The sequence below is a fragment of the Nelumbo lutea genome, chromosome 2, assembly GCF_056320005.1.
Source record: "Nelumbo lutea isolate HS-2025 chromosome 2, American lotus-T2T, whole genome shotgun sequence".
Taxonomy (NCBI): Eukaryota; Viridiplantae; Streptophyta; class Magnoliopsida; order Proteales; family Nelumbonaceae; genus Nelumbo; species Nelumbo lutea.
In genome coordinates this window covers 107536118-107608206 of record NC_142685.1, presented here as the reverse complement: position 1 = coordinate 107608206, position 72089 = coordinate 107536118, and the positions used below count along the sequence as shown (strand labels likewise).

General features: G+C 39.7%; 2 protein-coding genes across 4 annotated transcripts; both read right to left on the bottom strand.

Annotated features, from left to right (window-relative positions):
- Positions 1 to 24661: 24661 nt before the first annotated feature.
- Positions 24662 to 43818, bottom strand: RABA4D (RAB GTPase homolog A4D). The gene is made up of 2 exons (XM_088972675.1): positions 43170 to 43818; positions 24662 to 25406 (listed from the first exon to the last, which is right to left on the bottom strand). The coding sequence occupies exons 1-2, from the start codon at positions 43394 to 43396 to the stop codon at positions 24962 to 24964; spliced, it is 672 nt and encodes a 223-aa protein (XP_088828801.1). The 5' UTR covers positions 43397 to 43818; the 3' UTR covers positions 24662 to 24961.
- A 3593-nt stretch (positions 43819 to 47411) lies between these two features.
- LOC148872586 (uncharacterized) lies at positions 47412 to 56322 on the bottom strand. 3 transcript variants are annotated; one of them, XM_088971363.1, is made up of 8 exons: positions 55009 to 55335; positions 52563 to 53030; positions 51911 to 52126; positions 51685 to 51828; positions 49004 to 49123; positions 48826 to 48912; positions 48283 to 48731; positions 47412 to 47859 (listed from the first exon to the last, which is right to left on the bottom strand). In XM_088971363.1, exons 2-7 carry the CDS (start codon positions 52935 to 52937, stop codon positions 48288 to 48290), a joined length of 1386 nt encoding a protein of 461 aa, XP_088827489.1. In that variant the 5' UTR covers positions 52938 to 53030; positions 55009 to 55335; the 3' UTR covers positions 47412 to 47859; positions 48283 to 48287. The 3 variants fall into 3 exon arrangements, with proteins under 3 accessions (XP_088827489.1, XP_088827490.1, XP_088827488.1); XM_088971364.1 differs by lacking the exon at positions 52563 to 53030 and having other exon boundaries at positions 55009 to 56322; XM_088971362.1 differs by lacking the exon at positions 55009 to 55335 and having other exon boundaries at positions 52563 to 53942.
- Between the last annotated feature and the right edge of the window lie 15767 nt (positions 56323 to 72089).

Here is a 72089-nt window from a genome sequence, read left to right as displayed (position 1 = left end):
TCCAAATGCCATTCAAGTTTAAACCAAGTAGAAATGAGAAGAAAGATAATCAATCAAAAAACAACGTCCGCCAATTACCTAAAATGATCAGCTTACGTTATCAATTAAATGACATTTTTTACAGGAAATCAATCATTGTAAAGGGATCCCTCTATGTTCTTTGAGAGCAAAGAACATCATAGTCACAGAGAGAGAGAGAGAAAGATTGCCACTCTTGAGAGTTGCAACTGAAACTGTTATCAAATGCCACCTAAAGAGCTGCAACAAATTAGATGAAACCCGAAAAAACTTAGATCCAAGTTTGATTTGTAATATTCGGATTCAAATGGAATCTTACCATCATTTCTTCGTTTGGAATAGAAAAGTGGCACTGATTGCATATTATGAATAAATTAATTTCCATGAGACTTGACTTGGGATGATAATTTCATCCCAGCCAAGAAATTCCAGGCATGGGCGTAGGTTTTATGTTCAAGCCCAATCCAAGCCCACATAAAATTAAGTATATATATATATATATATATATATATATATATATATATATATATATATATATACATGAAATTTATAAATTATAATATATATTATATGTAATATTCTATATTATGTAATGTATAAAATAAATTTATATGCATATTATATGTTATTCAATATAAAAAATTATATATTTGTAGTATTTTATATATAAAAGACATAGGCCCAGGATCAAGTCCAGTTTGGCCATGATCATCCCTAAGCTTGATTCAAGTACACATAAAAGGATAAACTATTGAAACCTCCTCTGAAGTTTCTGACCGTTGTTAAAACCTCCTCTGAAATTTGGTAATTGCAGTCACCTCCCATGAACTTTCTAACATAGTCGCAAGTAGACCCCCTTTGTTGAAATCCTCTAACAAAGAGGCACAAAATTTCCAAAATATCCAAGCAAATATTTATTGAGACTGGTTTATATAGAAAAACAATACAAACATTATGAACAACAAAAAAGAGAGTTTTAAGTTGTACTTTTACCTTTAAATGATTGATATAAAGGGCAAATTTGAAAAATAAATCAACTTCATAAAAGAGATTAGAAGGGATTGAGGTAAAGATTGATATGAAGAGAAAATTTGGAAAATAAACATTTTGGTAAAAAATAACAGCATGGGTATTTTAAACATTTGGTGTCTTTTGTTAGAGGATTTTAATAAAGGGGATCTACTTGCAACTGTGTCAGAAAGTTCGAGGGAGGTGATTTCAATTATCAAACCTCAGGGCAATGGTCAAAACCTTTAGGGGAGGTTTTAGCAAATTACCCTAAAAAAATGTCATTATTCAATGTGAGTCCCAATTATATGTGGTCTTGGGTAGGGGCATAATTGGGTTGAACCCAGCTACATCCACAATTCTACATCCCATCTGCCTATCAAATTTTTGGGTTCTAATTTGATTTGAAATCCAATATGTCTGAATGGGATTGGATTAAGATTTCATGTTTTCATTTGCATTTGACTTGTTGTGTTGAAAATGACAAAATTAGAAAAAAAAATCAGAAAAAATAATTGTTTTTAATGTATACATATAAAATTAATGTATATAAATACAAATATTAAATTTATTAGAGAAAATTTCACTTTAGTACCTGAACTTTAGGGGTAGTGTCAAGTTACTACCCGAACTTTCAAATGTGTTACTACAGTACCTAATCTTTCAAAAAGTGTCAAGTTGGTTCCTGCTGTTAACCAACTGTCAATTATTTGTTGAAAATGTCAAAACTACCCTTCAAAAGAAGACATTGTTTATTGTCTTCAGCTTTGAGACTGAACTGGTTGAGGCTTTTGAGATTCTAGACTAATTAATGAAGTCGTTGTCTTCTACCTTTAGATCCAAAACACATTCTTGTCTAGTTATTTCTTTGCTTTCAGTTATTATTTCCCCATATCATATTTCATGTTTTTTCTCTCTTTATTTTTGAAGATAACCGGTTCAGTCTCAAGATAGAAGACAATGAATAGTGTCTTCTTTTGAAGGGTAGTTCTGCATCTAACAAGGTGTAGAAAATTTAAAAAAAGAACAAAGCTTTTCAAGAAAACAACATTACTTCATCTAATAAGGTGTAGCATCAAATCCATGTTCCCCTTACAATTCTATAATGTATAAACAAGTAATAGTTAAACTCAAAGATTTTGGTGAATAGGCAACTCAATGATTATCGAGTGCCTTGAGTATTTATATATATTCTGTAATTTACAAGAGATAAGTACAGATGTGAAACAAACGTTTGAATTTGAAAATATACAACAGATATGCATAGCACCCCAAATTAGCACATTATCACTTGTGTGACGTGGAGCTGTCCCTTACACCCCCCTCAAGTGAAATAGTGGTATGACAGTGAGCTTGGATCGGAGTTCCTCAAAGCAAAGTGCAAGTAGAGGTTTGGTTAGGATATCAATGGGCTAGTCAGCATTACTAATGAATTGCACCTTTAGGGAACCATCTTCAACACGTTCACAAATGAAATTGATGCTGCGCGATCCAGGCACTCCTAGTTGGCCGAAACTTGGCTCCTAACTAGCAATGAAGGTTACCTAAGGAGAAGGATGAGATGAAGAATCCCCGGGGATCTCGCCCGACGGGAATACTCCGATGCTTAAGTTAGAGCTCTATAAGAAAATGAAGAATATGAAAGAAGCTAAGAATGTAGAAAGCGCAGAGATTGAGATTACCCTAGCCCCTTGGGGGCTGTGGTCCTTTTATAACGGGCCTTTACCAAATCAGGCGCAACCGCCACTACCAGATCGAGTGCAACCGTCACTGTCCTCCTGTGACAACCATTGTTTTCGGGGCTGAGGTGGCAGGTGCGGGCCGTCTCTGCAGGATGTGTACTTGTTGGGTATGAAACACATTTCAGAGGTGGTAGGTACGATGCCGCCTGCCAAGAGGCAGGGGTGCAGCCTCCAAGTTCGGCAAGTGTTGTCAGAGAGATATTTTCTAGACCTTCGGACTATCTTGAGCCGAGTTGCATTCTGTCGAGCTCCCTGATGCCGAGGTACTGGTGATGGGCCGAGCTACTATCTAACTGAGGCGCATCCCCAACAGAGGAGCCAAGGGTGCCGGCTCGTGGTGTCCCTACTTCGGGACACCCAAGTCGGATCGAGGTGTTCCCTTGGGAAAGGCTTAGAGCTCATCGGGAAGAGCTCGGGACCCAGGAGGAGCTCGGGCCCGGAGAGGAGTTTGGGATCTCCCACACTTGGTGGGAGTCAAGGTTGGTCGGGCGCTAGTCCCCGGCGAGTCGCTTAACCCAACGAGCGGTCAATGTTGGACTCAGCGGGTCCCTCCCGTCGAGTCACGGTTGTGCTATTAGGCTGAGCTGTTCGTCGAGCCAAGTCACACATACGTGTCCCTGTGCTACAAGGTCGGGCCAAATCACCCTCCATCAGAAATGATAATGAAGTTCTATGTGCTTTCTCCTACCATGGAAGAGTAGGTTGGCAGATAGGAAGGTGGCACCCCAAGTTGTCGCACAAAAGAGTAGGAGGAGAAGATAGGGTAACTCCAAACTCACGTAATAGCCTTTGGAACCAGACAAGATCAATAGTGGTAGTGGCTAATATTAGGCCCATTGTGTATTGCTTGCGTTAGCTCCAAGATATAATATTAGGCCCAAAGAAGATGATGTGACCTCCTTGAGACTGTCTAATATCAATGCAAACAACCCAATTTGTGTCAGAGAATGCATGAAGATCAAAATGTTTACAATGGGGAAGAAAAATACTATACTACAACCCAATGATCAAATGTAGGTACCTTCAAAAATTTACAGACCATGTTAACTGAAAAGGATATCTTAGGTCTAGTGAGTGCGAGATATTGAAGGGAACCAATCACACTCTGGTATGTGGTAACATGATCATGTGGGATGCCAAAAGTGGAAAAGAGCTTATAACTTGTAGCCATAGGTGATGAAGAGGGCTTTGCCTCATGCATTTTGCAACGGATAAGAAGATCTTCTAAGTACTTATGTTGTGAGAGGTGAACACTAGAACTTGTGCAATGAGCCTCCACTCCAAGGAAATAACTTAAAGGCCCACGATTACGCAGTGCAAAAGTGGAGCCCAAATCTACAACAAGACGAGATATGGTGTTTGGATAGGAGCTTGTTAGCAAGATGTCATCAATGTAGACTAGGAGAATAGTGAAGTTTGAAGTAGTCTTGCGAAAGAAGAGTAAAACATTAGCCTTGGATTCAAAGAATCCCATGGATAGAAGATGCTTACGAAGGCGGTGGAGCCAAGCACATGGACCTTGCTTGAGGCCATATAATGATCCATAAAGCTTATGGACATAATGAAGATATTTGGGATCCACAAAGCCAATGGACTGTCGCATATACACCTCTCTAAATTCCCATGAAGAAAGGCATTCTGAACATTTAGTTGATGAATGAATCTATTATTTGTGACAATAAGACTAAGAACCAACTAAATGATAGGGGCTTGACAACAGGACTAAATGTTTCAGTGTAGTCTAAACCAGCTTCTTGGTTAAAGCCCTTGGCAACCAAGTGAACTTTGAAACGCGGACCTGTCGGGTACAATATTCTTGTTTGTAGGAGAAGGTACTAGGCTCCAAGTGTTTTTGGAGAGTAATGCATGGTATTTATCTACCATGGCAAGGCACCATCACAGGTCCTTACCTTTGTATAACACGTGGGTTCAAATTCCTTCAATGAGCTAGCCAACATGGCATATTTTGGATTGGGTTTTAAAATACCAGCATGGGCCCATGCAACCATTGGATGAGTAGAACCACTTTGAGAGGTTATAGGAGAAGCAGAAGAGTCTGGCCCATGAGTAGTGTGCATTGGGCCCAATGAGATAGAATGGTCAATAGAGGGAGGTAAACCAGTTATATTAAGCCATGTATTAATGGACTGATGTGAGTGCTCTTCACTATTAGAGGTTGGTGGTGTATGGGAATGAAAGGGGAAGTTAGATTCGTTAAATACAACATTCCTGGAATTAAACCAACAACTTAAAGAGATATAGTAGCACTTGTAGCCCAACAAAACACATTTTGTGGTTAGGAAGTCCATTTTGTGCTAATTATAAGGTCTAGTGTATGAGAAACATGTGGAGAAACTTGTATTTAGGGATAGTGCCAAAGAGTTTCTCCCAAAGAGAGTGAAAACCAATGGTTGAACAAGGTAATCTATTGATAAGGTAAATAGTTGTTTCAAATGCATCACTCCAATAAGTGGAATACGCCCAATGGATAAGAGTGTAAGGCCCATTTCAATGATGTGCTTGTGTTTTTGCTCTGCAAAACCATTCAGTGCATTTGAGTGAGGGCAAGACAAACGATGTACGATGCTAGTATCAAGAAGAAATTGCTTCAATGGTTATACTCAGAACTACCATCAGTATGTAAGTATTTAATCTTGTAGTCATGTAAATTTTCAACCATGTGCTTGAATTGCATAAAAATGGAGGGCACTTGAGATTTATTATGAATTGGATAAAGCCAAGTATATCTGCTATAGTTATCAACAAAATGAACATAATATCAGTGTCTGTGTATTGAAGGATGAGGAGCAAATTCCCATGCATTTGAATAAATTATTTCAAGTGGCATAGAAACAACCATAGAATTAGAACAAGAATCACAAAATATAGGCTTCTTTGATGATGTAGGAAGACTAAATTTAGAGAGCATAAGCTCTAGTGCCATGGACGACCTAGCCACAAGAAGATAAGGTAGGTGGCACCTTAAGTTGGTAGAGCCCGTTCTTAACTGGTCCTCGAAAAAGAATTCTCTACGTCACTTTGTCCTTTACATAGAAGTTATGAGAGTCAAATTCAAAGAGTGCATTGTTGTCTTGATAGAATTGAGTGAGTAATGGCAAGTTATGGGTAATGTGAGGAACATGCAAAATATCTTTAAGTAAATAAGAACTGCTTGAAGATTGAAAAGATGAGGAGCCAAAATGAGCAATATTCAAACCTACGCCATTGCCAATGATGATTTCAAGCCTGAGATCACCGTTGTTGAGACATGGAGAACCCAACAAGGCAAGGAGCCTCTTGCAATTCTGAGCAATGTGTCCATAAGAATTGCATATCTGGCAGAGAACTTTTATATTACAGTTGTTGAGACGACTGTCATTGGTTAGACAGTGATTGTTGTGGTTATTGGCATTGAAGTTGCCACTGGAGTTATTGAATGATATCCTGGGACGATTGTTTTTGTTAGAAACATTTGAATTGGAAGAGGAGGGACTGATGTTACCTAGCTTGCCATGAGATCAGTTGACAATGTGGGTAGAAGGTGACTGATTCAATTTAATTTGATTGCAATATTCAAGTCGTTTGTTATAAACTAAGCAACATGCTCTACACACCAGTTGCACTTAAGTCATCAAGACGGGTTGTTATTGTAACCACAAATGCATCATAATCTGGTCCCAAACCTCCTAACATATAGTGAATCAAGTCTGTATCACTAACATCATAATTTACAACAACCAATACATAAAAATGCTTTCCGTCTTTTTTATGTAATCAGGCACAAATAGTGACCCCTTTTGGATATGAGACTTATTTGAAGAAGACAAGAGTCTTGAGAGTGTCGTCCATAGTGAGTGAGAGGTTGTACATCCCACTACTTTTGCAAACACTGGTTTAGTGAGGGAAGAGAGTAACCAACTTAAGAAAAGTTGGTCTTGTTCAATCCATGTTATATGTTTAGGATTCTGTGTGGAACATGATGCTTCATCATCAATAGGGCAAGGAAAGGATATATCAACATAGCCATAAAGTTTATGGCCTTTGTGTGTAGGAACCGCCTATATAGTCCATAGTATGTAGTTGTCTCATGTAAGTTTTACTAAAATGGTGTTGGAGAAGGAGACGAGTGAAACCAGTTGAGATTGTTGCTGTACAAAAGCAAAGGGAGAAAGTGATTAAGATCCGTTGGTGTTCTCCATTGATGAGGAAAAGGAGACATGAATCCAATGACTCTAATATCAAGTTAAACTCAAAGATTTTGGTGAATAAGCAACTTAGTGATTATTGAGTGCCTTGAGTATTTATATGTTATGTAATTTACAAAAGATAACTACAGATGTGAAACAGACATTTAATTTGAAAATACACAAAAGATATACATAATGCCCCAAATTAGCACGTTATCACTTGTGTTACGTAGAGCTCTCCCTAATGGTGATACCCCCGATTCCATTGCTTCTCTATACATACTACAATTACTGCCTTCCACTATCAAACCCCTTTTGTTCAAATTATCCACAATAAGATATATTTTCATTGAGATGTAGGTGTAAGTTTAAAGTCCGACATTAGAAAGAGATGCAAAGGAAATATACACAAATTGGTTTAAGCTTTTGGATTAAAAGTAATGTCCAACTCTGCACACATATACACAGCTCAATAACCATAGATTAGAATCTCCTACAAGTAGAAACTTTACACACTCACCAACTGCACCTTGGGAACATTTAAGTGTGGATGGATGCACTATGCACAAAGTTTCTGCTTTCAAAATATCTGGGCTCCCCAACCACAATTACCTAAGAACATGTTAAATTACCTATGGACATGTTAAAGGTAGCTTCCTCTCGGAAAATTTATTCAATTATTCCACCACTATCACCGAAGAACAAGTTGATTAAAACCTTTCTTTTTTTTAGGCAAAAGAACTTAAAAGCAATTTATTTAGGACCTACAAGCTATAACCCTTAAAATAGTCATTTATTCATTCCCACCATTCTAAATGACTCACTTTGTAAGCTTGCACTATAATATTTCAACAAATGGTCTTAGTTGCCTTTTTTTTTTCAGTCTTTGAGGTTGCCACTAACCAACAAGAGAATTATAGCAAATAAGGGCAACTTTTGGACTCTAATGTCAATAAAAGTAATATTTTTAATAAAATTTCAAAAATAGGTTAACTTTTTAAAAATAATATCAAGGGAAAAAACACTATTTATCTTCTTCTCTTGTAGATCATTTATTAATGTTGTCGCTTGTTGCCGCCTCCGCCCACCTCCGCCTCTAGAGGTGGGTAGTGGCAAAAGCGGAGCTGTCGGTGTTGGGTAGAGGCGGAGGCAAAGGTAGTGACGTGGCCGAAGGCGGAGGTTATTGGAGGCGGCAGCAAGCAGCGGCGCTGATGAATGATCTGCAAGAAGAAGAAGATGAACAGTAATTTTTCCCTTATTTGATATTATTTTTAAAACGTTAACCTATTTTTGAAATTTTATTAAAAATATTACTTTTATTGATATTAGGGCCCAATAGTTTCCCTTATTATTTGCTATATAATATACAAGGAAAAGTAAATCACGATAGCACTACATTACTCTATGGGTAGCCCTACCCAAAGATCACCCAAACAAATGTAGTTTGGGTCCAAAATTGTATTAATAGGGAGTGAAGGGATAGGAAATCCATCACATGGATGCCCAAGATTGCGGAATAAAAGGGGCAAATTTCAAAAAAAATTTCTTTCCCTTCAACTGGGAATCGAATTCCCTATTTAGAAAATCATATTTTCAATGATCATTCTTGAACCATAAACTGAACTAGATCTGAACCAAAAGGAGGAGAGAGAAAGATAATACCTGATACAAAGAAACAATATCTCTCAATGGAGGTGTTCACACCCAAGGTAGAAACCAAAATTTGCTCCCATTGGAGATGGTGCAGTGCAGGGTGGAGCAGAATCAGTAGTGTCCTTCCTAAGAACCTGATTCTTCCAAAGAATCACCTGGACGGCATGTGAATACAACTCCTACCAATCTTTTCTCCAAAAGATTGGAATCAAGATCCAATCTTGATTTCTCCCAAGAATGGAGATCGAACTGATGTAGGCGGCGGCTAGAGAGTATTTGCAGGGTGCAGAATTCTCTCTTCTGTGATCTCAGCTCTGAAGACAAGACTGTTGCTAGTGATTGTTGGATGTCTAAAGGCTGCCGCCCCCTCTTCCTTTTATAGACTTAAAGGGATCAGCTCCTAATCCCATTAGGAGTTGCTAACCCAAATCATATATGGATTAGAAGTCCCTTTAAGATAAGGGGTAATCCTTATCTTATCTGCAGATTAGATCAGCCAACTCTTAATCTAATTAGGAAGTTTCCAAATCTAAATCTCATTTAGATCTTGAACTCTCTGAGTGGATAGGGTGTGGGCCCAATCCTATCAGCTGATCTTATCTCAAAATTCACCCCTTAAAGACTAATCAAATTAGCCCAGTTCGAAATGGGCTTAAGGCCCATTTAGGGTTATGTATTCATTAAGCCTTCCAAACTGCTGCCCAGTTGGGCTTCCTTGTATGGTGTGGGACCCAAACATTAATCTACACATCAGTCACATGGGTTCAGCCCAGCCTTTGTTACAAGGCCTGGCCGAATACACTGTTATGGACAGTGCACCCCTTGAAACCCATCAGATGGGATCTATGGACCCAACACTTACCCTAAGTGGTCCCTGGGCCAACCCACCTTGTAACACCCAGGGACTGTGAGCAGATGCAAGATTAGCCCATCAGGTATTATCCTCAATGGCTTTACACTTAACCTCTCAGCCCATAATGATCATACACTGCCCGACAAGAGAGGACCTCTCCCTCGGCTGCAAGGAACAATGTTGCACTCTCTCATATATGGATCCCGGGAATTAAAACCTTTTGCAAATCATTTCGAAACCATAATGTATATATACTTTTATATTTCATATAAAATATATTTTGCAAAACAAATTTCAACGATTGAAATCGGCTGCCGATAGTTTTGGTTTCCATCAGTGAGAGTGCATCCCCGATCATTACCTTTGTCCGACAAAGGGGCTGATCCTGTCACTATGATCACCCACTCAGATGAATTCTCAGACTGTCCCAACATACCCAGGTTTTGACCCCCGTTAAGGATCTCACTGATTGGTACATCAAAGACAGCCCAATCCGACACCTAGTGCAGTATCATAATCGAGTCTAGGGGTCAGGTGTAACTTTCCAGTTTTACCCATCAATCTCCAAAGTCCATGGCAATACTGAAAATCTGGTCCAGTTCAAAGATTCAATTAATCTCACACTGTATGTGCCTAGGGTCTCAACCCGGTAGATAAGACAAGCCACCCCAACCGACTTGGTGGCACCACAGTGTCAGCCTTGTCAAGATAGGTCTCCCCAGACCGACCCACTGGCTGTGAACATTCTAAAAACTAACACGAGTCTCATTAAGTGTCCAGTTTAAGGGTATTAGACAGAAACATACCAAGGGAACATGAATCAAATATGCTCTTTTATTCATTTACAATAAACTCATAAAGTACATCATTTTGATTGAAGCTAAGGGCATACAAAACTGTCTAACAGCTCCTACTTGCACTTAGGTCCAATCAGGTACTAGCTGGAGTCCCATGCTTTCCACGTGTTTCTCAAACACTTTCTATGATAGTGGCTTAGTCTATGAGTCTACCACATTCTTCGCTGATGCTACCTCTTAACATCATCCTATCATAGGTCCAGTGTTGTCATACAACAGTGGAATTGGTTATGTGCTGAATTCCAAATTCAGGAATGAACACCTTCATTCATGAGGCAGCCTAACTTACGGCAATGCGTTCGGCTTGGGTTGTGGACTATTAATTTGCTACTTAGGACCCATGTTTGCTGACATCCAGGAAACAACACACGATCCTATCGTGAAAACATATCCAGATGTAGATTTTCTATCATCTGGATCCTATTGGAAATCGGCATCTGTATACCCTTAGATCTGTAGTGAGCTACCATCGAATACTATACAAAACTCTTTTGTCCTTCGAAGGTACTTAAGTATGTTTTTCACAGCAGTCCAACATTCCTGCCCTGGGTTGGCCTGAAATCTGCTTACTACACTCACTGCTTGAGCAATGTCAGGGCGAGTGCACAGCATGTCATACATGATGCTCCCTACGGCAGAGGCATAGGGAACGCCTTTCATGCCATCAATTTTCTCAAAATTCTTGGGAGACATCTTCTTGGAGAGAGTGACTCCATGCCTGAAAGGAACATTTCTTTCTTGGAGTTTTCCACGCTGTATCTTTTGACTATTTTGTCAATGTAGGCAGATTGGGATAATCCTATTATCTGCTTCGATCTATCTCTATAGAGTTGAAGACCCAATATATAGGAGGCCTCTCCAAGATCTTTCATGGAGAATTGCTGTGAAAGTCATTCTTTCACCATAGTCAACATTCCTACATCATTCCCAATGAGTAGAATGTCATCTACATACAGAACCAAGAAGGTAACCTTATCTCCATTGTACTTCCTGTAAACACAGGGTTCATCCGGATTCTGCTCGAAGTCAAACGATTTGACGGCAGAGTCAAAACGGATGTTCCAACTTCTAGAAACCTGCTTAAGTCCATAAATGGATCTATTAAGTTTACATACCATGTTTTCCTGACCCGCAGCTATGAAGCCTTGCGGCTGCTGCATATAGATATCTTCAGTAAGATCTCCATTCAGGAATGCAGTTTTGACATCCATTTGCCAAATCTCATAATCATGGTATGCTGCTACAGCTAGCGGGATCCTAATGGATTTAAGCATGGCCACAGGTAAAAAGGTTTCCTCATAATCGATGCCCTCTTTCTGAGTGTACCCTTTCGCCACCAGACGAGCTTTGAAGTCTCGACTCTACCATCGGGGCCCTTCTTCCTCTTGTAAATCCATTTGCAACCGATTGCTTTTACCTCGGAGGGCGGATCTACTAGAGTCCAGACTCCATTGGTCTCCATTGAGTCCATCTCCGCTCTCATGGCCTCCACCCACTTTTGGGAATCTATGTCCAACATAGCATCCGCGTAAGTCACGGGATCCTCCTTACTAGTCAAGGTTTCCACCAGGTAACTATCCTGGTCATAACCATAATGGACTGGTGGCCTAGATACCCAAGTGGATCTTCTAGGTTGGCCACTACCTGGAACTTGTGGGACATCTCCCACTGCTCCTGAGCTCTCCTCATCAAGAACAATTTCCTGACGATGGGTGTCCAGGATATAATCGGTCTCCAAGAACTGGGCATTTCGACTACAGAACACTTTCTGCTCACTTGGGTCATAAAAAAGGTAACCTATAGAGCCTTTTGGGTAGCCTACAAATAGGCAATGGCTGGTCTTGGATTCCAACTTGTCTGCACTCGTTCTTTTAACGTGTGCTGGACAACCCCAAATCTTTAAGTGTCTGACACTTGGTTTCTTTCTGGTCCAAAGTTCATATGGAGTGTTCGGAACCGATTTGGTTGGAACCCGATTCAGCATGTAAATCGTAGTCTCTAATGCGTAACCCCAAAAGGATGTGGGTAACTTTGAGTGTATGAGAAGTGACCGGACCATATCCAATAAGGTCCTATTCCTCCTCTCTGAAACACCGTTAAGTTGTGTAGCAGGAGGAGCTAATTGTGATACTATCCCATTGTTCTTTAAGTAGTTCCTGAACTCGTCAGAGAGATACTCGCCACCTCGATCAGATCGAATGGCTTTAATTTTTCTCCCCAACTGTTTCTCGACCTCTTGTCTAAACTGTTTGAACTTTTCAAAGGATTCAGACTTGTGTCTAATTAGGTACACGTAACCATATCATGAGAAATCATTTGTGAAGGTGATGAAATACACGTGTTGATTCCATGTCCTAACACTCAGGGGACCACATACATCAGTATGTATTAGGTCAAGTGTGCCTGTACATCTTTCAGGCTTACCGTCAAATGGTCGTTTTGTCATCTTGCCTTGTAGGCAATGCTCACAAGTGGGAAGATCTTCTACAGTTAAAAAATCCAAAGGACCATCCTTTACCAACCTTGTGATTCGGTCAACACCGATGTGGCTAAGTCGGTAATGCCACAGACACGTGGGATTAACTGTATCACGGGCTCTCTTCTTGGGGATTTCAGCCTACGTAGTTTTAGTTATGTTAGTTTCTAGAGAATGATGTAGAACATAGAGACCGTTCTCCTGTTCCCCGTATGCGATGAATATGTTATTTCTTTTAATAGTAATCGTATTACTAAAGAAGACAGAATAACCATCTACACAGTTTTGAAACAGAAATCAAATTTCTTCTTAAGTTTTGTACATAAAGACAATCTTTCAGTACAATTTTTCGTTCTCTAAAAATTAACTCCACAGTTCCTATTGCCATGGCTGCAACGGTTGCAGTAGTCCCCAAGCAGAGAGTGACTTCTCCTTCACTCAGCCTTCTGCTTACGTTGAACACTGCAGTGAGTTATACACATGAATTGAAGCCCCAGAGTCAATACACCAGGACGCAGAAGCTACCAATAAATTGGTTTCTATAACACAAGTTTTGAAATTACCTTTCTTGGATTCCAGGTAGGCAGGACAATTCCGTTTCTAATGGCCGGTCTTCTTGCAGAAGTGACAAGCATCCGATGCTTTGTCTTTCTTCTACCTTTTGCCTTTGGTGGCTTTCTTCTGAGGCTTCTTTGCCTTCCTCTTTCTCTTGCCCGTTTTGCTAGCTTCAACAAGCATAGCTACAAGGCTCATCCTTTAATCAATTCTTCAGCTCTTTGCAACATATTGTTGAGCTCTTGCAAGCTGACATTCAGCTTGTTCATGTTATAGTTCATGATGAACGGATTAAAGAAAGAAGGCAAAGAATTAAGGATAGCGTCTATCTGGGTTGCGATGTCTAGCCCGGATCCAAAAGCCTCTAGTTCGTTGATGTAACCCATCATCCGAAGACAATGGTTGTGAACTTGTTGGCCCTTGGACATTTGAGTGGTCATGAACTACTTCAAGACCTTTTGCCGAATAGAACGATTCTACTCTTCATACATCGTCCTCAGGCTGTCCAATATGTCATTGGCAAATTCGATCTGATCGAACTGCCTCTGTATTGGGTTGTCCAAGGAGGCGATGATGTAACACTGGGCTAGGGAGTTTTTCTCCTCCCATTCCAGAATGTCTCTCCTTCGGGCCTCAGAAGCAAAGTCTCCCGGACGCTCCGGGGCATGATTCTTTGCCACTTTGTCCAGCTTTTCTGAAGCTAGGACCAGCATAAGTTTCCTGTACCAGTCAGCATAGTTTGGGCCCTTAAGCTTGTTGTCATCAAGAAGCTTTGCAAAAGATCCGTTTGTCATTTTCTGATAAAAGAGCAAACATCAGTCCATAACCTAATTTGGTCCATGTTCATTTCATAGATATGGCTTTTAATCTACGATCCATTTCCATTTATTCATCTCTGAGATTTCCCTCCTTTCTCAGTGACGGAGACTACAGGTTGTCTTTGGAAATGTGAGAAATCACATAGGGTGCATGGAGCCAACTGTTCAGCTGCATAACCCCACCACCTTTCTGTGAAGGATCATATCCACTCATCATATGATTTTTCCCTTTGGCCTCTGTCAGACAAGGTTTAGAGCCGTTTTCAGGTAAACCTTTCTGTCCAGTGAGTTCTCACCCATCATATTCATGAACGCCAAGGTACCGTGAGAGAGTTCCCATTTTCTGGTGAAGCCCCTCCCACATCGGTCTATAACGCCCCTATCATCTTATGAAACACTTAGACAAGCCCAACAGCAAATGGATAGCCCATTTTCTGGTGCGTTTCCTCATTATTGAATGACCCATCCTCATGCTAATGATGGAAGGCCTTTAGAGAGTTCACAATATGAGTCTCCCTATCACTTGCACTCATATTAGCTGGAGGGAACAAATTACGCCCTAGTTTGATTTAGGTCAAACCAAAGTGGCTCCCACTGACTTTCATAAAGCCAGATTTCGGTGGGCCTTAAATCGATTAGGGTTCTGCACGTAACCTCTTGATGAGGTGTGGGGCCTACCATTGAGGGAGGTCATCAAATGACCAAAAGGGACACCATGGCAATGATGTGCATTCAGCCATGGTGTGCACAAGAGCCACTATCGAATGAGCATGGGCCAAGCATTTATGGCCCATGTACGCAGCACATCACACATCCATACATCTCATGCAGGGATCAATTGATCCAATCAATTAAATATCTATAAGGCCCGTTGGAAGCCCGTTAAAATTCCATAATATTAACCATTAATATTATCTAGGTATATGGGCTGAATTAGGGTTACCCAGTTCGGCCCATATAGCTTTATCCTGTTAAATGGGCTTTTGCAGTTTTAACTATTTAAAACTGGGCCTTTACAGGCTAGGCCGAATTAACCATTTAATTAAATATCAATCCTCAGGCCCATTAGTGGGAAAATTAGGGTTGACTTTCAGCCTTGATTAAACCCTAGATTTGGTCCAAACAGTTTGAACCAATCTTGGTTCGAATGGGTCTAGGGTTTGATTTTTAATTAAATCCTTAATTCAAGAAAATAATCTAAAATTAAATAACTGATAAAAGAAAAACAAAAAACAGTTAATCAGGGCTGTTCGCACACTCCATCCTACAAAACAGAGGTTAGATCACAGATTGCAGTTTCTCAAACTGCAAATCGCAGATAGCGAATCTCCCATCTGTGAAATCTCCTTCTCTACGTCACCATCTTCGATCCAAAAAATAAAATAAATAGAAATTCTATTTCTATTAATTATTACATCAGATCGAATGCCTATACATTGAGTCTAAAAATAAAAAAATATATATTTATAGACCAAATGTAATAAATAAATTCAATAAACTGCAATTCTTGCAGTTCTCCCTGCGCAAACCAAGATTTCGATCTCCTCTTGTACGAATAGTCCAAAAATCAAGAAAATTATAAAGAACTATTCTAAATAATAATCAGATTTATTTAAAATTAATTTCAGATTATTTGCCCATCTATTTTGGGAACAAATTTCCCAAAACCCATAACTGCGCAAATTGGATAGAGCGCCTTCTCCCTATTTGCGCAGGTTCAGATCTGAAACAGAATGGTTCAAGATTTGAACCATGGCTCTGATACCACTGAAGGGATAGAAAATCCATCACATGGACGCCCAATATTGCGGAATAAAGGGGGCGAATTTCAAAAAAATTTTCTTTCCCTTCAACTGGGAATCGAATTCCCTATTTAGAAAATCATATTTTCAATGATCATTCTTGAACCATAAACTGAACTAAATCTGAACCAAAAGGAGGAGAGAGAAAGATAATACCTGATACAAAGAAACAATATCTCTCAATGGAGGTGTTCACACCCAAGGTAGAAACCAAAATTTGCTCCCATTGGAGATGGTGCAGTGCAGGGTGGAGCAGAATCAGTAGTGTCCTTCCTAAGAACCTGATTCTTCCAAAGAATCACCTGGACGGCATGTGAATACAACTCCTACCAATCTTTTCTCCAAAAGATTGGAATCAAGATCCAATCTTGATTTCTCCCAAGAATGGAGATCGAACTGATGTAGGCGGCGGCTAGAGAGTATTTGCAGGGTGCAGAATTCTCTCTTCTGTGATCTCAGCTCTGAAGACAAGACTATTGCCAGTGATTGTTGGATGTCTAAAGGCTGCCGCCCCCTCTTCCTTTTATAGACTTAAAGGGATCAGCTCCTAATCCCATTAGGAGTTGCTAACCCAAATCATATCTGGATTAGAAGTCCCTTTAAGATAAGGGATAATCCTTATCTTATCTGCAGATTAGATCAGCCAACTCTTAATCTAATTAGGAAGTTTCCAAATCTAAATCTCATTTAGATCTTGAACTCTCTGAGTGGATAGGGTGTGGACCCAATCCTATTAGCTGATCTTATCTCAAAATTCGCCCCTTAAAGACTAATCAAATTAGCCCAGTTCGAAATGGGCTTAAGGCCCATTTAGGGTTATGTATTCATTAAGCCTTCCAAACTACTGCACAGTTGGGCTTCTTTGTATGGCGTGGGACCCAAACATTGATCTACACATCAGCCACATGGGTTCAGCCCAGCCTTTGTTACAAGGCCTGGCCGAATACACTGTTATGGACAGTGCACCCCCTGAAACCCATCAGATGGGCTCTATGGGCCCAACACTTACCCTAAGTGGTCCCTGGGCCAACCCACCTTGTAACACTTAGGGACTGTGGGCAGAGCCCATCAGGTATTATCCTCAATGGCCTTACACTTAACCTCTTAGCCCATAATGATCATACACTGCCCGACAAGAGAGGACCTCTCCCTCGGCTGCAAGGAACAGTGTTGCACTCTCTCATATATGGATCTCGAGAATTAAAACCTTTTGCAAATCACTTCGAAACCATAATGTATATATACTTTTATATCTCATATAAAATATATTTTGCAAAACAAATTTCAACGATTGAAATCGGCTGCCAGCAGTCTTGGTTTCCATCAGTGAGAGTGCATCCCCGATCATTACCTTTGTCCGACAAAAGGGCTGATCCTGTCACTATGATCACCCACTCAGATGAATTCTCAGACTGTCCCAACATACCCAGGTTTTGACCCCCGTTAAGGATCTCACTGATTGGTACATCAAAGACAGCCCAATCCGACACGTAGTGCAGTATCATAATCGAGTCTAGGGGTCAGGTGTAACTTTCCAGTTTTACCCATCAATCTCCAAGGTCCATGGCAATAATGAAAATCTGGTCCAATTCAAAGATTCAATTAATCTCACACTGTATGTGCCTAGGGTCTCAACCCGGTAGATAAGACAAGCCACCCCAACCGACTTGGTGGCACCACAGTGTCAGCCTTGTCAGGATAGGTCTCCCTAGACCGACCCACTGGCTGTGAACATTCTAAACTAACACGAGTCTCATTAAATGTCCAATTTAAGGGTACTACACAGAAACATACCAAGGGAACATGAATCAAATATGCACTTTTATTCATTTACAATAAACTCATAAAGTACATCATTTTGATTGAAGCTAAGGCATATAAAACTGTTTAACAGAGAGAAAATTCTCATGCCTCTAATGAACAAGCCAATCAGTAGCTTAGGTGGCATTTGGAAGCATGGTGAAATCATGATATATTGGGTTTCAAACCATGCCACACCTCATTCAGTCGTTTGGTTGTGGTGTGGCATGGTTCGAACCCCACCATATTATGATGTGTTCCCTAGTACACCCAAAATATCGATAGGAGTTTTTTTTTTTTCGTGGTCTCAACCACACCACGAGTACTATAGCCCCATCTTTCACTATGGTGCTTTGTAGGTTTGTGTTTCCCTAAACCCCTACTTGTTTATGCTTCTTCTCTAGTGCCTCTTCTCTGTTGTAAAACCCTTGCTTTGCTTTCAAACTATTGCTAGTTGTGATTCATTTCTATCCTTAGGTTAACCGAAAATAGGAAGGTAAGGTCTCGTTTTAATTCATCTATCATTCTCACTTATATTGATCTGATGAAATAGCATGAGTTCCCTTAACGAAATGGCAAGAATGTTAGTTTTAGAACATAGTTTTTTATAGAACGTTATCGTTTGATTACACATAGTAGAAAAACAAAGAAAAATTTTTTAGTCCTAAAATACTGTCATTTCTAACAATCAGTTCTATCCAGTGACTGAATGGACTTAGTTCTATTCAATGATCGACTAGACTCATGTCATCTACAAACAAGGTGAGATTTAGCTTAATTCCCATTGCTTTAGCAATAACATCTCTATCTGGCTTTGCAAGAATGTATTCCTTATGTGCAATAAATATTTATTTCTCATCAAACAAGAGACAAACAACAAGTAGGGGCAGGAAAGAAAGCTAAACCTCACCTTTTTGCAGACCATGTAGGCACATTACTTGTCGTTCTGAGCAAATTGCATTTGAACGCTAAGGGTTTGGTCTCATTTGCATGGTTGGAAAGTAATCTTTAAGAGCATTTATATCCCTATAGTTCAAAAAGTGTCAAATATATTCAAGTTAGGAAGTCAAGTACATGGTTGCTGTTATATCTATATGAGCATATAGAAACCTGTTACATGATTTACATGATTATTCATGCCAAAAATAAAACTTGCTTTTGAACTCATATGTAGGAATTAAAGTTTTACATATCTTACTCAAATATTATTGTATCAGCATGAGCATATAGCAACCCATTACATGATTTACTTTATTTCCATTTGATAAAAAGTTATATCATTGTCAAGCTTTGCCAATTTCCTTGAAAAGTTTAGCTTTATTTGGTGGATGTATTTGGTTTTAGTTGGACCACACTAATATATCCCATTCAATTGCTACTTGGTGTAAGGTAGCAAATTTTTAAACATATTTCCCGTTGTCGTGTCTGATGGCCATTTGGAAGGAATAAAATATATGCATATGTGAGAATATAAGATCCCATGTTTTAAAGTTTGAGGCCAATGTGATTGGTCTTACACTTCTTTAATTGAATTTAAGGTAAATAATTTTCTTGTTTTAGTAGCAAAAAGGAGAGTATGTTACCTTTCTTATCTATAATTTTCTCTATAGCTCACTATAAGGATACATTGACAAGGTAGAAATATAATCATATCCTTTATGTGCACGGATAATATCATACTGTTCCTCTCTATTTCTGTGCCTAAAATTGGTTTAGCACCTTTTGGGGCTTCTCCAGCTCCTCCAACATTTCCATTCACATCTAACTTTTTTCCATTAACCATACCCATACATGCAGTGTAAGGAGACTATTTGTGAAATGTGGAGTCATAGAACACTCATTACCCATAGAGCAAAATTGTAAGGAGAAAAATACCGGATACAATATCCGAATAAACCTAAACTTTCTAAGGTGCACATAACCAGTGATAGAGGGAAAAACTAATAGTATAATTAAAGAACTTATAGAGAAGATTGTTTAGGGAAAGAATCATTTGCAGTTGCCACAATAATTAGATACGCTCCACCCATTAGATCCTAGAGAAAAACTTTAGGCCTTAAGCTTGGGACGTAAGTTGGAAAAAAAATTATATTCATCTCAAGTCAATAGATTTCATTTTTTTCATATTCCCTTTTAATAAGATTATATTAAATTGTACTTAGATCTCAACTTAAGAAATTTCATAACCAAGATTGTTGTCTTCCCTCCCAAAATGTTTCAATTACCCAGTTGTTGAAAGCATTTCAGGAATTTTTGGGTAGAGTTCAATAACAAATTTGTTTTGAGAAGTCTTTGCTTTTTAGCTATGTAGCAAATTCATGAAAATGTGTCTCACACAACACCTGCTTTGTAACATTGATGCATGTCTATATTTTACAAAATATGATATATTGGAAACTGTTATGGCATGACCAAATTTTAGAAAATTCAGAAACAAGGTGTAATAGAGGCATTGCTTTATGCTCCTAAATTTCATATACAAAGCTTATATAGTGGTGATGCATCAAAAACTATGATAAAAATGGTTCATATGTTCCTATTAAAGAACCACAAGCCATATGGCACAAACATTTTGTAGGTCAACAGAAACTGGGAATATGTGTCATATAGTCCAACAGTATAAGAGATAGATGCTAGTATGGCAAAGGAAGAAGAGAACAATCTATTGTTCCCTCTTGAGTGTCCTTCTATTAGTGATGGGCTTGTTCTCATTATTTTCAAGGGTGATGTGCCTCAACAAACTATTAAACACATTTTATTCACAAAACCAAGATTGGGTTCAAATAGGAACCAGTAATAAACATCTTCACATGACTAACTATCCACATAGGAAATAAGGCATATGCTTTCAGTAACACAAATTACAATGCAAGTTTTATTGGAGGAGAAACATGTATTATATCTACATTGTAGTCTCTTGTGTTAATCTATCATATAAATGAATATCATAATGAAATTTGTTTTATAAATAATAGATATAGACAAATAGAAAGAAATAGGGATATATAGGTAAAGAGAGATGTGGAGAGAAGAATAAAGCAATGAAGGGATAGAGAGAGAGCAATGGAGAGGAATATCATAGTGAAATCTATTTTGTAAATAACAAATAAAATATTTCTTGTTTTGTTTTGTTTTAGTTCATTTTTATTTTGAATGTGTGATTTTTTCTAAAAGTGGTTTGCTTCACCCACTCCTATTGTATAGACACACATGGACACTCAACCAAGCCCTTTACAAGATGATGTATTAAGTGAATCAGCCACTTGGAGTAAGGCCAAAGAGAGGACATTTATAAAGTTGATGGTTGAGAAGATGAAGGCACATAGCAGACCAACCTCAACTTTTAATATTGAAGGATGGAGGAATATCATGGAGAATTTCAAGAGGCACAACAAGTCATACACATGTGACTAATTTAAGAACAAGTTCCATTTTTTCAAGAAAAAAAATTTTAGTGATTACAAAAAATTGTGAATCACACAGGGGTCACCATAGATCTAGTTACAAAGAAACCGAGTGCCAGTGAAAGTGTGTGGGACTATCTTATTTTGGTAAGAATGTTATACAATTATTGAAATGATTATTAGGTGTTTTAATTTACTAGGATACTAACTACAAGTACACTTCATGCAGAAGAATAAGTGTGCAAAGTAAGAAAGGACTGTCCATGTCTAGAAGAGTTGGAGCTCATACATTTGGGGACTAATGCTATTGGTTTTACATCAATGGGTAATGTTGAGACCCTTCAGACAATGAATTTGACCACATGCCTATGACACGGGACCATGTGGGCAACAATTCTCCAAACGACATATTCTTTCCATGTGCATCTACTCCTAAAACCCCTAGTGCTGACATTAATATTGAAGTTAATCCATAAATAAATAGATTGGGTTCCCTCCCATCATCCCTTAAGAAAGATAAGAGGGTTAGGCAAGTCATAGATATCTTACCTGCAATGAAAGAATGGTCTGAAATGAACAAGGCTAGGAAGAAAATGATTGAATTTGAGCTGGAGAAGAAGGTGATGGAGGATATAGAAAAGGAGAGACAACAAAAAAAAGAGGCCTCAGTGGATGAGTGCATGGAAGTAGTGAACAAGTATTTGATGATGAAAGCTATTAATGTTCGTCACATTCTAAACTTTTTGAAAAGGACTATTGGAGGAAGACATTTATAAAATTTACCACTGAATGTCAAATTCAGTGGCTGAGAAACCTTTAGACATGGGTAGACATTCTCTCTCTCTCTCTCTCTCTCTCTCCCTCTCTCTCTCTCTCTTTTCTTTTGAATTATGTTTAGTCATATGCCTTAATTGACTTGTGCATGGATTGTCATTTCGTTATCCTTTTTGTTTGTTTTAAGCTTATAAGGGAACACCCTCATGGTTTGGATTTTTTCTATTTTGTTATATTGTGACTGAATCAGACCTCATTATTTTAAAACTTCATGAATGATGTTTTATTTTAATTTCACATTCACTATTATTTAGAGTATTTTGGAACGTCATTGTTATGTTTCTCAGGACTCAATTCAATGGATAACAACAGTGCTATTAGTGGAATTCTATTTGAATCATGGGATGACTATAATATTGAATTTTTTGAATTGTTATTTGTGAATGAATTGGTGAAATACTATAACACATATTTCGTGAAGCAACCCTTCTGTACTTCACAAATGAGTGGACATGCATTCATTCGTGAATTCTTAGATGATTTAAAACACTCAAACAAAATGTATGATGCATTTAGAATGGAGATGCATGTATTTAAGAACTTTGCAAATCTTTTGAGAAAACGGGGCCTTATGGAGAATACACAGAATACTACAACTGAGAAATCTCTTGTAATTTTCTTCATAACTGTTGGTCATAATGAATGCTTCCATATGATGGCCAGTAGGTTTCAACATTTCAAAGAGCACAATAAGTTATCACTTTAAGAAAACTTGTAAACCATATGTATACTTGAAAGAGAATTGATTTGTCCACCATTATTTGAAGATGTGCACCTCATATTAGACATAGAAATATGTCTTCTAACATGTTTTGTTGTTTCAATGTATAATATATCATGTGTTAACATTATGTATATTTGAATAGGATTGTACCAGTGCAATAGATGGCACCTATATAAGTGTGTGGGTTCCACTCGAAGAGAAAATACCATATAGGGGAAGAAAGTCATGATGCACCACAAACATATTAGTAATGTGCTCATTTGATATGCAATTCACTTTTGTTTATGTAGGGTGAGAAGGATCTGCACACAACTCTAGGGTGTTTGCAAAAGTTGTTTCGTCCCCACCTAGAATTCCTCCATCCTCCTCCAGGTAATATTACATAGTTTGTTTATTTGGTTAAAATCAATTTTAACCCATAAAATCAATTTTATGGGTGATGATCGCCTTACATGTGTAAGAACATATTATGTTATAGATAGTGGATTCCCAAGTGGGCTTGGATATATAACCCCCTACGTTGGTGAACGATACCACTTGAATGACTTTCTAGAGGACATCGTAGGTTTCAATCAAAGGATTTGTTCAATTACAAACACTCATCATTGAGGAATATCACAAAAAGGTGTTTTGGTATATTTAAAGGGAAATTTCCCATCTTGGTGAATATGCCATCCTTTGAGATACGAATGCAACGTTACATTGTAATGGCATGTTTTGTCACCTATAACAACTTTATTAAGAGAGAAACTATTCATGATCAAAATATTGAGAGATGGTCAAAGGAAGATATGACTAATGAGGATGGTACCAATGATGATGATGAATCAGATGATGAAAATGGTTATATGAACACATCAACAACCAATATTAGGGACAATATAGCAAATTGGATGTGCGAGCAGTACTGGTCTTTTGAGTTTGATGTTTGAATTGATGTTGTAACATGGTTAACTTTTATTTAGACACTTGTATGTCTTTGATATTTGTTTTTAAATTGAACACCATGTTTGTTTATACATTTGACATACTATGATATTATAATATCATGCACTGTTATTCCCTATTTTATGCATGATTTAAGTCAATATTTGTTGTTATATTGTTAAATTGATATATGGATGGCTGGTCATGTTTGAAAGTAGTTATTTTTAATATTTTAAGTCATAGTTAATCAATTTTATTATATTATTAGTTATTATTTTTAGTTCTCCTATGTATTTATTTTATATTTTTATATTACTTTTATTTTTTGATTAATATTAGTTTTTTAAATTTATTATTAATTATTAATTATTATTTTATTAATTTTATTATCAATATTAATAATTATTTTACTTATTTTATTATTATTATTTTTTAAATTTTTTATCAATATTAATTTTTAAAATTTTTTAACTTTTATACTTTTAAAATTTTTTAATTTTTATACTTTTAAAATTTTTTAATTATATTTTTATTATTTTCACATTTTAAATTAATTCATATTACTAATTTGCATTTTACTTAAAAACACCGAAAAATATTAATCTTGATTGATGGCATAGATCACCTCACATTGTGTATATGAGATACAAGGAATCAAAATACAAGGTGTGGCCTGAACCACACCACACCTTGCAGAGCGACTATGTAGGTGTGGTGTGGTTCAGGCCACCAAATTGTGACCACAGTACAGAACACCCATTCTGCTATGGTGTGGTATGGTTGAGACCACACTACAACTTGTGTGTAGTCTCAACCACACTACAAATTACCCCCCCTAGTTGCCTTGTCTCCATAAGTGGGAATAAACAATACCAGGTTACAAGCCAAATTCTTGAATCCTTCAAGAGTCTTACATTTCCATAGTGGATCTTCCTTCCCATTGGAAACATAATAAGGACTTTCTTGTTGGGCTTGATTTAGTCTTAGAGGAAAAAAAAAAAGATCCATCTTAAGAGGCGTTTCTTTCTTTTTAATATAAATTGTGATTCCTCAGTAGTTTCATTCAACAATAAACCCCCTCCTCTCTTTTGAAGAAAAAGAAAAAGAAAGATAACCTACAAAATACCAAATTTTGTAAGTCATTGTCTCCTGGAAAATTATAGGTTTTTTCAACCCAGACCTCAAACAAATAAACAAACAAAAAAGAAGACCAAAGCTAAAGAACAAATTTCACAAAAAGCAAAAAAACTCAGACCATATGATGGGCAATCCTTGTGAAAGTTAAAAATAGGGAGTAAACCTATTAAGACATACAACATGCAGACTTCTTTTCGTTGGCACGTTTCTCCTGGCCAGGGACAATTATCTTGGTTCCCTTGAGAAGTGTTGAATGTCCTGCTGTTTCTGCTTCATTTGCAACGAGTGTTTTTTTGCTTATGATTCGATAAATTTCTGTAAGGATTGTTAGGAAGGCATTCTCAACATTAGTTGCCTCCAAAGCCGATGTCTCCATAAAAAAGAGGTTTTCGCTTTGAGCAAATTCCTTGGCATCCTCGGTTGGGACCGTTCGAAGGGTACTTAGGTCAGACTTATTGCCAATAAGCATGATAACTATGTTCTTATCTGCATGGCCCCTCAACTCATCTAACCACCTTGTTACATGATCGAATGATTGGCGTTTGGTCATGTCATAGACTAGCATTGCTCCCACTGCTCCTCGATAGTATGCACTTGTCACTGCTCGATACCTAAGCCACCACACGAGATGTCCATAAAAACCAGAATTCATTTATTTGAATGTCAAAGTAATACTTGTAAAAGGTAACAGTATATAATATAAAATAACAAGTAAGAGGACATAAGCAATACAAGGTAAGAATTCTAGCATAAATAATTCTTTATCATAGATGGATTATAACAATTTAATATCCACTTCCAAAAATTCAGATTTGAAAGTTGAAATTCATTTATGTTTGACACCTTGGAAGCAAACACCAAATCACTGATATTCTCTCCCTTCAAAGAAAATAATTTTGACAAATAAAACACCTTCCTTTCTATAGTACATATGTTATTTCTTATTTATGCAAATTTCAACCAGTGGCTCGTGTGGAAGAGAGGCCAATATCCAGCCAATCCTCTCTAATCATATTGGTCAATAAGGAAGAATGCTTAACATTGAATTTGATTCAAACTCAAAAGTTGTTATGTTTCTACCTTCCTTCCACTTATTTTCGAATTTAAATGTATTCCAACCAAATTGGTCATTAAGAATGTTACATTCCCTCTTTGAGATTTGATCACAACTTTATATATTCAGAAGGTAAAAGGTTTTCTGTGACTATGTTTGATTAAAATTCTGATCCAAAGAATCATTGTTTGAATAATGAATTCCAAGCCAAAACTGATTTTTTTAAGATAATTTTTCTAGCTCATAAGAATCAATTCTTAGAATGAGTTTTGAGGTCAACAAAAGATTAAAAAAAAAAAGAAAAAAAAAGAAAAAAAACAAGAATTGGTTTCAACAATTTTCATAAATCCAAACTTAAAAAGGTTTCTTAGAATTTCAAAACTAACTCTATAAAAGCATATGCCATATGTAGATTAAATAGCACCTATTCTCTTACTAGATCAGATGGTTCCAAACACATAACTAAAATAACTATTCTACCATTGTGGGCGCTTAAATAATTTCTTATTATTTCCACCTAAGTCCTTTTTCAGTCTTCTCCTTACCTCTTCTAGCCCCTTAAACATGTAATAGATCACTTTTCCTATCAGGTGCTACGATGGTCTTCTATTAATGTGACCAAATCATCTTAATCTACTTCCGCTCATTTTATCACCTATTGGAGCAACTTATAGGTTCCTTCATATGACAAGAAGCGTGTGGAATAATCTTGCTAATTCATTTGATTATTAGGAGTAGATGGCCATCACCCTCAACAATGTTCAATCTCCATACATTCAAATATGGGTTTGATAATGCTAATTTTATTTTAGATCTTCCAATAGTCTCACATAGAGCAAATGCCTAATTGGAATTGATAGCAAATTACAAACCCCTTCCCTTGGTACGTGCATTGTCCACATTTTTTAATGCCAGAACCTATTGTCATTTAGTAAGACTATACCATCGGGTTGCATCTATTAAGTCCAGCTTGTTCTGAAAATGAGGATAGTGTTAGAAGGCTTAACATCTCTTCATCCATTCAACAAATCAAGTCCAAAAATGTTGGCTTGCATTGCACTTCAGTTCTTACACCATAGAGACATTTACAAAAACCTTTCTTCCTCACTTAGAGGTGCAACTTGGGCAGGCCTAATCCGAGCCTGACCCAACCCAACTGGAGCTTTTGTACAGGTTTGGCCCAAGTTTCCAACCTGAGTCCGACACACCCCAGCCCAAGCCTGAACAAATACATAAATACATACATATATGTATTATATAAAATATCTTTGTTTTAATTATATATACATGTGCATATATATAAAATATGTACTTGTACATTTGTAAATGAAACATGTTATATTTTCAATTAACTCTACTCTTAAATTAGGCTACAAAGATATATACAAAGATAAGCCCAACCAGGCCCAAATCGAGCCCGAACCCAGCCCAAGTTCTATTGGTTTAAGCTCAGTTTGGGCCTGGGAAGATAAAATTGGGATTGACCTCGAGTTAGGCCAAGCCAAATCTGAGGTTTGCATCTTTGGGATTGGACCCGGGTTGACCTTCAACCCAATCCAATCCACCTGAGTTGCACCCTTATCCTCACTTTAAGTCAGAATGTGATAAAATTAGTATGGTAGTTCAATATTTAATCCTTGACATAGGTTGTGTATGTTGATTGTATGTGACAAACAGTTATTTACCTGCACCATGAATTGCATACTCTTTATTTGCCAAGGTTAAATAAGTTCCAAAAGTTAGAAGGTTCAAAACTCTTCCATACAACACGTCAAAGGAACAAAAAGTAGTCAAAAGAGGAAAGTACCAAAAATATAAGCATTAGTTTCTCAAGATAATAACAAACAATGAGTAAAATATCCTTCTGTATACCACAGCTGGCTAGATCATTTGATATTGAATCGGAAAACCTTGTACCTGCAATTTCAACTGGGTTCATAAATCCCTGCTTAAATCCACCAACATACCCTGTTTTCCTTTAATTTACAAATAAGAAACCTATTTTCTCAATCTCCACATAAAAGCTAAGGTTGTTTATAGTTTATACCTATCCAACATTATCATCCTTAGACTCATTGAGGAGGAGACAATGCATCACTCTACCTAAACCACAATTGACAAGAACTACAATATCCAGGAAAAGAAAACAAAACCACTAAAATGCAAAAAAAGCTTCTTCCCAAGGATAACAAAATTTTATGGAAATGATTGAACGTTCATTGTGGGTTATGTTGAAGATGATGATGAGTTTTGGTGCCTGGGGTGTTGTTGAGAGGGATAGAAGTAATAAAAGCTCTCCAAATGGATGTTGAAGAAGGGTACTGGAAGAAAGGGGGAAAAGGAATAGAACACGAACTTTTCAGATTATCTTGGGGGTTGAACAATAGGGCAGATAGTAGGATCTGGTATATTCTCCTTGCTTCTTTCTTCTAGGCCCTAATCCAACCCTTTGTCAATTCAATGACGGTTTTTCTGGTTAATGAGGTCTGGAACAAGCCTATTCCTCCTAGGGTTAGTGGTTTCTGTTGGGAATTCTTCTTGGAGAGAATCAATACTTGTGATCATCTTCAAAGAAAGAGACAAAAATTGGTGTCTTTCTCCAAATTGGTGCATCCTTTGTAAGGCTAATGGTGAAACTTGCTACCACTTATTAATCTCATACTTTTTTGTTTTTTCTATCTGGGAATGGTTTTTCTCTTTGTTTGGTGCAAGTGGAACCCCATGCCAAATACACAAGGCTTGTTGGATTCTAAATTCATCAACTGGAGGAAGAGAAGGGGGAGAATTCTGTGGAGGTGTACAAGGGCAACATTTTAGACAAGGATTAGAGACACGACCATTGAAGCCATTACCATCAGAATGATCCATTGGGTTATGTCTTTGAGTATATTTGAAGATATTTCCACAAATGACTTGCTTAGGAAGTGGAAGGAGGTGGCTACTTATTCTCTTCCAAAAGTTGTTATCAGGCCGGTTTGGTTCCTACTTGCTTATTAAGTTGAACTTCGATGGTAGTAATGAAGGGAATCTGGGCCCCTCAAGTTTTGGAGGTGTTTTTCGAAACGAGGGGAGAATTATTACTCTCTTCTCGGGGCCAATAGATATGGGAGCCTCATTGAGGGCAAAAATCATGGTAGTGATGGAAGGAACTCAAAAAGCTAAGGAGCTAAACATCAGAAAATTGATCACTGAAGGGGATTCAAAGTTGTTGGTAGCAAGCTAGCCGCAAAAAAGACGGGATTTTTTTTTTTGATCAGCAACCCAAGAAAAAAAATTATTATTAATTATAAAAAGGAGTACAATAAAGAGTTGTGGGCAAAGATCAAGCCCAAAACCACTATCAATATTTAGAAAACAGCCCAAAACATGGACTGTCTCTGAATTCCACATTTAGCTAACCCATCTGCCACACTGTTTGTAGATCTTCTAATCCACTTGCATTATCATATCCTTAGAAACCTGCTTGAAACGTCTGAATTCATTCTTTTAACTGTCATATTACTCCTTACCCCATTTTCAGCCAGTCCACAACAATTTTGGAATCACCTTCAATAATCAATCTGCCGATCCCTAATTCATTAGCTTTCTCCACCCCATACACAGCTGCCAACAGTTCTGATCTCACCACATCTCCATGCTGAATAGGTCCTGAAAACATGGCTAGAATATTTCCATTTTCCTCCTTGATGACCCCACCAATACCCGAAGGTCCAGGATTTCCCATTCAGCTGCCATCAAAATTTAATTTCTTCCATCCAGCACATGGTGGTGACCAAACCTCAGTTATTTTTAGTCTTCTAGGTGATGAGTGAACAATTGATCCCCATGAGCTAAAAAATTCTTCAACTTTAAAAGAAGAGAGCTCAAGTGTTTACCACAAAATAGAGATCAAGTTGCAGTGGGTTAAAAGGAGTGAAAATGCTTTTGTTGATGCTTTGGTAAAACAAGGGATGGGAAGGAATCAACTTTTCTGGGTTGTGTTATGATTTATGTAATCTTTTGTCATCTTGGAGAGAGCTAAGAGAGTTAAAGGTATCTTTACCAACAATTGGAACAGCTGAAAGAATTCTTATAATGTCATATCCAGAGGTGGTGGCATTGAAGGGAAAGGAAGTAGGGCAATACTCCTTGTCAATTCTATTCTAGATGCAGGAAGATGGATGGTAGTAGGTGTTCTCAAGGATTTATGGGCCAAAATGATTGGATAAGGGTGGGTCTTTGAGAGGAACTGGATGGAGTTAAAAGAAATACAGACAACTATGGGTTATGAATGGGTGGCAAGAGGCATGAGAGGTTTTGCAGAATTTATGCATAGAAGGGATCTAGTGGATATTCCATTGTTGGGGGGCTAAATATACATGGGTAAATAACCAAGAGAAGACAACCTTATTGAAGTTGGACAAGTTTGTGGTATTTACTAGGAGTGTAAATGAGCTGAGCCGAGCCAAACTTTGGAATGTCTTGGATCGGCTAGAGTAAAATACTAGGTTCGAGCTCGATTGAAACTCTATTTTCCGTTTTGAGCTCAGTTTGATTAAATATTCAATGGGATTGCGTTCAGCTTCATTGATTAAATATTCAATGAATATTTTTTTATTAGACAACAATATTCCCTTAGCTCCAACAACAGTGATGTGAACCGACATTTGTTACTGAATAAACCTAGTTCATTATTGTTTCATGTGTATTATGGTATATTTTTGAGTCAATGTGTATTATGGTAGATTTCTGTATAGTGCCCCTTAAGCTAGACATTCATGAGACATATATTAGCTTAAAATGTTCTCAACTGATTAATAAACCTGGGGAGTTTATCATGCCAAGGCTGACACTCTTGTGCTACTGAAATGATGGAGCAGTCCGTCTCAATTGCTTAGGCTAGACCTAAGCTACAACTAGTGGGTGTTTGAGAAACACTGAACAAGATTATTTCCCATTAGACCCTAGACCCTGGAGACAAAGGGATAAAACTGGAAAGTTGCATTTGATCCCCTAACTTGATAATAATTCTATACTAGGAGTTGGACTGGTCTACTTTTGATGTGCCAACTAGTGAGATCCTTTTGAGGTCAAATACTTGGGTATATTAGAGTAGACTGGAAAGATACTTTGGTGAGTGATCATTGTCTAGGATCAGCCACTTTGTCAGACAAAAAGAATATCACAGTTACACTCTTTTTAATTGAAACCTAAAACTTCCGACAATTGATTTCAACTTGTTTTGAAATCATTTATTTTGCAAAATGTATTTATATTTATAAATATTGCAAATGGTTTTTGAAAGTCTATCCAACAATTTTAATCCCAGGATCCATTATGAGGAGAGGGTGTGCACTGCATTTGTCAGTTAGGGAAGAGGTCCTACCCTATTGGCATGTGTTATTATATTATTGATTGAGAGATTTTAATGCAAGTGTCTTCTTAGGCATTAAATATCGGATTAACTCATCCAAAATTAATAGTCTTCGGTTCATAGGGTGGCTGAGACCCAAGTTTAACATAAAGTTTAATGGGCCAATTATTGGACCCAATACACTTGGGCGAATTCACGTGTATAGACAAGCTGAATTCAGCCATGTGCAGGTTACATTTAAGTGTGGACCACTCTTATTAATTGGACTAAGATCTTAAGGGTCCGGCACCACATGGACATCCTTTCTCATTGATCCTAATCCCTAAGGTTTTCTCTCATATACTTGGACAACTTTCCGACCTGTTCTTGGTGAAGGTCAAGGCATCCATCGACCATCATTTAAGCTTATTTCAGAGGCAATTCATTGATGGTACATCAGGGACAAAGGAGCAAACTTGGAGGTGTGCCATCTCTATCTCTAGCTTTGTAGCAGGGAGACAGCAATTGGGTGTTCCGGTGTGAACTACTACTTGGAAGATCTACGCTTGTGGATTATCAAAGCATCAGGTATAGGAATTTAGATTCTCTTCTTTAGGTCTGAGAAACCTTGATGGAAATCTTGGAGGTCAATCCTACATTCTTAGGTGAATTTTGGGTCGAAATACATAAATCGATATGCTGGAATTGTTTTCAGCATGTCACAAATTCTTAAATTGAAATTTTCCCATCCAGTACCATCAAATGCCGACCTTTGTTCGTTTTTATATTTTATAAATATATGATATTTTTGTAATATATAGTATATTCTTATATTATAAATAAAATATAAAAATATAATTCTTTCATAATATATTATAAAATATATTTTTATATTCTATACTCAAGCCACCCTTGCGAGTTTTCAAACTTGAACAGAGACTATTTGAACTTGAGCCCGAACTATTCGATTAGATCTCAATTTGATTGCACTTTGCACCCCTAGTATTTACTGAATGTAAAGACAAATTTGGTCAGTTGTCCACAGAGGCTCTTCCTCATCTTCTATCAAACTATGCCTTGATTTGTCTTGATAGTGGGGGAATCCATCCCAAACTAACCCTCCTCTTTAGGGTTTGAGAATTCATGGTTGGAAGAGGAAGAATTTGTGGGATTATTGATGGTGTGGTGGTCCCATATGAAACTTAAGAGTCGGCTAACCACATACTAAAAAAGAAGTTAAAGGGTTTGAAGGAGAGAATTGAGAAGTGGAGCATGGAAGTTTTTAAAGGGGTAGGGATCAAAAGAAAATATCTTGAAATAATAAAGGAAGTGGATAAAGTTGAAAGAAGAGTCTCATTGTAGAAGAGGATAGGAGGAGAATACAAGCTAACCAAGACTTTGATAAGCTCACCTACCAGAGACAATGAAATGGAAACAAAGGTCCAAATGTTTTTAGCTTGGAGAAGGTCATAAAAACATCAAATTCTTCTACAAAATGGCAAATGCTAGAAGGAGAAAAGTGGTGGAAGATGAATCCAGAATACAGACTACATTATTGAATTCTATTCAAACTTATATAAAGAAGTCTGGAAGAGGAGGCCAAAATCATATGTTTGGAATTTAGTAGCATTTTTGAGAAGTAGGCAAGAGATCTGGAAATACGTTTTGAGGAGCAGGAGGTTTGAAAGCAATTAATGAGATGGAAGGGGATAAATCGCTCGGTTCAAATGGGTTTAGAATGAAGTTTTTTAAACAATGTTGGGAGTTTCTAAAGGACATAATGAAAGTGTTGCTTGAATTATAAAAATCAAAATGGAATTTCCATATTCCATAGTTGGCTCCATTCAGTTTAGCAAGAATGGTTTCAGTCTTATCATATGTCATCTCAAAGAAAAACAACTCTGAAACCTGATCTTGTAGAGGAATAAAATCTGATTTAACAGAAAACAATATATAGCATGTTCTCCTGGGATTTGTAGGCTATTGAAGTTTTCAGAAAGTTCTCCAATTATTTGATGTAAAGAATGGAACGAGAGGAGAGAAAATTTCACGCCGGCGGGGAAGTGGAGGTTGGAGTTGGTTATTGAATCTAAGCATTTCTTATTTGAGCAGGGATGGACAAGAGGTAAGGCATATCTGAAAATCAGAGAAGGTAGTAGGGCAACGATATTCATACCAGAGGAAGCATGTCTTTGGTTTAAAGGCTTTGTTGATGGGACAGTAAACACTACCAGGGAAGAAGGTTGGAAAAACTCAGTGGCCTGTTGTGGGAAGAGCTATGAAATGGTACTGAGAAGGAATGGGAGAGGATGGTTTATCAATGGTAACAGAACACTTTGGCAATAACAAAAAACAAATGATTTGCATACCGGAAGGACAGAGGGGACAAGGCTGAGCTTCCTTCGCCAATAATCTACAGGCGTTTCTTTTGGAAATTGAGAGGAAGGTTGCAGAAGAAGCTGATAACAGTCCGAGTGAAAGAGTTCCAATGAAACGTTGTACTCTGGAAATCAGCAAGCAGCAAAGGCCATTTCGTCAAGAAATCATGGTAGCAAGCTCAACAGGACAACGGAAGGTTGCACTTGAAGAAGGGAGAGGCAAGTGGGAACATAGAATGGTACTAACGGCAGATAGGACTGTAAGGGATTGGACGAAAGTCTTAGATGCAGTTGCGGAAAAAATGGGCCTAGAAGGCGATACTGTATTATTGCCGTTTGCCGGGAAGAAAGCCATCCATGATACTGGCGACGAGAAACTGAGTTTCAATACAGTCCAAATAGATGGACTGATACAAATCCAAAACTGGGTTCCAATCTGCAATAAGGTAGAGTCAAAAGATGGCAGCCTCCCGATCAAAATTAGGGCTTCCCTTTAATCTCTGGAACAAATCGACCTTCGAAAAAATCGTCAGGGCCCTAGGTGGTGTTTTGCTGGAGCTAAATCTGAGAAGCTTGCATGCTGTGGAGATCAAAATTGCAGGGATTAAGCCGGAGAACCTGCCTCGTTCATTTGACATTCTCTCAGATGGCGCCTGGTGCAGGGTCTGGCTGGCATCAGAAGCTGAGGCGTCTCTCTGGGGAAGATGAACAGAGGTAGGATAAGATGGTGAGGTCACAGGGTGGAGCACACGTGGCTACCAAGGAGTGGTGAAGAAACCTGCTGCGCGTGAAGGAGTAAAAGAAGAGAATGAACAGTCGTAGGATGTCACCATTTCTCGAAGCTTACTATTTAAAGCCATTAACTCAATTTTCTTTGAATTAAAGAAAAGATCTTTAAGTGGCCCCTCCTATGCTGACGTGTTCAGAAAGGGACAGGGCTCAGCGGTTTTTAACAAAGTTGCTTGGTCTGAACTGGCTGGACGAGTGGCCGAGTGGGTGAGTCTACAGTTCAACCAAAGGCGACCATTAGTGAGCCATGTGACGACTTAAGGTGTCACGTGGGGCGGAAGAGGCCAAGAGAGTTAGTAGATGAAAATTTTCGTCTATCTTCTTCTAGGTTCGGTTCGGCCGAACTGAATGAATCTCGGAAAATACAGACACAAAGAGGAAAGCGTCCTATGAGCTGGATCCATCGACCGGATGTTCAAGAGCAGGCGTTCAGTGTAGATGATCGCCCAAATCCGCGCTACATCAGAGACAAAGAAGAAGAAAGAGAGGAGGAAGACCAAGGGTGGATAAGCTGCAGCTCCGAGAGTGATTTAGAGGGCAGTTCAGAAGAGATTGCAAGCATTGATAGCTCGGAAGAGGAAGGACTCCACTAAGGCCTAAACAGAGAAACATTAAACTTGGAGCATCTATTTACCGGAAAAACGGTGGGATTACACAAGGAAAACTTAAAGTTTACGGTGAACACAAACAGGGTAGTCCAAAGCCCAAAAATGGGACAAACCTTCACCAAGCTTTAGCGCTAGGCAAGTAGCTGAGAAGGAGATAGCTCAAATTAACACAGAAATGAACAAAGGTACATCATAGAGAGGTGAACAATCGGGTAAAGGAAAAGGTCTTTGTGTAGACCATTTGACGGGGAAGAGTTCCCACCAAACCGAAGAGGCAGGATGCTCCAACTATTCTTTACAGGGTTAGAAAACCAACCACCCTTACTTGCCTCTTTCTCACAACCATCAGTCGATTTCAGGTAACTCTGTCAACACTGTCAATTCAGTTTTTACTACTGATGTGTGTTTTGTGTCCCTTGTTCCAGATTCCCTTCCCAACCAAGAGTCAGAGACCCATGGACAGAAAGTCACAGAGAGAATACAAGGGGAGAAGGAAGGGGAAAAGTAGTGGGAATAACATGCAGGGATAAAAGGATCTGGGGAATCATTGAGAGAATAATGGGTGAAGTGGAGAGGAATTGCAAAGGGAGGGTAAAATGGAGCAGAAAGGGTTCTTGGTGGAGAGAATGAAATAAGAAATGAGGAGAGGATTAGGAGTGAAGATCTTGGAAAAATAGAAAAAGAGGAGACTTGCAGGGAAGATTCAATAGCAGAATTTGTGGGAAGTCTGGGGTGTAAACTAAAGAACCCGAATGATCTAAAATACTTTGAGTGAAGCTGAGAGATTAAAAAGAGACATTTAGGGGGATAGAAGGAAAGGGCTTAAATAGATTTTGGTGGTGCTAGGGTTGCACCTACAAAATTGAAATGAGAATCCTAAGCTGGAATGTGAGGGGATTGGGTAGTGTTAGGAAGAGAGCAACAATTAAAGACATGATTAAGAAGTTTAATCCAGATATGGTATTAATTCAAGAATCCAAAAGAATGGATTTCGATTGCAGATGGGCAAGAAGTGTATGGAGATGTAAGGGGATTAAGTAGGTGGCTGCTCCTTCGTGGGGGTCCTCAGGTGGGATTGTAACTATATGAAAAGAAGATGTGTTAATAGGAGTGGAGGAGCTAATAGGTGATTATTTTGTTTCTCTAAAATTCAGGCAGATGGAAGATGGTTTTGAATGGGTACTAACAAATGTTTATGTTCCCAATGACTATAGGCAGAAAAAGAAATTATGGGAAGAACATATTAGGGGCCTTTGGGAAGGACCATGGTGTGTGGGAGGGGATTTTAATGTAGTGAGATTCAAAGAGGAAACCAACCCTAGACAAAGAGTGACAACAAGTATGAGGAAATTCAATCAATTCGTGGACACTTTTGATCTTAAAGAATTTCCACTTCTAAATAATACATTCACCTGGTCCAACCTCTAATAAAGTCCAATTTGCTCTAAGCTGGACAAGTTTCTATTTTCTACAAATTAGGAGGAACATTGGGTTGATTTAACATCTAGAGCACTTCCTAGACTTACCTCAGACCACTGGCCTACAGTGATGTGTAAGGAGGAAATGAGAGGTAACGGTCCCGCCCCTTTCAGGTTTGAAAACATGTGGTTGATTCATCTGGGATTCATTGAGAAAATCAGGGAGTGGTGGGAGCATTGTAATCCACAAGTACAGCGGGAAGGAATGAGGTTCCACAAAAAGCTTCAATTCTTAAAATCCCAAATAAAGGAGTAGAACATGAGGGAGTTTGGGAGAGTGGAGGAAAGGAAATAGACCTTGTTGGAGCAGATAGAGGAACTGGATATGAAGGAAGAAAGGGGATGTTTTGGAAAAAGGGATAGGGAAAGGAGATGAGTTTGAGGAGGCAAATGGAGGATTTATTGCTTAAGGAGGAAATAAGCTGGAGACAGAAATATAGGTGTAAATGGTTAAAGAATGGGATAGAAACACTAGATTTTTCCATTCAGTGGCAAATGGTAGGAGAAAGAAGAACTTCATCTCAAAGTTGGAAGTTGAAGGAGCAATAATATTCCACCCGGTGAAATAAATGAGGCATTGGTAAGTCATTTGAAATCTATTTTTAGAAGACCTTTAAATGAAAGGATTTGATTGGAAGGATTTGAATGGTTGACTCTTAGTATAGAAAACAAAAAGTGATTAGAAAAGAGATTTGAGCTGGAGGAATTAAAGGAAGCAGTGTTTTCAATGGATAGAACAAAAGCTCCAGGTCCAGACGGTTTCACAATGGCTTTTTATCAGGATTGTTGGGATATTGTGGAGAAGGATCTCGGGTTAGTGTTTGAGGAGTTCCACAAAAGGGAAATAATTAACCTGGGTTTGAACTCCACTTTCATTGCTCTAGTACCAAAGAAGAAAGAGGCATCACAAGCAAGGGACTTTAGACGATTAGACCTATTAGTGCGATGAACAATTTGTATAAAATAATTGCAAAAGTGTTGTCTCTAAGGGTGACGAAGGTTCTTCCTGCCATTATTGCACCTAACCAAGGTGCTTTTGTGAAGGGAAGACAGATTATTGATCAAATCTTGATTGCAAATGAGAGCCTGAAGAGCTTTAAAAAATCCAAGAAGAAGGGAGTGGTTTGCAAACTAGACTTGGAGAAGGCTTATGACATGGTTGATTGGTCGTTCCTACTAGAGGTGTTGAAAAGTTTTGGTTTTGGAGATAGTTGGTGTAAATGGATCTGGGGTTGTGTTAGGAGTTGCCACTACTCTATCTTGGTGAATGGAATTGTGGTGGACTTCTTTCCTGCCTCGAGAGGAATGAGACAAAGAGACCCGTTGCCCCCCTTCCTTTTCACTTTGATTGCAAATGTCCTTGGGAGACTGATTCATAGAGTGGACTCGAGGAATTTAATAAAAGGTTGGAGAGTAGGAAGGGAAGAGGTACCACTTACACATCTACAGTTTGCAGATGACACAATCTTGTTTTGTGAAGGTGGGGATATAAATTGGATCTGGAATTTAAAATTGGCAATACAACTCTTTGACCAGATGTCTAATCTCAAGGTGAACTTGGATAAGAGCAGCTTGGTGGGTGTGAATTTGAAGGAGAGGGAGCTAAGTGAATATGCAGATGTGCTAGGTTGTGCAACCTCGGAGTGGCCTATGCTTTACTTAGGCCTCCCCTTGGGGGATAATCCTAAGAAGGAAAGCTTTTGGAACCCGGTGTTGGAGAAATTTGAAAAAATGCTTGCTTCTTGCAGGAAAAATTATCTTCCCTTGGGGGGGAAAGTCACTTTGATTAGGGTTACCCTAGCTAACCTACTTGTTTACTTCATGTCAATGTTTAAGATCCCCACAAAGGTTTCTAACATTTTGGAAAAATTAATGAGGGATTTCTTGTAGGAGCCAGGAGGGGAAAAGAGGGATCATAGGGTGAGGTGAGAAGTGGTAAATAGATGTAAAAAGCTAGGAGGTCTAGGGATTGGAAATATTAGGAAAAGGAATATGTCATTGTTGGGGAAATGGTTATGGAGGTTTCCATTGGAAAGAGATAACTTGTGGACAAAGATTGTGGCTAGCATACATGGGATGGAAGACAACGGTTGGGAACTGGGAATTTTGGCAAGGGCTACAGTTGCCTCTCCTTGGAAAGCCATTCATGATTTGCTTCCAGTCTTCTCCCCTTGGATCAGGTATGGTCTTAACTCCGGTAATAGAATAAAATTTTGGGGGCTCTCCTTTGATACACCAATTTCCCTCCTTGTATGCTCTATCAAATTTGAAAAATGAACCCATTTCATCCTTCTTAAGCCCTTCAGACTCTCCTGATTTTGGGTGGAACCTAAGACTGAGAAGGGCAATTAGGGATACAGACTTGGGATACATAATGTTTCTGTTAGCCATCCTCGAAAATGTTTTCTTGGACCCTAACAAGGAGGACACCATATTTTGGACCCTTCCTCCTCAGGTATTTTCTCTTGTGTTTTGTTTTTTAAGACATTAACTCAGCCTTCTGATCCTATTGGGTTGTCCTTCCCGGTTAAAGAAATTTGGAGCAAGCTCATTCCTCCTTAGGTTGGTAGTTTTTGTTGGGAGACTTTCTTGGAAAGAATAAACAAATTGACCTACTTCAGAAAAAAGAGACCCAATTCTTGTTTACTTCCTAATAGGTGTACTCTTTGTAAAATTGATGAGGATACTGGTTACAACCTTATGGTTAATTCTCAGTCGCTAAAACAGTATGGGAGTGGGTTTTTTCCCTCTTTGGGTGTTTTTGGACTCCCCCTAGGTGTGTCCAAAGCTTGTTCTCTTCTTCCTTTTTCAGATGACCGAAGAAGAGAGGGAAGATCATGTGGAGAAGCATTAGGGCAGCGGTGTGTTGGTCCCTATGGGAAGAAAGAAACTCACGAATATTTTCAGACAAGGAAAGAACCCTGAAAGACTTGTTAGATCTAATACTTGTAAGGGTAGCCCACTGGCTGAAAACTATGGAGCTGTTCTCTGGGTGTTCTGTGGCTGATTTGGTAAGAAATTGGAAAGAGATAGCTTCCTCTGCCCTATGTAAGAGGACTCGTAGTCCTTATTGGTCCCCTCCTCCCTCTAGGTTCATAAAACTAAATTTTGATGGTAGTTGTTTAAGGAATCCTGGACCTTTTGGGATTGGGGGAGTGTTCAGAAATGAGAATGGGGTTATCACTGCCATGTTCTCAGGCCCAATTGGAGAAGGAGATTCTCTTAGGACTGAGATTTCTGCAGCCTTGAAAGGTATCCAAAGAGCAAGAGATTTGAACATGAGGTGGTGATTAGGTGGCTAAAGGAACAAAACAGAGGGTTATGGAGTTATAACAATGAGAAGAAAAAATTCAAATGGCTTAGGGGTATGGTGGTGCATTACAGCTGGGTGAAGAGGACTGCTAACTCATTTGCTGATGGGTTAGCCAAGCAAGGGGTGAATAGGGAATCTATATTTTGGGCTAACTTTTGACATTCTTCCAATGTATTTTGTTGGTGGGGAGTTAAGACATTTTACCTCCCCCCTTTGTACCTAAAGTTTCACATAGTTTCAGATCATTAATAAAGTTTCTTGTTACTGATAAAAAAAAAAAAAAGTGTTGCTTGAATTCCACTCTTTAGCTGCACTGAAAAGGAGTTCAAACTCTGTTTTTATCACCCTAATTGCTAAAATGAGATGGGCAGAAGATATTTGTAGAAATTTTATAGGTGGATATCTGCTTTTCTTGTATTATAGGACTTTGGATCACCACTATAACATGTATCTTATGTATATTATCATTTCTTGTATGACTTTATTCTTTTCTTGTAAGAGAGGGACATAATGGTCCTCTTTCAACTTTGTACATCACACATATATAAGATGCTCTTCTTGGGCATGTGGATCATTGAACATATCCTATTCAACTCTCTTTCTCACTTGTAAGAACTAGGTTAACATGGTATGAAAGCAGGATTAGTGTGTGAATTAGTTTAGAGAACTAAATAGGTTATTGTTCATGGCTACTGTTTATAAAATTCTGTGGTGCTTGAACCTGTGTTTTGACCTAGCTGTCCTCCCTTTGATTGAGATCTGTTTCCTAGCTTTGGTGAATGCAGTGTCCTATGGTAGTTTCAAAAGATCAAGGGGGTTGGGATAAGAGACCCACTGTCACCATTATTATTTATGTGTGACGGAGGCTTTGTGTAGAATGATTTTAAGGTCAGTTTCTAGTGGTTATCTGGAAAGATTTCCAATAGGGGAGGATAGAGCGAACATCTCTTTACTACAATATGCAGATGCCTTCCTACTTTTCTACAAGGCAAACCAGGAACAAGTTTAGAATTTCCTAGCAACTTTGAGATGGTTTGAAGTGGAGTCAGGTTTTCATTTCAGTATACACAAAAGTGAGTTGGTAGCAATGGGGGAAGTCCAAGAACTTCATCAATGCAATGGTATATGAGACATAAAGTAAGAAAATTTCCAATTGAGTACCTGGGGATAAGGGTGTCAATGGACCAGTTTTGGATTGGACCCCGTCCAGTCCAAAATCAGTTTGGACAGATTGGATGGACCACTAAGACATATTGGATTGGACCAATCCAGTCCAACATATTTATTTGATTGGATTGGACCTGGTCTGTCCGCAACAAATTTATATTGGATAGGGTTGGATTAAGTAATATCTGGTCCATTGATTTAAGATAAGAATATATGTGTCAATGGACCAGGTTTGGGTTGAAACCAATCTAAATCAAAATGAATTTGAACAGATTGGACGGTCCAGACGTTGAATTCGACCGGTCCAAATTGGTCCAAAACATTCATTGGATTGGATTGCACCTGGTCCATTTATAATGGACTCACATTGGACTGGATCAAATTGGACCAAATCCAGTCCAATTGACACCCCTGCCTGGGGATTCCATTGGGTGTCAAATGTAACGTGAAGTCCATTTGGGAGCCAATTATGGGGAGGGTGGAAAGGAAGTTGGCATCTTGGAGGGAAAAATATCTATCCAAAGTAGGATAATTAATTATGGTGAATAAATGTTTTGGCCTCTTTACCTATACATTTGCAATCCATGAATCCCATCTCAACCAAGATGGCAGCAGAAGCTGAGAAAAGTATGAGATATTTTTTATGGCACAGTTGGAAAGAAGAGACGATTCACTCATGAATTGGGGTCTGGTGTGTAAACATAAAAGAAGTGGGGGATTGGGAACTAGAATGCTGAAGGAGTTGAGCATTGTCCTATTAAAAAAGTGGTATTGGAGATTTCGGGAGCAGAGTGGAGGGCTGTGGAGGAAAGTTACTAAAGCTAAATACAACTCTAGAAATATGGCCTGAGAACTGGGGGAAGCCAGTCATTCATATGGTTGTTTGGTTTGGAAAGGCATAGAAAATAGCCATAATTATTTTCTTATACAAATCAAATTTGATGTGGGAAATGGAACTACAGTGAAGTTTTGGAGAGATATTTGGTGCAGAGACCGTCCTTTGAGGGAAGTGTTCCCATCCTTGTTTGAGATAGCTATGGCCAAGGAAGCTAAGGTGGCTGATTATTTGCAAGCTACTAATGATGGGTGTGTATGGAATCCTCAATTTAGAAGGCCTTTTAATGATTAGGAAGCGGAATCAGTGCTGGGCCTGTTACAAAATGTATACATCATGCAATTGAACCCTAACAGAGAGGATAGAGCATAGAAGGGTGTGATCTGGGGGGAAATCTGGACAGTTTTCAGTTAAATCTTTTTATAATAGGTTGATGATGCAAGAAAATGTGGGGTTCCCAACTAATACAGTATGGTGTAAGAATATACCTTCAAAGGTAGCCTTTTCTTTTTTGGATGGGCCGCTTAAATAAAATTCTTCTTAGAGACAATTTGTTGAAGAGAGGAGTGCTGACAGGCTCATCAGAGTGTGCTGTGTGTACCAATTGGGAGGACTTGGTGGACCATTTATCGATTCATTAAAGATTCACTTGTGAAATTTGGACAAAAGTATATTGATAAAAAGAAAAAGAAAAAATCGGACAAAAGTCTTTAAGCTTTTTGCTGTTAGAGGTTGCTGTTCTGCATCTATGGATATATTCTTGAAGCACTGGAATTTGCAAGGATTAAATAAGAATGGAAAAGGTAATTTGGCAAATGATTCCTGGATTTGTTTTTTGGGTAGTGTGGAAAGAAAAAAATGTTGAGGATGTTTAGCAGAAAATATGGGGCAGAATGCTTTCTTCATATTTGTATACAGATGTTTTAATAGTAGAGATCATAGCTACTTTTTTGTTTATGAGAATCTTTTTATAAACATTGGGATTTGGTGGTATAGGCATTCTTTTGTATGTACCTATGTAAATTCCCTGTACTTGACGTGCACAAGTAAGTCCAGATAGAAAAAACGTACTCAAACCCTGTTTAGCCATATGCATTCCGAATTCATAATCAAGTAATCCAAAATAAAACAATAGCGACACCCACATTCTAATGCTACTAATATGGGAAGCAAGATAACGAATACTCTTAATGCCCCAACTGTAACCAAGCTTAAGTTATTGCCCTTAAGGTGCTATAACCTATTCTAGCAAAACATTATGAATTAACCTATTCTAGCAAAACATTATGAATTAACCTATTCTAGCAGGTGGCGAAATGGGAAAAACTCCAGAATTAACAGCAAAAGGTTCGAAAGTATTTCATTGTCTCAACTAATTTTACCTTCCAAAGATGATACGTTTAGAAGAATAAAGGAGTACCTTTCCTGGCCAGCCGTATCCCATATCTGTGCCTTGACGGTCTTGTGATCAATAACTAGCGTTCTTGTCTGGAATTCAACACCAATTGTTGCTTTTGAATCTAAACTGAATTCATTCCGAGCGTACCGCGCCAGAAGCTGAGATTTTCCCACCGCAGAATCTCCAATCAAGACGACCTTGAAGACATAATCAATCTTCTGATTGAATTCTCCATACAAATTCGACATCCTAAATCGAATCAAATTCCCTCCTCAACCTCCCAATTCGAAATCAAACAAGAACAGAGACCACAAATCAATCACGCTAAAGAAGGATCGGGCGGGAAAACAGAAAATGATCTGAAGCTCCGATCGTTTAGGAGAGACGAAAAGAGATGTATTCCAGAGACGTTAAGACCACTCATGAGGTTTCTCTTAGGGAAATCTGAATCGAAACGCAGACAAGAGTGACGATCGAGGAAAGACGAAGGCGAGAGAGGGGGGGAGGGGGGAGGGGGGAGGGGAGAGATGCTTAGGGTTAGGGTTTGGAGACAGAAATGGAGAAGACGCGTAATGTAGCTTTGGCATGGTGGCGTTGTTGGAAGAGCGGTCTTTAGAGAGACGCTGAAAGTGAGAACCGCGTCAGCGACGACCAACGGCTTGTGGCGTGTGGACCTTTCAACGGTTTTCTCACTCAAACTTTTGTTTCTGTAGGTGTAAACTGAAACTCTATGCTGTGTCGAGTTGCACAGGAATTTCAACACAAGAACCAATCGGAACCGTTAATCTCGAATAGAAACACAAGAGGACTGTAATCACGTGGTTGTTGTAATGATCAGAAGCTTGATGTGCCAAAATGGGCTAATGCGTATGCCACAGCATATCATTTGGATTCCTTTCTTCTAAGTTAATACAACCCTTTTGATCTATAGACAGCACCAGATTAACTAGAAGTTGGAGATGGGAACCAACAACCAACTACCATTTGGCAGTTATTCTTCCCTTCTCTACTTCAACGGTGATGTCTGATGAAAGTTGGTGCAACGCGGGTGGGTCACTGGGTTGGGTGGAATCGAGGTTTCAACCATGTCCAACCCTAAAGGTAGCTCGGGCTGGACCAACCCAGGTACTACCTCGAGCTAGGCTTGGGCCAGATTTAACCGGGCGGATTGATGGGTTTTAAAAAACTTGTGAATATATTTTTGTATAATCATCTTTTATTGGGTTTTATGACTCATTTAGGAATAAAATTAATCGGAAACAAAGTTTAAGTATCGATACGATATGCTCTAATACACCCGATATTGACGTATTGTATCATATTTTTGGGGGAATTCATCATTTTATTAAATAATATATGCATATGTGTGTTTAAAACTTAATGTTAAAACACTAAAAAATAAAAAGGAGTATGGTTTAAAGTACCTATACACCTACACAAAGACTTTAAATCATGATCAAGAATATGACTAATTTTTTCTTTTTTAAATTCAAATTAACTGAACGCAATGACTGATCAGCTGGCTGTGGAACCACTGATAATATTTCATGTCAGTAATAAACTCATGGCCCATCTGAGAGGTGAGAGTCCCATATACGAAAAAATTATCATTGGTTCCACAGCATGCTCAACAGCCTAGACTGCAGGAGCATTAGGTCAGGTCGGACTTGGATTGGACCAACTAAAATTGAGCAATCAGAGACTTCAAAGTCACTTTCAGACCATTCAGATTGTCTGATCGTTGATCAAGTCACTGAGGGACCCATGCCCAAAAGTAGTTGGTGGGCCGAATTGATCTGCACCTTTGGGATGGGACTGGACCTAGTAGGTACGTCAAAGAAAGCATGTTAAATGAACACTTGATAAATATTTTGACAACTGTGAAAAGTGGAAGTGGGTATTAATCTTTTTCCCAGGTGGGGTGAGGGTATTTTAAGGGACAGGTATCAAAAAAATCAACTGTTCATTGAACATGCTTACAACTTCGTGTCTACCTCATCCGAACCCCATTGGGATGACAGAGTTCATGCTTTCATAAGTAGTTGGTGGGTCAAATTTATCTGTACCATTGGGATGAGACAGTTCATGTCCTCAAACGTGTGTATAGTGATACAAACTAATTGATCATTCCTTCTAATTGCAGGGGAAGAGAAGAGGAAAAAGAAGATAAGTGAAGATGGGCCGAGAGCTTAAGAGTTTTTTTTTCTTTTTTTTCTTTTTTTTTTTTTTTTTGAGCAAAGGAGGGCTTTCAGTTATCTCAATTAAGCATATTAGAGGAAACAACGACGACAAGCCAACCAAGTAGTAATAGAAGAAACATTGATAGCAATTTGAGCAACTTTGTGGGCTGCCATATTTGTCATCCTTCCCGTATGAGTAATTGAGAATGAACGGATGCGTGATAAAAGACCTCTGCAATCTTCAATAATAGTGTTGACACACCATGGTGGGGTTGAAGAATCCACCAACAAGAGGTCAGTTATGTGTTTAGCGTTGCCTTCAAAAGCCACATTGTCAAGATGTAACTCAATAACAAATTTGATACACATGAGGAATGCAATGGCTTCAATTTGAAGAGGGGGAACCAGCTGGGAGAGGAACTGCACAGGAATAAATATGAACACCCCTATGATCTCTGATAACAATACCAGCTCCGACTTTATTTTCTCTGCACAATCATATTTATTTTTAGCCATCCAATACTTGGTTTAGTCCATTCTTCAAGTAAAAATCACAAAAACCTTGAGAACATTTTATAATAGCTTCTTGATTGAAAGGTTTATTATTAAAGATGGTGTTATTCCTCTGCCTCCAAATCAACCATAGGATAGTGGCACCATGAAGAAAGACAGGGGTACCTAATTTTTTCTCTACCTTCTACTAAGACATCAACCACTCAACTAGGCATTGATTAGGATAGAACTTTATTCTCAAGTTCAAAATAGAACCAAACCAGATTGGTCGGACCGCTGGACTAGAGGAGGATGTGTTCTATGGTTTCAACATTCTCTCCACAAAGTTGACAAGTTGGATCAATGCCACTGATATGACGATGGAGACATACCTCGCTAGGTAAGATTCAATGAATTCAACGCCATAAAGATGGGCTAAGAGTTGAAAAGGCCTATTTTCACCGTCCAAATTTGAGCTGGAATAGTATATTTTGCTTATTAAAAAAATACTTGCATTTTATGACCTTTTAATAAACCCTAAAAATTAAAAGTAACAAAAAGAAAACAAAAGTTTAGTATATTACTTTTTGTTTTTCTTTTTTTTTTTCTTTTTGTAAGGAATATACATCTTGTTGAAGTCCTTGCTAAGAATACTTAGTAGCAATGCTTTCAGGAATCCAGATCTGCTCCTCACACATTCACATTACATCCCAAACATGAAACATGCATTTGAGAAAATCTCCCCATGAATGACAACATACAAGTACAGGGGATGTTCCTGATGTGCAGATGCAATGTGTTATGAGAAATGCTCTGTGAGGAGTAGATTTAGGTAATGTTTGGTTCTGTGGGCGTTTATTGAAAAAGCACCGCCATATAGGCATTGGCGTTTATTACATATGAAACTACTGTTTGGTTTCACCATTTATCAAATAAAACTAGGAAACTGAAATGCTTTGAGTTTTGTGCAAGGGGCATTTGAATAAACATCAAATTTTTTGTTTCCCCATAACCCAAATGCCCTAACATTTCTTGAAATAAAATGTTGATGTAGCATGTATTTATAGGTGTTAATCTGAGGTGGAAAGCAAAAAACGTTTAAAGTAAGATAGTACAAATAAACGTTTAAAGCAATAAGCGGCCTCTCTATAAACACCAACGGAACCAAACATATACTCAGTCTCCATTTTCAGTTCAAGGTTGGATTGATATGGTCCATGATCTTGTTATAAGGAGAGGAATCTATGGTCTTGATGTCAAATAATCCAAGAAAATTGATGTGGTATTAGTTGATCAATTGGGCTTCAATGGAAGTTTAGAATCAGAATATTAGAGTATTTGCCAAGTACTAGAAAGGCACACCGGGCTGCCTTTTTACCAACCTGATGCGCCAACCCCCTTTTATCTAGGTTTGGGAGTGACCGCGTAGACAAGCTCACACTTGCAGAGTTTCATTGTTAATTCATGGACACTTAAATAATTTTTCACCGTTTCAACCCATGTCCTATGTACTAAAAAGGTTGATTTTGCAAATCTATTGCTGTGAGCCTTTAATCAACATATTTGCCAATACTAAAGACAAACCCAGCAGTTTCTACTTTCTACTTCCAATTCAAGCTTGGAAGTTCAAACTTCAAACTTATTCATTTATAGTAATGTTTCACTCTGCCTTCACTTATGCTGTATATTGATAAGGTAGACATTATCAAAGTAATAATGAAAACAATATAATCAATATTTCTCCTTTTCTCTACTTCTTATGGTGCTGTATCTACTGATGCATAAAAATATGTGCAGCTATGCTGTAATTATAGTAAGTTTTTACTTGCAAAGATAAATATTACACTTCTCAAAGCTGTGAAGATCTGTTCACAATAGTAGGTCCTCTCTTTTTCCTTTTCTCTTGATCATCTGTTCACAGTGCTGGGAAGATCTGGATACTAATGAAAAGCCTTTTGAAGTGCACCACAGTATGCCAACTTGAAATTGGCAATGTTTAATACCAAAATTTCCTCAAGCATCAATATCTCGGCCACAACCTAAAAGTTATAGCAAAAAGGAATATATTAAGAACATTATGAAAGCAGCCATGGTCCTTTGAAATGCACAAAGCATGACTGATTCATAAACCATGACAGACCATGCACTCGGATTTTCACTTTTTCTCAGTTTGGAAGGAATACAAATACAAATATGTACAGTACACATACATACAAAATATAAGGTTTGAAACATGCTGTTAGAATAACTGAGCACTCTATCAATAATTTGCACTCATTTTGTGGCATTTTAGTCCTTACCCATCTAAATGGGCTTTTATTCCTATTTATAAATATATTCAGTTTGCTTTTTAAATAATCAGGTTACTAATTATTATTTATTATTAGTATTATTGGCTTGTAATATAAATAGAACAACAAAAACTTTTAAGTTAGAAATATCATCAATAAAATAATACTTACTATATTCATCTCTTTTGTGGGGTCATGTCCTTTGAAGTTCGACCATGTCTCCTATTCCTTTTTACATCTCCACCACCAGATGCCAATTGCCTAGGCCTTGTAGTAGCCATGGAATTGAGTCTTTGATTCATGGAGTTCTCCTTGAGAGGGCTCACATTCCGTATCTTTGAAGGTTTGTCTATAGGTCTTGGTAAGGAGTTTGGAGTCTTAGCTGAAGACACTTTTTGCACACTCTCCAAAGTAACTCCCTCCTGAAGAGCATGATTATTCTGATGTTCATGAACTGGACCATGCGATCGGTTCTCGACAGGAGAATCAGAATCCGAAGATGATGGACTAGTGCTACTATCCATGCCATAAAGGATATTATCTGACATGACTGGAAGTTTCTTAACATCTGGTTTTGTGGTAAAGGTGGAGGGCCTCTGAATTCTTGTTAGTTGTGCCACCTATATATATATTTGAACTTCAGTACTTGAATTCAAAAGAAAGGTTCCAAAGGAAAACTGAATTATTAAGTCATGGGGATTTTGTTATTCTCACCTGTTGTTCTAGAACCGCCATATCCTTCTTCAGTTTTGTAATAATCATGTTTTTTCTTCGGATCACATCTTCTAGCTCTGCAATTCTCTGGGACCAAAGAGAAGAAATGATGCTAAACAATAGAGGATTCACCATTGAGATGTATGCACAAACTTAAAGGATATCAATTATCAAGTACCTTTGAACCAGCAACATCAGATGAGCGGACAACAGCTTCAAGATCCCTTATGGTAGCATCCTTTTCTTCACATTCCCTCTGGAGGTTGTATGTATCTTGCTCTACTGCTAATGTGTTAAGCTGTAAAGAAAGCATAATTGTGCATTTACAAATGCAGATCAACCAGCTAACCACTGGAGTATTTAATTATATTTCAGATTGTAATTAGAGAGGTGTATTATGGTGGTTTAGATAAACCAGCCCAGAACAACCTGAGCTGCCCAGTCAGGGACATTGAAAGAGAGAGAGAGATGACACAACAACTTGAGCTGCCCAGTCAGCTCTAGAGAGGCATGGAATCCTTTTAGAATTCCAATTTCCAGGCTTAAAAAGAACACTTCTAATTCTTGTTAAATCCTCAATCAATCAGAGAGAAAGTGTTTGTGTCTTGCATGTGTTAATTAGAAACTTTCTATCTAATTAGGAAAATTTGCAACCTTCTTTAGTTGTAATTGTGCCCATTATTAGAAATGCAGCTAAATTCCCAACAAATTGAAATTTAGAAAAAGGTCCTTTTGCAATAGTTTAGGCCATAGAGTACTATATTGCCCATTCCCTAACTATTTAGAAATTAATCCCTAGGTCAAAAAAGGCCATTACCCAATGTTGATCCTAGCTATGTTGTGTCTTGGGAGGGGTGGATACAAACCTTTTTCTCACACTTGCCAGCCCGAGATTTTACTATTACACCAAACAATGGCCCCTTGAATCAATCTCTAGGCATTGCATTTTTATAGAAAACCTTTCAAACTACAAATCAATTTCCAAAAAGATTCTCAACTAAACTCAATTCAACCAAACCTTGTCCCAACAATATGGGATTGACTACATGAGTCCTGTTCTGCCATTCTGCTCTTTTCAGTACTGAGTACTATCCAAAATATAATATCTAAAATATAAAATATAATTTTAAAAGTAATATCACAAACTATTTGCAAAAAATTATATTTCGATTTTGTGTCCAAAAATAACTTCATCTCGATATTCCCTCATTCCCTCAAGATTGAGTACTAAGTTCACCCTAGGACAAGATGATGGTGTTTGGTAAATCTGAACTTTTGGTGGTCTTTGGTACTGTGTTCATATTGTGGATGGACCATTTCGGTCCATGCCACGGGCTAAACACAGAGTTCTGAAAACAAGTCTAATGTTTTAACCATAAAAAAAGAAGAAAAAAAAAACACTTCTTTGCCTTTTTTGAGTATTGATTATGGTGATGTAGTTTAGTATTCTGAATACTGGAATCTCTGAAAATGTCTATTTTATAGATTTACCCCTTGAATATATAACACAAATGATGTTATAATCATTTTTATACAATTAAAAGCATAGTTTATGGGGAGATTATGTGCAACATCTATGGTGAATAGAAGTTGTCTAAATAACCTATTAATTTAGTATTGATTGTGTTCAAAGGGGAGAGCACTTTGGAAAATTTAAGAGTTATTTTCAGAATTCAAAGGTGTGTTCACATGTTTGTGTTAAACATGACCTCTGAAAAGAAAGAATTTCAGAGTTAAAAGGTTGGTACTATAAAATCCAAGCTATTCAGGTATTGACCAAGATTGGCCTCACTGGTTAAGCAACTCAAAGTTAACAACATTATGCATAGACTATATATTTCTCATAGGCCAAAGAGATAAAGGTTAGAAACATATTTTCTATACTAGGACGGATCATTATAAATGCAACCTCAATGGATTCACTCACTGCAATCTATATTAAACCTATTTGTAGACCCTGAGTCACCACCATATGTGATTGATATGTATCACTCTATCATATTCATATAGAGCTCTCACAAATAACAGGTTTCTATCTTGGTGAATTGCCTAATGCTTGTGAAGTGAGATGAGCCTATAAAAAATGAACGCGAGTCACTTGCACATGCAACCAAGTTCTAACCCTGTCACTTGTGGATACCATGATCCATTTAATGGAACCACAATACTATACACATTAATTATTCCCCATGAATAATAATGAACCTTTCATTAAAAATCAAATCATAAATAATGCTATTGGCTTTGTCATGGCTCATTAACCCAATATCATGTTGACTAGATCTTATTGAAGAAGAAGAAATAAAGTACTAGAAGTGAAACAAGACTTTTTGATTTTTGTTTTTGGTTTTGGTTGGTCATTTTAGAATTAAGATTGCATCCTAACAACAAGATTGTGGCGCCAATACTCTCTAAGGATCATATCCACAGAATTGTGCAAAAACTTAGTGATTGTGAGGAGACTATTCTACCACTTGAAATTGCATTTCTGAAAGACCAGAAAAACAATTCGCTTTCTTTTGCTGCACTAGAAGAATAATTATTTTGAATTCAGAGACTTTATTGCAGAATTCAAATAACCACAAGAACATGGGGAAACATTTGTTCAATCATAAATAAAAAACAGTAAAAGAATTTATTCTCTTCAGAAATAGAATTAAAACTCCATGCCTGAGAGTGGACTTCTGCTATGACAGATAAGTATTTCTTATAGATTCTCTTGGTTGGTTAACATGTTTAACCATAATCATGGACCACCATTGCACAGAAGCTTCGTTTTCAACTAAAATTATATAAAGCTCCATTGAAATGTACTCATGTTACATAGAATTTAAAGCTTGTCTCTAGATGTTCAGTTACCTGGATTTCTGCTGAAGAAGATACACTTGGAGCCCAGTCTGATAAATCGGACATCCGGCGCTCCTCTTGCTCTGCCCCATTTGTGAAAGGTACTTTCAATTTGAACTTTTCATCTCTACTACATGCTTTTCCGATAGAGTTTCGCTGATTCACAGAGAGAGAGAATGAAATACATAACCTACCTTATTAATGGGTGCAAATTTTACTCAGTAAGTCAGATAATTACCACTGAATCATTTTCTGAAATACGATTCTGATTGCAAACCCGACAACCACAAGCAGAACACCCGGTCTGACCAAGATTGATATCTTCACTAAATAGGAAATCCTTGCTGTTTGTGAACATGTCAAACCCAATTTCAGGGTGCTCTTTCTCTTTCATGGAATTAAGCTGCTCACAGAGGTCATCCAGCTTCTTCTGCATGCTGGATAGAACTTGATCCTGAAAAACCAGATCAAACATCAAAGTGGGCCATCAGAGCTGCTTCGTTTCTGGAATAAAATTCAGATACTAATAAACTAGCAAATAAAAAAGGGGCAAAAAACTGAATTATGATTCATGACAAGTTCAGCAACTAGAGATTAATAAAGGTAAATCATTTGGGAAGGGCTAATGAACTTCATATAGACTATAGAGAAGTAATGTGAATGCCTAGATTGCAATTATGAATCTCAAACAAAACTCAACCTTTGTTTTAGGAAAAGGTTCAAATTTGTTTAAAAACATTTAGAATCAATGAAACAAAACCCAGAGGTAGAAGCCCACTAAATTGAACCCTTACCTTAACAGAAAAAACGTTAATAAACAGTAGAAGAAAAATAAATGCGTAGCAAAATAAAAGCAAACTAATTAATTAATACAAGCTTATATTACGCACTCTGAGATCTACAGATCTTCTCAGCTGCCATATCTGGCGAGATTTCTTTAAGTTCAAGTCCGCAACGGCAATGGCGACTATGGCGACAATTAAGATCCGATGAATGGGTTTAAAGAGCTCCCAAGCCAGGCCCTCTTCTCCACTCAATTTACCTCCAATGGCTTTAACCGAGCTGGCTTCCTCTGCTCCAACAAGACGACCTTGGAGGGACACCCAACAGAGTTGCCGAGCTGCCCGGATAGGGCGGCTCGGCTCGCTGAAGTGAGTTGAAAGCCGGCGAGGCGAGGACGTGATTGATGGCGAGAAGGGAACAAGAGATACAAGAGAAGGCGACGGGCGAAGCGCGTGGAACTCGAGGTCTTGGCCGCCTTCCATGGCGAGAAGAACAGGAGAGCGTGATTGCAGCGTTGCCTTGATGTATAAATGCTGCTATGGATGGAAATTTTGGAGTGGCTTGTCTGTATTTTTCTGTAATTTGAACGGATTTGATTTTCAAATTTTTTACAGAGATAGAAACTAGAAGGAGCCAAACTTGGAAGGAAGACGTTGGAATGTTGGATACCAGTTGTATTTCACCACGTTTACTCATTTATAGCCGTTACGGACAAGCATTTATAATTCTTATTTGTAGGTTAAATTATTTAGGGAAATTGCCAACACTTTTTAACATTTCTCTTAAATTCATCACAACTTTTCAAAATCTCTAAAATTCACGATATCACTAATTTGACGTTAAAGACTAATGGCTATTAATATATTATCATTTTAACTTTCATAAAAATATATAAAATATATACATATATTTTAATATTTAGACATGAAAAAAAAAGAAAAATTTTAAAAAATATTTTCAAATATAAAATACATATAAAAACATAGAAATTATAAAAAATTATAGAAATTGCACACAAAATAAAAAATTATTTTCAAATTATAGAAAGTATAGAAATTGAAAAACAAAATCAGAAAATAAAAATTATAGAAAAAAAACATAAAAAATTATAGAGAAATACAGAAATTGCAAATAAATAACCAAAAAATGCAGAAAATTTTATAGATTGTAGAAAATAGAAAAAGGTAAAAAAACAGAAATTATAAAAAAATATTAGAAATTATAACAAAACACTAAAAATGTAAAAAAAATAAATTTGAAAACTGAAAAAGACCATTTTCCTCTAACTCGCCATTCAAGGGTGATTTGGTCATAAAAAATTGTTATTTATGCTGACGTGGACACCTCTGTTACGGAAGGTGAGTTTTGGAAAACAAAAACTTATTGACATGGTGAATTTTAGCCGTTTTGAAAAGTTACAGTGAGTTTAAGAAATGCTGAAAAGTTATGGTGAGTTTTAGACAATTTTCCAATTATTTATTTTTTCCCTGATTTTTTATCAAATTCAAACAACTCCTATCAGGTTTATCTATTTAATTATTAACCCCTATCACAGTAAAAAAAACATGTAGAAATGTGACCAACCACTAAGCAATTGGTTTCAGCGAGGGAAATTGCTAAGATTAGTAGATGACGTTTAAAATTTCTTATAAAACAAATTTATTCTTTTTGCATATATATACATATATATATATATATATATATATATACAAACAAAATTAGTGTTATTTGTATCTTTTTAAGGAATAAACTTTTGTTCTCTTCCATAAGGTGAAGATGGGAATGAAAAGTTAAACAACAGGATTTAGGCCAGATAATATTTTGTGTTATTAGGTGAATCCCTTGTGATTGCGTGATGAAAGGGAATATGTGTTATTAGGTAAACCTGAGGGGTGAATTTAATATTTGATTGAAGCTCAAGGAGGGATAAATATTAAATAATGTATCTTTTTAAATAGGGCCATTTGTTAAAACATCCCTATAAAAATTTATAGATTCATTAAAAGATAAATCTCTTAAATTATCCCTACTGTTTAGTTTAATGACATGTTTAGTTATTGTTTTGAGGTACGCTTAAGTTTTATGATCGTCATTAAATGCTGGAAACAAAATGTTAAATTTGCCCTTCTTTATTCCTTAAATTTCATCCGCTTGAGCCCTGAGATTCTCAAACTATCATTGGCGTCATCGTAGACATTCTTTCAATCCTCCGTTGAGCGCCCGAACTAAGAAAGAGATATTCTTCTCCGTCAACACCAAATCGGTTCCTCCGTTGATCTTGATAAATGCATACAGTCGGCAGATTGTCGGCACCGATGTATACTACTGACAGATAACCACCAGATCCCGATCGACGCTCAATAAGAACTCAAAACTTACCCTAAAAATCTAAAAGAAATCAAGCCTATAGAGTCGGTAGAACTCAGAAGAAGATACTTTTTTCCTTTTTTTTTTTGTTTATTGAACTCAGGAGAAGAAAAACGATAAAAAAACCCAACCTCTGAGAGCGATGTCGATTCTGTCAACCCGTGCTGGGATGACTATTGCACTTACCGACGGTAGCAGAACGGAAAGTAGTCCAGCCATCGACGACATTGCGACTAGCTTTGACCACTGTCTTTCCAATCCCATCTCAGACGAACATCAGCATGGTCTTCTTCTTGCCCATGTCCACATTTTCGAAATATGTTCCTGCCTTTATATAGATCACGAATCTGGTAGCACTGGAATTAGGCGCCGCAGCTATCGCCTCACCTATCGTAAGTTAACACTCCCGTCTTTAGCCACCACCAGATCAAACTTCATCGTGTTGGTTGACGCCTGCAACAGCTTTCGATCTTTGGGCAACACCCATCCCGGGAACCTGCCGGCCATTTTACCATACTCTGGGAACACCTCGTCCTTCAGGGTATCGGCCGCCTTTGGCATCTTTTTAAGCATCGCTAGAGAATTACTGACCAAATCTGATTACCTGCTCACTGCCCAAGGATAATCCATCGAGACAGGTGTACTGATTCGTCATAGCAGCGCTTAACAACGTTTGCAAGTCATTGTAGTGCTTTGAAGGTGAGCTTTGGTGATAGATCAGAGAGAGCGGTTTGAAGCTCTGAGATGGTTTCGTCAAAAAGTTCTAAACAGTCATCCAGAGCCCGCTGTTCAAGCTTGCGCTTTGAGCTTCTTTCGGATGCCAGGGCAGTTAGAGGCAGAAATCTCGACTTCTTTTACGGTGTAGTCGACAGTAGAAGAGATCATTTGTGGGATGGTTTTGGAAGCTAGGTCTGGGAAGGAAGACAGAGTTGAAACGCAGGGTTCTGGGTATAAGGTACCTTTACAAGCTGAGTGTGCGATCTGAAGTGGTGCAATATTGGGATCTGGGTTCTCCTTGCAAATCTCAGATGGACGGTGAGTTCCTACATTGAAGCGGGGGACGACGGGCCTGATCTCAGATCTGGGTTCTCCTTGCAGATTTCAGATCTCCAACCTTTCTCACCGTCGCACAGCCGTCCGGAAATTCCATTACCCCCACCGCCACTCCCATAACCTCCACCACCACTTCCTCCATAATCTCCACCACCGCCACCGCTGCCTCAGTAACTCCTGCCGCCACCGCTACCTCGATAGCCCCCGCTAGCAGCACCTGCATAATCACTACCACCGCCAGTTCCATAGTTTCCGCCACTGCTAGATCTATAGCCTTCACCAACATCGCCACTGCCATAGCCTCCACCACCACCTCTGAGAATGGAGGGATGGTGGAGGGAAATGGACGAAGGGTAAAATTGGATTTTGAAAAAAAAAATTATACATCATATGGTGTCAAGTGTGTATGAATTTCGACGGAATATTAATGGATATTAACACAACGGTAGAAGTAGTCAATTATCAAAAAAACTTAATATACTGCAACAGAATAGCTAAAGAGCAGGGGTACCGCATGTCATTACGCTAAAAAGTAAGGGTAATTTAAGAGATTTACCCTTTATTAAAACTTATCTATAATTTACATTTTACTAAAACAACTCTATAGTTCATAATCACTTTACTTAACCAACATTTCATTAGATTTACCAAAACCTACATTAATGTTCATTTGGATAAATTTAATTAAAAAATAAATAAAAATAAATTTTAATACCATTTTTACCCCTAATAAGACAGCCAATCACTCTAATTGGCTCTATTTGGTCAATTCTATTTTCTGTACAAAAAAAAGTATCAGGGTGCTTTTTAAATAAGAATAATGTACATATGCCGTGGAACATTTTGTATTCAGTATAGGTGATCATGTTATTGTTTTCATATGACAAAATGAACACATTAATAAAAGGTTGACTAAGTTAATAGGTTGCAAACTATAAAACTATTTTAATAAAATAAAAACTATAAAATAGGTTTCAATTTAATTCATCAAAACTATAGGGGTGTTCTAATAAACCACCCTTTTAAATATTCGAAATATTGCTATAGATTATAGTGATGGAAAGAGGTAAATGCTCTTAATGTGAAAGAAATGGGCTCCACTAAAAGGGAGCTAGGGAATGGGGCAATCAGAATTTGATCCTGAAATGTTCATACATACAACTCAATAGCGTTTTCAAATTGGTTGGGCTTCTGTATGAGGAGCAACCCTTTAGCTGTCCACTTTCAAATGATAGACAGGAAAGTTGGTATGCAAATAATATGTAGGCTAAATTATTTATACTTCAAAAAAAGAGGCAAAACTTTTCCATTTTTTTTTTGAAAATAAGCTTAAATATCCCCAATGGCATATGCTTATTTAGCATAAATTTTCTTTATTGGATATTTGTCACATGATACTTTTACACATTTTTACAAATCTAAAATTACATGTTGTTTTGATAAACAAAAAAAAAATGTTATTCAGACCAAAATCCATTAACTTAGGTGATGTTTGGCATTGATGATGATTTCTTGAAAATCACGGTCATATTTGAGCCACATCACCATTAGAGGAATCGATATTGAAATTTTTGTTTGGTTAGCTGATTTTGGTGACTTTTAGACAATCTGTCAAAAATGGATTATTGAAATCAGCCCTTTTCAGGGATTACCTTTTTTTGGTGATTTCTTTATTTTTAGCTTATTCCTATGTTTTAGGATGGCATGGCGTTCTTGAATAATAACTCTAATATAAAAATAATTAGCCCTTGAAAATCAGTACCATATACACTCAAAGTTGATTTCTCAAAATTCGGTTCACAAGGCATAAATGATACCAAATAACAATTAAAAAATCATCAATTCCAAAAATCACTGAGGATAATTGGTAAGGAAAAATCATCATCGATGCCAAACATCACCTTTGACCACGTTTGGGGTGTTTTTCCTTTCTAGACGGGCTTCTAACAAGAATTTTTTGAGTAAGTGTTTATTTCTGTTGAAATTGTGTCTTATTTTACAACCATTTGATTGCCTTTTAATCTAATGATTGGTGTAGTCCCTCTTTAGGTTAAAGAGGTTTTATATATATAAACTTTCTTTTGCATGTATTTTTTTTTTTGTGAGAGAGAGAGAGTGAGTGAGAGCGTGAAGAAAAGAGAGGAGGTGCTCTTGGTGTAAGAGTGCATTTTCTTTTTCTCTTGTTTTTGTTCTTTAGGTTGAGAGGAAAGGGAGAACGGGTGTACAAGGGTTAAGAGTTGGTTTTGGTTGCAAGCCACATAGTATTTGTATTGGTTCTCAATTTCTTTTATAGTGAAGAACAAGTTTCGTCTCTCCCATGGATGTAGGCGGTAAAGTCCAAACCATGTAAATCTTTGTGTTCTTCGTAGTGCTTGTTTTTATTTGTCTTTACTTAAAGTTTCATTATTTCTATTGCTATTGGATTTCCCATGGTTGCTGTCTCAAATACTTTATGTTTTTATACTATGGGTGGTAGTTGTGAGGCCCCAACAAAGTAGTTTCAAAGCTCCTATGTTGGTGTTTACAAGGTGTTTGTGAAATTGTTTAAGAGATAATCTATACTACTTTAAAAAGTACGAATAACCTCAAATATTTCTAGAATTTTATGAGGACAAAACTTACCCCTCTATATTTAAATTAATTGATAAAAAAGAGGCCAAATAGGGTAGTTGGTTATTGATATTAAATGAGTTGAACAGAAGTAATTTTAAGATATTCAATGCATTCAATTCTCTCTCATTAAATTCACCAACAATTAACATATTAATTTGCATTCACTTTCATTGAATCATATATTTAAGGCTTTTTTTTTGTTTTTTCTCATCATTACATTCTATAATTAAATCTATACATAAAAAAATAATAATTTCAATAACGTAAAAACTTATACTTTTAATATCTACATGGAAAAAAAATAGTGTTTTCATCTAGGTGGTTGTAAGAATTAAACCATTTGGGTCAAATGGGTCAATCCATGTTGCCACAATTGATGGAGCGCAATCCGGCCGGTCTTAGCTGTCAACGATTTCGCCTCTGACTGGAGCAACGGGGGGCCTGAAGCAGAGAAGATGAGGGAACTCCGGGGGGAACCCGGTGAGATAACTCCGAAGCTCAAGTTAGTATTCTCTCAAAGGCAAGGTAAAGACCAGATGGCGCAATGTTCACATACCTTGTTGTTGGGGGTAGGGGGCCTTTTATAACCACTTTGCACACTCGCTCCGAAGCCCTTGTCAGATCGGGTATGATTACCCTTGCATTTGTCAGTTCGGGTGTCGTCATTTCTGCTGGGACAGAACCGTCACTGCTTTTTGTCAGAACCGTCTCTGTAACTAGAGATGGCGGTGTCAGGAGGCGGTGGCAAGTGGTCGTTTGGAGTGCGACCGTCAAGCATCAGATCCCAAGTCAGTCAGGTGCGCCACCCTTGGGTACGGACTTCCTCAGTGTCAGGCATGGTACGATTTGTTTGGTTTTGGTGTCCTGAGGGTGATGTGGTGGAGTGGTGAGCGAGGCGAAGTCATGAGTTTGGAGGTATGTCCTGTATTGCTATAGGGCAGGCCAGTTCGGCGAGGTGTGTCCCGAACTGCTATGAGGCAGGCCAGTTCGGCGAGGTGTGTCCCGAACTGCTAAAAGACAGGCTAGTTCGGCGAGGTGTGCCGCTGCTATAAGGCAGGCCAGTTCAGCGAGGTGTGTCCCGAATTGTTATAAGGCAGGCCAGTTCGACGAGGTATGTTCTGAATTGTTACATGCAGGCCAGTTCGGATTACTGTCTGGTTTGGGGCTGAAGGGTGAGTTCGGGCTCCTATTAGGGAGTTCGGACCGCTGGTAGGGGAGTTTGGTCAGCCAATTTCTCCCCTTGGTGCTCGCACCTTAGGCGTGCTTTTGTGCCGAGCTATTGCCTTTGCCACGTGTTGCGTAACTGTGAGGTCGGGCCAAATCTTCCTTCATCAATTGCCCCCCACTCCTCGCGCTAAGGGTCTTGCCCTGGCACGGGGAGTTTGCAAAGTGGTAGGTGGATTTGTCCCGTTCTTCGAATCTTGACAGCGCAAGGTGCTTTTGCCAGGGTTCTTCAGTTTTCTAGAGCGTCCGAAAAAGGCGGGAGATGTGCCTACTGCTTACGAATGTTGACGGGCGTGGCAACGCGCGTTTATTTTAAATTTCAAAAAATCACGCCACTGGGACGTGACAGCGGGTCTTTTAATTTTGAAAAAGGTGCACCACTATCGTTTTGAGGGGACGTGTGCTGGCAGTTTTGTCACTTGCAGAGAGACGTGTGTGGCGCAATGTTAGTTTGGGAAAGACGTGCATCGGCACGCCGTCGGTTTCAAAAATATGTGCGCTGACGTTTCGTTCATTTCGAAGAGACGTGCACCAATCACGTCTCGATCTCAGGGGACGTGCGGTCAGTGCGAATGCGGTCCGTTGGATTGGCTTTGATCTGCAGTGTTGGTTCTTGGTTATTGTAGCTATAAATAGTAGGGGACCCTAGTCGATTTGTCACTGCTGTGGTTTGCTTCTTGAGCTCGCGTCCAACTTTCTAGCTCGCGTCCAGGCCTTTCAGTTCGCGTATAGGCTTGTTACTTCGCCTCAAGGCTTTTGGCTTGTTCCAGTTTCCGGAGCCTTCAAAACTTTCCGGTGAGTATCTTCATGAATCTACATTTTCTCCTCAATGTCTAGCTTTGATAGCTCAGACGATTCTTCAAGTAGGACTGATGTAGGTTCTACGAACCGAGTCGTATCTCCTGATTGTCTTAGTGATCCTGAGGTGGAACTTGAGGATGACCTTGAACCTGTAGGTCGAGCCGCTTTGGGCAGTTTGGCGTCTACCTCTCGTCGAGGTCGGATGCTAGATAGGTTTGGTCCTTCGACTACGACGCCCGAGGGGCTCCAATCTCTACTTATCTCTTACAATCTTCCTGAGGGTATGCCTATTTCATTCCTTAGGGTAGCTTTCCTTGGGAACATGGTCTTGATGAGATCGTGATTTTTCGAGAGCAACTCACTACGGGGCTGCGACTGCCTTTCCACCCCATTCTCGTCGAGGTCATAAACCACTTCGGCGTTACCATTGGCCAGTTTCATCCGGACTCTATTTGGAATCTGGTGGGGACAGTCTCCCTTTTTTGCGAACTGAACTTCCCTTTAGACTTGGAGATATTCTCCTCTATATTAATGCTCAAAAAACAAGCGGGTTCTCTTCCCAGGGGAAGACGGGCATATTACATGTCTCCTCGCCCGAGTTTCAAGCTTCTGCACGAACTTCCTAACGAGGTCCCGGCGTGGAAGCGGGATTACTTCGGGGTGCGAAGTGCACAAGGGTGGCCTTTTCAGACCGGGTGGGGGGAGGCCGCTCCTAATTCTACTGTCACTCTCAATAAAGAGACGGTGAAGGGCCTCTGGCAATGGGCACGGCAAGGTTTAAAGTGTCATCAATACTTAACGGAGGCCAAGCTTATTGCGACCGGCTTGAGTTCGGGTAGGTTTCTTAGCTCAGGTTTCTTGTTTGCTTTGTTCCTTCATTTTTTTCCGATACCGAACTTATTTCTGCAGGTCTGATGGACGCAAAGAGGACTCGCGGAGGGCGCCTATACCAAGGCATGAAGAGGAGGAAGCGGGTCGCCAAGCGAACTCATGCTGAGCTGCCCCAGGATGAGGAGCCTCAGGCCACACGCCGGAGGGTCTGCCCAGGGAGCCCGAGGTGGCTTCTTCGATGCATGAAGCAGCCGGGGCACCTTACGCTGAGACCACTCACACGGGTGCTCCCGCCTACTCCAGTGCTCCTGCTCACTCTAGGTCCACTCATACGCGGGCTGGGCCCTCGGGTTCGGGAGCTCAAGGGGAGTTCAGGAGCGTGTTGTCGCCGAACTACGCTCTTCAGAATAGTAGAGAGACTACTTTCCCCGAGGAGATCACGGCGTGGACCGATCTTCCCTTGAATCAGGTCGCATGCCGTGCCGTAACTCATGCTATGGTGGTAAGTCAGATTTCGTCTCCCTTCTTCATTTTCTATCCTTCTTGTTGTTGTCGCTCATTTGTTTGTTTTGGAGAGGAGCTCGCGACAGGCGCGAGCGGCTGAGGCGCCCGCTCATGCAGCCAAAGAGGCTTTCCGTGCCGTCGAGGCGAATACCCGAGCTATTGAGGCGGCCACTTATGCTGTCGAAGAGGCTGCTCGCGTTGCTATGGCTAGGCAGGCGATGTCTCAGCGGGATGCGGAGGCCATGGGGGTAGTCGTCAAGCACATGGTGGACTTGAGGTTGGACTTGCAGCATCAGGTCGAATATCTTCCGGAGGACATCAGGGAGAAAACGCATATATTTTCCCAAGGTATTGAAGACGCCAAGAAGAAGGCCATCGAAGACTATATTGCCACTCCGCGTTTTGACGACCTGATGGAGGATTCTTACAGAAGGGGATTCAAGCTGAGTCGGTGGATGGTCCAGAACATGTATCCCGACCTCGATGTTAGTGCCATATCCACTTCGAATATAACTCAGGAGATGGCCAATGCTGCCGATGGCGAGCCGAATTCAGAGGGCAAGGCAGGGCCTTCGGGTGTTGTTGAAGTGCCTTCTGATGGGGAAGAAGTAGCTTCGGGCTTGTAAATTTTTTTTGTACTCTCCTTTTTCTTGCAATGGAATAGACAATCTTTTCAATTAAAGTGTTGTTCTTTTTTCCGAACTGATTTTTTGTCGAACTGATAATATGCCAATTTGTTTCTTGCCCGGGTTATTGTATTCGCATGACCTGTTTCGGTGGTCTCTGCTCTGCTTGACTGATATTTTGTCGAGCTGATAATATGCCCGACTTTTCTTTGCTTGCTTATGCCGAGGTTTCTCGTGTTGGCTCTGCATCTTGGCCCTAAGGCTCTTGTAGCGATTTCGTTCACTTCGCTTGGCGGTTTATAGGTAGTATCGCCTTAAGTTAACAATGTTCCATGCTCGGGGTATTTGTTTGCCTTCTAAGGTTTCGAGCTCGTATGCCCCCCGAGCGCTCTCTTTACTTTATAGGGCCCTTCCCAAATTGGTCCAAGTTTTCCCACGCCAGGTTCGGGCACCATAATCTTACGAAGGATATGGTCACCGACCCGGAAGCTTCGCTGCTTTACTCTGGTGTTGTAGTACCGAGCTACCTGCTGCTGGTAGGCCACTGTCTGGATGTGTGCGAGGTCCCTTACCTCGTCCAGTAGGTCAAGGTTAATATGTAACTCATCTTCGTTCGTCTGATCGTCATATGTTTCTAGTCGCAATGTTGATACTTCGATTTTCGCCGGGATTACTGCTTTAGTGCCGTAGGTGAGGTTGAAGGGGGTTTCTCTCATGGCGGTTTTTTCTGTAGTTCGGTGAGCCCATAAAACACTTGGTAGCTCTTCCGCCCACAACCCCTTAACTTGATCTAGACGTGATTTCAGTCCGCGCAGGATGACTCTATTCATTACTTCTGTCTGACCGTTTGCCTGCGGGTGCGCGATTGATGTGAAGTTCTACCAAATCCCCATGTTCTGGCACCACTCTTGAAACTTGATATCCTTGAACTGCTTGCCGTTGTCGGAGATCAACACTCAAGGTAACCCGAAGCGACATACTATGTTCTTCCAAAAGAAGTTCTGTATGTTTCGGGTCGTAACTGTTGCCAGAGGTTCGGCTTCTATCCACTTTGTGAAATAATCTAATGCCACCACTAGGAATTTTCTCCCACCTGTTGCTGGCAGGAAAGGCCCCAGGAGGTCGATGCCCCATTGTGGAAAGGGCCACGGGCTGGCGAGGTATTTGAGGTCGGAAGCAGGTTGATGGTGGATATTGGCGTGCTTCTGACACTTGTCGCATTTTCTGACGAGCTTGACGGCTTTTGCCTTCATCGTTGGCCAATAGTATCCTTGTCGAAGTGCTTTTTGGGCGAGGGCTCTGCCCCCCAGGTGTCCACCGCGCAGACCTTCATGAATGTCGCGGAGTACGAGCTTGACTTCGGCAGGTCGTAGGCAACGCAAGTAGGGGAGCGTGTAGGACTGTTGGTACAACCGTTCGTCAATTATGACGTATTTGGCTGCCTGGTGCTGCACCCTCTTGGCCGCATTGCGGTCTGTAGGGAGGGTTCCATCGAGCAAGAATCTCGCGAGTGGGTCGATCCAGCTCGGCTCTGCTTCGAGGGTGGGAGCGACCTCCTCTGCCCCACTGAGAATACTAGGCCGAGGTAAGTCCTCTATGTACACGGTTCTCATGTTGTTCAGACTTGTGCTGGCTAACCGGGACAGAACGTCGGCCTCAGTGTTCTTTGACCTCAGGATTTGCCTGATGAAGTGTGACTGGAAGTTGAGCAGGGCCTCTTTTACTTTCGCTAAGTATGTGATCATGGAGAGCTCGCGTGCTTTGTACTAGCCCGTAACCTGGTTGACCACGAGCTGGGAATCGCTACAGATGACTATGTGCTTTGCTCTTACCTTTTGCGCTAGGTTCAATCTAGTTATTAGTGCTTCGTATTCTGCCTCGTTGTTAGATGCTGTGAACTCAAAGCTTAGTGTGTATTCCAATTTTGTGCCACCCGGGCCGCATAAGACTATTTCAGCCCCACTGTCTTGCTGGTTCGAGGAGCCATCTACGTGAAGGATCCAGGGCTCCTCATCCCAGTTTGCGCTTGGCTTGACCAGGAGAGATGCCACACTGGCTACTACTTCATGGGGTTCAGACTCTATTGGCTTGGGAGCTCTGAGTTCGCCCGAACTGGGGACCTCGGGCTCAATCTGTTGAGGGGCTTTGAGGCTGAAAGTGCACTCGACGATAAAATCTGCTAAGGCTTGAGCCTTAATTGCAGTCTGTGGTTTGTACTGGAGATCGTACTCGTTGAGTTCGATGGCCCACTTCGTCAGCCAATCGGAGACCTTGGGCTTCAGCAAGACTTGTCTTAGGGGTTTGTCGGTTAAGACGATGACGGTGTGAGTTTGGAAGTACGGACTGAGTTTTCGAGTTGAAATCACCAGTGCGTACGCTAATTTTTCTATCTGCGGGTATCTCGTCTCTGCTCCCTGCAAAATTTTACTAACATAATAGATGGGCCGTTGGACCCGATCTACTTTTTTTATTAGCATCGAACTGACCACCTCATCGTTCGCCGAGAGGTACAGTTCTAAGACCTCGTCCTCCTCGTGTCTGGCTAAGATTGGCACTGCGGCGAGGTAGGTTTTTAGCTCATCGAACACGAGCTGGCAATCTAGGGTCCATTCGAACCCTTTGCCTTTGATTGCCTTAAAGAAAGGTAGGCAGCGGTCTTCCGATTTGGACATGAAGCGGCTCAAAGCGGCTATGCCGCTGTTTAGCCTCTTAACCTCTTTTACTTTCCGGGGTGGCCTCATATCAAGGATGGCCTTTATTTTGTTTGGATTGGCCTCAATACCGCGCTAGTTGACAATGTACCCTAGAAACTTACCCGATGTGACACCAGAGACACACTTGTTTGGGTTTAGCCTCATTCTATATTGACGCAGAATTTGGAAGACAGAATCCGAGTCTTTTATTAATTCCTGCGATAACTGTGTTTTGACGACCATGTCATCTACATAACATTCTATTTTTGTGCCGATTAAGGGCCGAAAAAGTTTATTGACAAGTCTTTGGAAGGTCGCCCCAGCATTCTTTAGTCCGAAGGGCATGACCTTGTAACAGTACAGGCTGAACTCGGTAATGAAGCTGGTTTTTTCTTCATCAGACTGGTCCATCTTGATTTGGTTGTAGCCTGAGTATGCGTCCAGGAAGCTTAGCAGCTCATGTCTCGAGGTCACGTCCACTAGGCGGTCAATTCGGGGCAGGGGGAGCGATCTTTTGGGCAAGCTCGGTTCAGGTCGGTGTAGTCGACGCACATGTGCCACTTGCCATTAGCTTTTTTCACCAACACTGGGTTGGCTACCTAGCTCGGGTAATGAACTTCCCCTATGAAGTCCGCTGCGAGGAGCTTTTCGACTAATTCGTCGACCGCCCTCCAATGCTCCGGGGCTAAGTTGTGTTTCTTCTGTCTAATGGGTCCGACTACAGGGTCAATACCGGGTATATCCACCGCGGACCATGCAAAAATATATAAATTTTGAAGTAAGAAACTCACCAGTTCGGCTCGCAGAGGCTCCTTAACGGAAGCACCGATCTGTAGCGTTCGCGCCGGATCTGTAGCCGAGGTCGGGACTGCGACTGTTTCCTCAGTGGGCGAAGCTCATTCCTCGTCCTGCTCTACAGGCCGCTCCAGTTCGAGGTCGTTGGCTGCCTTTGTTTTTCCCTTTAGGGCAACAACATAGCATTTGCAGGACTCAAGTTGGTCGCCCCGCGCTACCCCCACACCGAAGTCCGTGGGGAACTTCATTGCCAGATAATAGGAGGAGACCATTGCACGCAGAATGTGTGTAATTGGCCGCCCTATTATGGTGTTGTATGGGGAGGGGGTCGCGACCACCAAGAAATTATGGTCAAGTCTTATCGCGCACGACCACATGCCGACTTCCACAGGTACTGTTATCTTCCCTAGGGGCCTGACTTCCTCTCCGCTGAAGCCCACTAGAGGAGTGTGCACGGGCTTCAATTCGCTTTTCTGCAACTGTAATTGGTCGAATGCCGATTTGAATAGGATGTCCAGCGAACTGCCTGAGTCTACAAGTACGCACTGGATTTCAAAGTCGTTGATCCTTAGTTTTATGACGAGCGCGTCATCGTGGGGATAGTGAACACCTCGCGCATCATCTTCTATAAAAAAGATCAGTTCTTCTGTCTTCAGCCTCTTGGGAGGGTTATGCTCTTCTCATGCTGCCTCGCGAACTGACATCTGTGTTGCTGCTGAAGTGCAACTTGCCACCACCGAACCGCCCACTATCACGTGGATGGTTCCCCGAACTGGCCTCTCTTCTGAGGGAGGTCGCTGCAAGGCTTCGGTCGGTCTATTGCTCGACTTGGGGACATCTTTCCCATGTTCCCCTTGCCGACCTGCTTTATTACTATTGTCATTATGTACAAAATTTCTCAAGTACCCGCGACGGATGAGTCCATCTATCTCATCGCGAAGATTATTACATTGCTTGGTACTATGACCGTGATCTTTATGAAAACTACAGTATAGATTTTTGTTCCTTTCGTTTGGGTTGCTCTTTAGGCGGGGTGGCCACTTTATGTAGGGGCGTCCTTGATCGTCATCAAGATCTTGGTCCCCTTGTGTTTAACGGCGTGTAATCCGTCTGAACTGCTAAGGGAGCTCGGGATGGCTGGCTTGGCTTCGCCTCTCAGGTCTGGCTTCTCCTGTCGCCTAGGTTGGAGAGCTCGCCTTCTCTTTTTCTTTTTTCAACCCCGCCTTCGGTTCTTTGGTTGTTCTCTTCCTCTGTTCTCATGAACTTTTCCATAAGCTTGAGGAAGTCGGCCACGGTTGCTGGTTGGCTGGCCACCATGTGCCATTTGAATTCTTTGTGCGTTACCCCTCTTTTGGCCACTGCGAGCTGTACCGCGAGGTCTAACCGAGGGATCTGCAAGCATGCTTCATTGAACCACTTGATGTAGCTCCAGATGGATTCTCCTTCTCTTTGGATTACCCCGAAGATACTTTCCTCAGTTTTGGGGCATCTCTTGCTGGTGACAAAGTGGGCGGTGAAGATCTGCACGAGCTGGGCCCAACTTCTTATTGACCCGGAAGCTAGGTTCCGGTACCAGGTGCGGACCACCCCCCTGAAGGTGGTGGTGAAGGCCACGCACATGCATGACTTGCTGGCCCTAGCGAGGTGCATTTGTGATTGGAATGCGTCGACGTGGTCGTTGGGGTCAAAGGACCCATCATACTTGTCCAGAGATGGAAGTTTGAAGTCTCTGGGCAGGGGGACTACCAGAATTTCTGATGAAAGGGGGGAAGGAATTGAGAGAATTGGGACGGTTTTTACCTCGTTCGAGCTCATCTCTTCCTTGCCTCTGAGCTCGAGTAGGACACTGGTAGCAGTTTGGCGACTTCGCCGGCGCCTTCTTTGAGCGGGCCTGGTGTTGGCGCTGCTGACCTCCGTATTGCCGAGCTCGATGGGCCCGGACTGCTGGCCTGCTGCTAGGGCGCTGAACCGGTTCTCCGTGAGTGGGAACTCGGGCCTGGAGCGCTGAGGTGACTTTGTGGGCGAGGTCCCTGACCCACCTGCGAGCTGCGAGGCGGGGGCGATTTTTCTTTGCTTTCGGCATGGGGATGAGACATGGCTATTAGGGGGGTTCTGGGGTTGGGAAGCTTCTCCTCGGTGAGGTCGTCCGCCTTGAGGGGAGGCCTTAACCGGCTTCGAAACAGGGTATCGAGGGGGGGGAGCGGTGACTGGTTTAGGTGTAGCTGAGGGAACTGTTGCTGGTAATGGTGCTGGGAGAGGTGGTGCAGTACCTGGTGTTGCTGGAGTTGGTGCTACTGGAATTGTTGCATTTGTGCTTACATTGCCCGCATGCATTGCATTAGATCGTCCAGCTGGTTCTGGCGGGTTGCCAGTGGGACAACAAATGGTTCAGCGAAGTTTGTTTCAATAGGGAGTGGAAGAGGGATGTTCAACGAAGGGGGGTTCAGGGGCGCCACTGCTTGTGGCACATTCAAACTAGGGATCCCATCCATTGAAAGAGGGATGGTGAACTACCCAGTGCACACCGCGGGAACATAGAGTTGATCTCCGGTGGTGGTCGTTTCTGTTCCACATCCAGCACTGTTGGAGGAGGCCATGGGTGTTGGAGTTTTTGAAAGAAGGGTAGGTAAAAGAGATTTAGATGTAGGCTTTTAGAAGCGATTCCCACAGATGGCGCCAATTGATGGAGCACAATCCGGCCGGTCTTAGCTGTCAACGATTTCGCCTCTGACTGAAGTGACGGGGGGCCTGAAGCGGAGAAGATGAGGGAACTCCGGGGGGAACCCGGTGAGATAACTTCAAAGCTCAAGTTAGTATTCTCTCAAAGGCAAAGTAAAGACCAGATGGCGCAAAGTTCACATACCTTGTTGTTGGGGATAGGGGACCTTTTATAACTACTTCGCGCACTCGCTCCGAAGCCCTTGTCAGGTCGGGTATGATTACCCTTGCATCTGTCAGTTCGGGTGTCGTCCTTTCTGCTGGGACAGAACCGTCACTGCTTTTTGTCGGAACTGTCTCTGTAACTGGAGATGGTGGTGTCAGGGGGTGGTGGCAAGTGGCCGTTTGGAGTGCGGCCGTCAAGCGTCAGATCCCAAGTCAGTCAGGTGCGCCACCCTTGGGTACGGACTTCCTCGGTGTCAGGCATGGTACAGTTTGTTTGGTTTTGGTGTCCTGAGGGCGATGTGGTGGAGTGGTGAGTGAGGCGAAGTCTTGAGTTCGGAGGTATGTCCTGTATTGCTATAGGGCAGGCCAGTTCGGCGAGGTGTGTCCCGAACTGCTATGAGGTAGGCCAGTTCGGCGAGGTGTGTCCCGAACTGCTATAAGGCAGGCTAGTTCGGTGAGATGTGCCAAACTGCTATAAGGTAGGCCAGTTCGGCGAGGTGTGTCCCGAACTGTGATAAGGCAAGCCAGTTCGGCGAGGTATGTCCCGAACTATTACATGTAGGCCAGTTCGGATTACTGTCTGGTTTGAGGCTGACGGGTGAGTTCGGGCTCCTAGTAGGGAGTTCGGACCGCTGGTAGGGGAGTTCGGTCAGCCGGTTTCTCCCCTTGGTGCTCGCGCCTTAGGCATGCTTTTGTACCGAGCTGTTGCCTTTGCCACGTGTTGCGTAACTGTGAGGTCGGTCCAAATCTTCTTTCATCAGATACCTTTACAAGCTGAGTGTGCGATCTGAAGGTGGTGCAATACTGGGATCTGGGTTCTCCTTGCAAATCTCAGATGGACGGTGAGTTCCTACATTGAAGCGGGGGATGACGGGCCTGATCTCAGATCTGGGTTCTCCTTGCAGATTTCAAATCTCCAACCTTTCTCACCGTTGCATTGCCGTCCGGAAATTCCATTACCCCCACTGCCACTCCCATAACCTCCACCACCACTTCCTCCATAATCTCCACCACCGCCACCGCTGCCTTAGTAACTCCTGCCGCCACCGCTACCTCCATATCCCCCGCTAGCAGCACCTTCATAATCACTACCACCGCCAATTCCATAGTTTCTGCCACTGCTAGATCTATAGGCTCCACCAGCATCGCCACTGCCATAGCCTCCACCACCACCTCTAAGAATGGAGGGATGGTGAAGAAGGGAAAGGGACAAAGGGTAAAATTGGGTTTTGAAAAAAATTTATACATCATATGGTGTCAAGTGTGTATGAATTTGGGCGGAATATTAATGGATATTAAGACAATGGTAGAGCTAGTCAATTATCAAAAAAACTTAACGATACTGCAATAGAATAGCTAAACAACAGGGGTACCGCGTGTCATTATGCTAAAAGGTAGGGGTAATTTAAGAGATTTATCCTTTATTAAAACTTATCTAATAGTTTACATTTTACTAAAACAACTCTATAGTTTATAATCACTTTACTTAACCAACATTTCATTAGATTTACCAAAACCTACCTTAATGTTCATTTGGATAAATTTAATCAAAAAATAAATAAAAATAAGTTTTAATACCATTTTTACTCCAAATAATACAGAGAGAATCATTCTAATTGCTCTATTTGGTCAATTCTATTTTCTGTACAAAAAAAGTGTCAGAGGTGCTTTTTGAATAACAATCATGTACCTATGCGTTCGAACATTTTGTATTCAGTATAGGTGATCATGTTATTGTTTTCCGTATGACAAAATGAACACTTATTAATAAAAGGTTGATTAAGTTAATAGGTTGCAAAATATAAAGCTATTTTAATAAAATGAAAACTTTATTTATTTAATTCATCAAAACTATAGGGGTGTTCTAATAAACCACCCTTTTAAATATTCGAAATATTGCTATAGACTATAGTGATGGAAAGTGGTAAATGCTCTTAATGTGAGAGAAATGGGCTCCACTAAAAGGGAGCTAGGGAATGGGGCAATCAGAATTTGATCCTGAAATGTTCATACATACAACTTGGTATGTATGCTTATTTAGCTGTCCGCTTTCAAATGATAGACAGTAAACTTGGTATGCAAATAATATGTAGGCTAAATTATTTATACTTCAAAAAAGAGGCAAAACTTTTCCTTTTTTTTTTTTTGAAAATAAGCTTAAATATCCCCAATGGCATATGCTTATTTAGCATAAATTTTCTTTATTGGATATTTGTCACATGATACTTTTACACATTTTTACAAATCTAAAATTACATGTTTTTTTGATAAACAAAAAAATGTTATTGAGACCAAAATCCTTTAACTTATGTGATGTTTGGCATTGATGATGATTTCTTGAAAATCACTGTCATATTTGATCCCCATCACCATTAGAGGAGTCGGTATTGAAATTTCTGTTTGGTTAGCTGATTTTGATGACTTTTAGAAAATCGGTCAAAAATGGATTATTGAAATCAGCCCTTTTCAGGGATTACCTTTTTTTGGTGATTTCCTTATTTTTAGCTTATTCCTATGTTTTAGGATGACATGGCATCCAAAATGTCGTTGAATAATAACTCTAATATAAAAATAATTAACCCTTGAAAATCAGTACCACATACACTCAAAGCTGATTTCTCAAAAATCGGTTCACAAGGCATAAATGATACCAAATAACAATTAAAAAAATCATCAATTCCAAAAATCACTGAGGATAATTGGTAAGGAAAAATCATCATCGATGCAAACATCACCTTCGACCACGTTTGGGGTGTTTTTCCTTTTTAAACGGGCTTTTAACAAGAAATTTTTGAATAAGTGTTTATTTCTGTTCAGATTGTGTCTTATTTTATAACCATTTGATTGTCTTTTAATCTAATGATTGGTGTAGTCCCTATTTAGGTTAGAGAGGTTTTATATATATAAACTTTCTTTTGCATGTATTCCAAAAATGACTTTCACTTTCAAGGTAAAGAGCAATACAAACGGTTGTACTTAAACGGATTCAACCAAACAAATAAGATTTTTGTTTGGTAAAATCAAAATGCATATATACTGCTTATATACCAACGCAACAGCTCCGCATCATCAAGCTACCGAGGTTCAAAGTACTGACATGTAATCATTTCAAACCCCTCTGGCTCTTATCAGGGGTAGAGCCAAGGGGGACCTAGGGAGCCTTTTAGTCCCCCTATGCCCCAAAATCTTCACTTACTTATTTTATGCTCTAATTAAGGATGATCAAATCAGATTTGAATTAGGG

Coding starts and splice junctions, on each gene's coding strand:
- RABA4D (XM_088972675.1), bottom strand. CDS start 43,396: ATGTCGAATTTGTATGGAGAATTCAATCAGAAGATTGATTATGTCTTC. Junction 25,407..43,169: donor GATACGGCTGGCCAGGAAAG/GTACTCCTTTAT, acceptor GTGGTGGCTTAG/GTATCGAGCAGTGACAAGTG.
- LOC148872586 (XM_088971363.1), bottom strand. CDS start 52,937: ATGGAAGGCGGCCAAGACCTCGAGTTCCACGCGCTTCGCCCGTCGCCT. Junction 51,829..51,910: donor TTTCAGAAAATGATTCAGTG/GTAATTATCTGA, acceptor TCTGTGAATCAG/CGAAACTCTATCGGAAAAGC. Junction 48,913..49,003: donor CTGATGTTGCTGGTTCAAAG/GTACTTGATAAT, acceptor CTTTGGTCCCAG/AGAATTGCAGAGCTAGAAGA.